The sequence below is a fragment of the Somniosus microcephalus genome, chromosome 1 (genome assembly GCF_052327205.1).
Source record: "Somniosus microcephalus isolate GS21.2 chromosome 1, FLI_Smic_1.0, whole genome shotgun sequence".
Lineage (NCBI taxonomy): Eukaryota > Metazoa > Chordata > Chondrichthyes > Squaliformes > Somniosidae > Somniosus > Somniosus microcephalus.
In genome coordinates, this window is record NC_140987.1 from 435,012,273 (window position 1) to 435,084,361 (window position 72,089).

The 72,089-nt window shown below is 49.1% G+C and overlaps 1 protein-coding gene across 1 annotated transcript; it reads left to right on the forward strand.

Annotated features, from left to right (window-relative positions):
- The first annotated feature begins 19,411 nt into the window (after positions 1-19,411).
- Positions 19,412-45,104, forward strand: LOC147125300 (uncharacterized). The gene is made up of 4 exons (XM_085994186.1): positions 19,412-19,525; positions 26,914-27,097; positions 27,257-27,950; positions 45,077-45,104. Exons 1-4 carry the CDS (start codon positions 19,412-19,414, stop codon positions 45,102-45,104), a joined length of 1,020 nt encoding a protein of 339 aa, XP_085850312.1.
- The last annotated feature ends 26,985 nt before the right edge of the window (positions 45,105-72,089 follow it).

Sequence of the window (72,089 nt, forward strand, 5' to 3'; positions counted from 1 at the left end):
CCTGGAGATGTGAAGGGCGCTAAATAAATGCACGTTCTTTCTTCTTTCTTGCTTCCTTACTAACAAGAGAGTAATTTCTAGGGTTCCAGTTTACTTGTCCATTCTGTTTACCTCATATAGTCTAAACAGCTAGAACACAGATGTAAGGAAGCAGGTAATTAGAAAAGGCACATCAACCCATCAAACCTACTTGTCTCACACACTATTTACAATCTGCATTATCATTTAATGCTACATCTATTTAATCTCCTCAAATAAAGTTCTGAATAAATAAGCCTTGATCCCTAAAGCAAAATACCAAATAATTTATCCATCCCTATCCACTATTTAATCATAGCTCACTGTTCTCTGCTAACAATAACTTCCCATAGTACAGGCCTTAAACACAGGAGCCATCAATAATGGAGTATTTAGTCATCTCAGTATATATCTAACCTTATCAACTCCAAACACATTTCCAACCACAGTTTTCTCTATTCCTTTTTCATAGATTCAAACTACACAGCATCAATTTTATGCTAGCAGTCTATTTTATAGGATACATTTTTGGAGATTTTACATGCTCTAAGGTACCTTGCACATCGGCAGTAGGCTTGCAATTTCCTGATAGCAAAATACTGCAGATGCTGGAAATCCGAAATAACAACAGAAAATGCTGGAAAAACTCAGCAGGCCAGGCAACATCCGTGGAGAGAAATTAGAGTCGACGTTTCGGGTCGAAACCCTTTTTCAAAACTGGAAAGGAAATGAAATAGATCGAAAGGAGGGCTGGGGAGGGAACAAAAGAAGTGAATAGACATTAAGAGGTATTCAAAACGAGACGAGATGGTGATAGGACTAGTAAAGAGACAAAAGACGGCTCAGATTAGGTGTGAAATGTACTGGCAGAATGAGAGACAGCCGCCATGTAAAAAGAAAGAGGAAGGGGGGGGGGGAAATAAGTAAAAATAACTTATCTCTTCCTATCTCGACACTATCTTTTCTCCCCTTGTCCAGTCTCTTTCCACCTACATCCGCGACTCTTCGGACGCCCTCCGCCACTTTAACAGTTTCCAGTTTCCTGGCCCCAACCGCTTCCTTTTCACCATGGACGTACAATCCCTCTACACCTCCATCCCCCACCAGGATGGCCCGAAGGCGCTCCGCTCCTTCCTTGAACAGAGACCCAACCAGTCCCCATGCACCACCACCCTCCTCCACCTGGCTGAACTTGTTCTTACATTGAACAACTTCTCCTTTAACTCCACTCATTTCCTCCAAATCAAAGGTGTTGCTATGGGTACCTGCATGGGTCCTAGTTATGTCTGCCTTTTCGTGGGATATGTGGAACACTCTTTGTTCCAGTCCTACTCAGGTCCCCTCCCTCACCTCTTTTTCCGATACATTGATGACTGTATCGGTGCCGTTTCCTGCTCTCACCCTGAACTAGAAAATTTCATTCACTTTGCCTCCAATTTCCACCCTTCCCTCACCTTCACATGGTCCATCTCTGACTCTTCCCTTCCCTTCCTCGACTTCTCCGTCTCCATCTCTGGGGATAGGTTATTGACCAATATTCACTACAAGCCCACTGACTCCCACAGCTACCTGGACTACACTTCCTCCCACCCCACCTCCTGTAAGGACTCTATTCCATTCTCCCAGTTTCTCCGTCTCTGCCGCATCTGCTCCGACGATGCCACCTTCCACACCAGTGCTTCCGACATGTCTTCCTTTTTCCTCAACCGAGGATTCCCCTCTACCGTGGTTGACACGGCCCTCGACCGTGTCCGTTCTATCTCCCGCACTTCTGCCTTCACCCCTACCCCTCCCTCCCGGAACCACGATAGGGTTCCCCGTGTCCTCACCTTTCACCCCACCAGCCTCCACATTCAACGGATCATCCTCCGCCATTTCCGCTACCTCCAAAGTGATCCCACCACCAAATGCATCTTCCCCTCCCCTCCCCTTTCAGCATTCCATAGGGACTGCTCCCTCCGAGACACCCTAGTCCACTCCTCTATCACCCCCAGCACCCCTTGTCCTTCGCCTGGCACCTTCCCGTGCACGCGCAGGAGATGTAACACCTACCCCTATACCTCCCCCCTTCCCACTGTCCAGGGCCCCAAACACCCCTTCCAGGTGAAACAGTGATTTACTTGTACTTCTTGCAATTTACTATACTGTATTCACTGCTCACGATGTGGTCTCCTCTACATTGGGGAAACCAAATGCAGATTGGGTGACCGCTTTGCGGAACACCTCTATTCAGTCCGTAAGGGTGACCCCGAGCTTCCGGTCGCCTGTCATTTTAATTCACCACTCCATTCCACTCGGACCTCACGGAAGCTCAACGTAAACTCGAGGAACAGCACCTCATCTTCCGATTAGGCACTTTGCAGCCTTCCGGACTCAATATCGAGTTCAACAATTTCAGATCATAACCTCGGCCCCTATTACATTTTTACATTTTTTTTTCCCCACCCCTTTGTTTTGGGTTTTCCCTCCCCCCTCCCTTTCCTCTTTTCTTTTACATGGCAGCTGTCTCTCATTCTGCCAGTACATTTCACACCTAACCTGAGCCGTCTTTTGTCTCTTTACTAGTCCTTTCACCATCTCGTCTCGTTTTGAATACCTTTTAATGTCTCTTCACTTCTTTTGTTCCCTCCCCAGCCCTGTCTTTCGATCTATTTCATTTCCTTTCCAGTTTTGAAAAAGGGTTTCGACCCGAAACGTCGACTCTAATTTCTCTCCACGGATGTTGCCTGGCCTGCTGAGTTTTCCAGCATTTTCTGTTGTTATTTTGCAATTTCCTGATGTGAGCTCGATACCTCCCCATGTGTGAGGACTTGGAAAATCTACCATATTATATCAACTTTACTGTTTTACAAACTGAAGTTTCTCTTGAAGCTCATTCATTTTAAATGCCCATCCTCTAGTTCTGCATTCACATTCTAAGCCATACTGCCTGTTGAAATCCTCATGGTCAATGCCTGACAGCATTTTAAAACCTAAATCATGCTTACCGTCGGTCTTTGTTTCTCCAAGGAATAGAAGTTCAGCTCTGCAAGTCTTTCATTATAAATACGGTCCTAAGTCTCGCTACACTGGCTCCCGCTCCAGCAATGCCTTGATTTTAAAATTCTCATCCTTGTTTTCAAGTCCCTCCATGGCCTTGTCCCTCCCTATCTCTGTAATCTCCTTCAGCCCTGCAACCCTCCGAGATCCCTGCGCTCCTCTAATTCTGCCCTCTTGCGCATCCCCAATTTTAATTGCTCTGCCATTGGTGGCCATGCCTTCTGTTGCCTAGGCCTTAAGCTCTGGAATTCCATTCCTAACCCTCTCCGCCTCTCTACCGCTCTCTCCTCCTTTAAGACGCTCCTTAAAACCTATTCTTTGATCAAGCTTTTGGTCATCTGCCCTAATAGCTCCTTAAGTGGCTTGTTGTCAAATTGTGGTTGATATTGCTCCTATGAAGCAGCTTGAGACGTTTTACTACTTTAAAAATGCTATATAAATGCAGGTTGTTGTTGTCTCGGTATTATCCTTATTGCTATTTTCTGAACCTTCTTCAACACATCAATGGCTTTTTGAAGGTAACCAAAACTGAACACAATAGGATTAATTCAGTGATCACGCACTCACAGCGGGAAGCCATGCTTGAAGAAAGAAGGATCAGAGAATCACCACTATAATATAGTAGTTTGCATCTCCGCTCCATGCTCCCTTCGTGCTCAGCTCACAGCTGGGACCTCTGGACAAGCAAATTTATACAAATATTGCAAATGATGGCACTATTCAAACTGTAACAGGCTTACAATACCAATGGTTGTAGTATATTTGGATTTTCAAAAGGCATTTGATAAGGTGCCACACAAAAGGTTGTTACACAAGATAAGGGCTTATGGGGTTGGGGGTAATATATTAGCATGGATAGAGCATTGGTTAATGGATAGAAAAAAGAGAGTAGGATTAAACGGGTCATTTTCAGGTTGGCAGGTTGTTACTAGTAGGGTGCTGCAAGGATCAGTGCTTGTGCCTCAGTTATTTACAATCTATGTTAATGACTTAAATGAAGGGATCGAGTGTAAAGTATCCAGGTTTATGGACGATACAAAGCTATGTGGGAAAATAAGCGGTGATGATGACACAAAGGGCTGGATTTTACCAGCCCTGAGGAGGGACTGCTGGGAAAGTCAAAAAGAATGGGAGCGGGTCCTGAACCCACTCCCAACCCGCCTCCAACCAATCTTCCCTGGGGGAGTCAGGTCCCCGACTTGTGCAGGGACCCGATTCCTAAAGGCGGAAGAGGAATATAGTCCCTTCACTGCCTGTTAGCCTAACATCAGTAATAGGGAAAATGCTAGAGTCTATTATAAAGGATGTGATAACAGGACACTTAGAAAATATCAACGGGATTAGACAAAGTCGACATGGATTTATGAAAGGGAAATCGTGTTTGACAAACCTACTGGAGATTTTTGAGGATGTAACTGGTAGAATAGATAAGGGAGAATCCGTGGATGTGGTGTATTTGGATTTTCAAAAGGCCTTTGATAAAGTCCCACATAAGAGGTTAGCGTGCAAAATTAAAGCACATGGGATTGGGGGTAATATACTGACATGGATTGAAAATTGGTTAACAGACAGGAAACAGAGAGTAGGAATAAATGGGTCTTTTTCGGGGTGGCAGGCAGTGACTAGTGGGGTACCACAGGGATTACTGCTTGGGCCCCGGCTATTCACAATCTATATCAATGATTTGGATGAGGGAACCAAATTTAATATTTCCAAGTTTGCTGATGACACGAAACTAGGTGGGATTGTGAGTTGTGAGGAGGATGCAAAGAGGCTTCAAGGCGATTTAGGCAAGTTGAGTGAGTGGGCAAATACATGGCAGATGCAGTATATGTGAATAAATGCGACATTATCCACTTCGGTAGGAAAAACAGAAAGGCAGAGTATTATTTAAATGGTGATAAATTGGGAAATGTTGATGTACAGAGGGACCTGGATGTCCTTGTACACCAGTCACTGAAAGCAAACATGCAGGTGCAGCAAGCAGTTAGGAAGGCAAATGGTATGATTTGAAGGATTTGAGTACAGGAGCAAAGATGTCTTACTCCAGTTATACAGGGCCTTGGTGAGACCATGCCTGGAGTACTGTGTGCAGTTTTGGTCTCCTTACCTAAGAAAGGATATACTTGCCATAGAGGGAGTGCAGCGAAGGTTTACCAGACTGATTCCTGGGATGGCAGGACTGTCGTATGAGGAGAGATTGGGTCGACTAGGCCTGTATTCACTAGAGTTTAGAAGAATGAGAGGGGACCTCATTGAAACAAATAAAATTCTGACAGGGCTAGACAGATTGGATGCAGGGAGGATGTTTCCCCTGGCTGGGGGAATCTAGAACAAGGGGTCACTAATGTATATACCTTTAAGGGGGAGAACTATGTTTTACAGCTCATGTATACTGCAGTACCGGCAGCGACCACACCTGTATATAGCCCTGAGTAGTAATCTGTACAGATCAGTTGCAGTGTGAGCCACTTTGAGTAAACACCTGTTGTACCATTCTCTGCAGTCTGTGTCTTATTATACACGGACGCAACAGTCACAGTCTCAGGATATGGGGTAGGACATTTAGGACTGAAATGAAGAGAAATTTCTTCACTCAGAGGGTGGTGAACCTGTGGAATTCTCTACCACAGAAGGCTGTGGAGGCCAAGTCACTGAATATATTTAAGAAGGAGATAGATAGATTTCTAGACACAAAAGGCATTAAGGGGTATGGGGAGAGAGCGGGAATATGGTATTGAGATAGAGGATCAGCCATGATAATATTGAATGACGGAGCAGGCTTGATGGGCCAAATGGACTACTCCTGCTCCTATTTTTCGATGCTTCTTTGTTTCTATGTTAACAGGCAGTTAAGAGGTTTTTTCCAATTTTTAGACTTCTGCTGTGGGCTTCCCGACGTTGGGGAACCCCGCCAGGGTAAGTGAGGTGTGCTGTGGGTCTGTTGTTATGTTGGTGTGTAGATGACAGCTGCAGAAGTGGTGTGAAGGATGCAATGGGACACTGGTGAGTATCAGAGGTAAGGACATATTGGGAAAGTCATTTTTAATGTGTTTAGATTTTTCTGTAGGTAACAAGCTTGGAAGTGTTTGTGTGGCCTCACCTCAATGGGAGAAGTGACAGATCGCTTCTGTACCCTCAACTGCAGCTGCCATCTGTTTCATCCTAAGGAGAGAGTCACTGGAGAGCCTGCGTGCAAGGGCTCACCTGTGTACAGTGATTGTCAGTGTTTGACAGCACCTCAATGCTGTCAAACACTGTCAAATCATCTGTCAAAAATGTATGGTTCATGTGTCTTTAAGAAAACCGGCAGATGAAGCGTCATCAACTGACGTCATCTGACACCGGCTTTCTCTTAATTGGCCAGCAAGCCCGCAGGGTGGACTTAACAAGGCCAATCAGGGGAAAATATCTTCTGTGCGTCGGACTTCGCTGGGGGCAGGACTAGAATCCGGAAGGCAGCAGTCCCACCCCCAACGCATCTCGGTGAGTAAAGTCCAGCCCAAAGAATCTGCAAAGCGATATAGACAGGTTAAGTGAGTGGGCAAGAAGGTGGCAGATGGCGTATAATGTGGGGAAATGTGATGTTATTCACTTTGGTAGGAAGAATAGGAAAACAGAATATTTTTTAAATGGTGAGAAACTATTTGGTGTTGATGTTCAGAGGGATTTGTGTGTCCTTGTACACGATTCACAGGAAGTTAACATGCAGGTCCAGCAAGCAATTAGGAAGGCAAATGGCATGTTGGCCTTGATTGCAAAGGGGTTGGAATACAAGTGTAATGAAGTCTTGCTGCAATTATACAGGACTTTAGTGAGACCACACCTGGAGTACTGTGCACAGTTTTGGTCTCCGTACTTAAGGAAGGATATACTTGCCTTAGAGGCGGTGCAACAAAGGTTCACTAGATTGATTCCTGGGATGAGAGTGTTGTCCTATGAGGAGAGATTGAGTAGATTGGGCCTATACTCTTTGGCGTTTAGAAAAATGAGAGGTGATCTCATTGAAACATGTAAAATTCTGAGAGGGCTTGACAGTGTAGAAGCTGAGAGGCTGTTTCCCCTGGCTGGAGAGTCTAGAACTGGGGGACATAATCTCAGGATAAGGGGTCGGCCATTTAGGACTGAGCTGAGGAGAAATTTCTTCACTCAGAGTGTTGTAAATCTTTGGAATTCTCTACCCCAGGGGGCTGTGGATGCTCAGTCATTGAGTATATTCAGGGATGAGATCGATAGATTTTTGGATTCTAAGGGAATCACGGGATATGGGGATCGGGCGGGAAAGTAGAGTTGAGATCGAGGATCATGATCTTATTGAATGGCGAAGCAGGCTCAAGGGGCCGTACAGCCTACTCCTGCTCCTATTTCTTAGGTTCTTATCTAGGCCATTGAAACAGATAGTATCAATAGAATCAAATGGCAATTAGATGTGTTTTGCAAATAAGAAGGAATTGAGAGATGTGGTTGAAAGTAGGTAGGTGAAATTTATGTTAAAATTGGACCACTGATTCCTGTCCTTGCCATGATCTACACAAGGTTAGAATTTTATAAAACGTTCCCATTGATGGAATGAGTATGACACTGTACTCAAGGAACTTGATACTGTCCCAACATTGCAATACAGAATATTTCTGAATCAGTGGCAGAGTTCTTGAAACCACCAATGTGTAATTATGTTTCCTCTCTACATGCTGTAGTTTCAGTTGTGGTAGAAAATATTTACTTTTGGTAATAAAGCACAGGTGTTGGATTTGACTTGCTGGATGAAAATGAAAAAGATGTTTTAATATTATGTCAATTGCAATTGGTGATAATATAAGAGGAAAGGTTCTGTAATTGTTAATGTTGCTTCTGCAGATAGCTGTCTGTTAGTGCTCTGGTACAATGAGAACATATTTTAACGTATTTATAACCATCCCTGGAACCTATACAGCCGGGAATTAGGCCCAAAGTGTTCAAGTTTGGATAGTGTGGTTAGTTGGCAGTCACATGTGTAGCCAAAGGAAACTACTGTTCTTATTCTTTGCATTGATGCATATTTAATACACAGAACAAGTGAAACCACAGACATTCGCAATTATGAACTACAGACTACCTTCAATGCACGAAGCCCCTTTTCACCTTAAAACACGGGACAGAGCCTGGTGTTGCACTTTAGAATGTTCAATGTACGTACTGTATGAGCCTGAAGATCGTGATGACTGATAGGTTATCACTGGATTCCTTTTAGTCACTGCCGGTATCTGGGGTTTCAATTCCCCATGGCCGCTGTCCCTGCTGGTATCCAGGGTTTGAACTCTCCCACAGCCACTGTCCCTGCTGGCATCCAGGGTTTGAACACCCCACAACCACTGTCCCTGCTGGTATCAGGGTTTGAACACCCCACAGCCACTGTCCCTGCTGGTATCAGGGTTTGAACACCCCACAGCCACTGTCCCTGCTGGTATCCAGGGTTTGGACCCTCCCACAGCCACTGTCCCTGCTGGTATCAGGGTTTGAACACCCCGCAGCCACTGTCCCTGCTGGTATCCAGGGTTTGAACACCCCACAGCCACTGTCCCTGCTGGTATCCAGGGTTTGAACCCTCCCACGGCCACTGTCCCTGCTGGTATCAGGGCTTGAACACACCACAGCCACTGTCCCTGCTGGTATCAGGGTTTGAACACCCCACAGCCACTGTCCCTGCTGGTATCCAGGGTTTGAACACCCCACAGCCACTGTCCATGCTGGTATCAGGGTTTGAACACCGCACAGCCACTGTCCCTGCTGGTATCCAGGGTTTGAACTCTCCCACAGCCACTGTCCCTGCTGGTGTCCAGGGTTTGAACACCACACAGCCACTGTCCCTGCTGGTATCAGGGCTTGCACCCTCCCACAGCCACTGTCCCTGCTGGTATCAGGGTTTGAACACCCCACAGCCACTGTCCCTGCTGGTATCAGGGTTTGAACCCTCCCACAGCCACTGTCCCTGCTGGTATCAGGGTTTGAACACCCCACAGCCACTGTCCCTGCTGGTATCAGGGTTTGAACACCCCACAGCCACTGTCCCTGTTGGTATCCAGGGTTTGAACCCCCCCACGGCCACTGTCCCTGCTGGTATCCAGGGTTTGGACCCTCCCACGGCCACTGTCCCTGCTGGTATCAGGGTTTCAATACCCCGCAGCCACTGTCCCTGCTGGTATCCAGGGTTTGAACACCCCACAGCCACTGTCCCTGCTGGTGTCCAGGGTTTGAACCCTCCCACGGCCACTGTCCCTGCTGGTATCAGGGCTTGAACACCCCACAGCCACTGTCCCTGCTGGTATCTGGGTTTGAACACCCCACAGCCACTGTCCCTGCTGGTATCCAGAGTTTGAACACCCTACAGCCACTGTCCCTGCTGGTATCTGGGTTTGAACACCCCACAGCCACTGTCCCTGCTGGTATCCAGGGTTTGAACACCCCACAGCCACTGTCCCTGCTGGTATCAGGGTTTGAACCCTCCCACAGCCGCTGTCCCTGCTGGTATCAGGGTTTGAACCCTCCCACAGCCGCTGTCCCTGCTGGTATCAGGGTTTGAACACCCCACAGCCACTGTCCCTGCTGGTATCAGGGTTTGAACCCTCCAACAGCCGCTGTCCCTGATGGTATCAGGGTTTGAACCCTCCCACAGCCGCTGCCCCTGCTGGTATCAGGGTTTGAACACCCCACAGCCGCTGTCCCTGCTAGTATCAGGGTTTGAACACCCCACAGCCGCTGTCCCTGCTGGTATCAGGGTTTGAACACCCCACAGCCACTGTCCCTGCTGGTATCAGGGTTTGAACCCTCCCACAGCCGCTGTCCCTGCTGGTATCAGGGTTTGAATCCTCCCACAGCCACTGTCAGTACATACAATTACCATTTTGAAAATAAGGACACATGCAAAGAAAGGACAGCTGATGCCAGGCCCTTAGAGGTCCATAGTTTACAGCTTTCACTTTATTCTACTTCCCTTCAATGGGTACATGTAGCATCAACACAGATGTGCATTTACCACAAAGGTAGTTTCCACTGGGAAAGCTGTGCAGTCTTATAATCAAAATGTAATTGTGTACAACACTCAGCTCACTGATGAAGTAGGAGGAAGACGGAGCTCCAATATTATCGTGCATTATTTTGTGGCACTGTAGCAATTTGAAAATGAATGGGAAATCCGAGATGGGTATGTTTGTGCTATAAAGTGAGACAACCATTATGGGATTAAAAATTAAAATAAATTTCTGCAGGTAAGATTAACTTTACTGACTCCAGGAAGTGCCAGATATCTTCCCGGGTGGACTAGTGAACAAAGGCTCTCCCTCCCCCTAGTCTAGTACATAAGAACATAAGAACATAAGAAATAGGAGCAGGAGTAGGTCAATCGGCCTCTCGAGCCTGCTCTGCCATTCAATAAGATCATGGCTGATCTGATCCTAACCGCCAATCCACTATCACAGAACCATCTCCTGAATCTAACAGAATTAGACACACGAAATAGGAGCAGGATCAGGCTACACGGCCCCTGGGCCCACTCCGCTACCCACAGGGCCATGACCGATCCAAACCTAGACTCATGTCCAAATTCCTGCCCGCTCCCCGTAACCCTTAATTCCCTTTACTTCTAGGAAACTGTCTATTTCTGTTTTAAATTTATGTAATGATGTAGCTTCTACAGCTTTTTGGGGCAGCATATTCCATGGACCTACCACCCTCTGAGTGAAGTAGTTCCTCCTCATCTCAGTTTTGAAAGAGCAGCCCCTTATTCTAAGACTATGCCCCCTAGTTCTAGTTTCACCCATCATCGGGAACATCCTCCCCACATCCACCCGATGCAACCCCTTCACAATCTTATATGTTTCAATACTAAACCATGCAAAATCTGCCAGGTTCTATTTTCCATCTGTGTGGTATTAACTGATCTCAGCTGAGGTATCAGTTGGGGAGGAGCAATGGGCCCTGCACTTAAGGTTGCCAACTCTGGACGTATTCCTGGAGATTTCACTACTTGACCTCTGACTCCAACTGCCCCGCCTCCACATTCCCACCATTGGTTGCCCGACACGACAATCCATTCCAGGCACCTCCTTCCCACACTAATTGGAAAGCAGACAGACTCTTTGGCCGGAATTATACCGGTGCTCAGAGTGCGGGTTTGGAGCTGGGACCGCGGTCAAAATCGTAAAGATTGACAGCGGATAGGAAACCAGCTGCCAACTCGCCTCCAATCAATCTTCCCACATGTCAGGCCCCCGATTTGCACATGGACCCGACACCTAGCAGTGGGAAGAGGATTAAAGCCACTTACCTGGCCGTTAACAGGTACTTGATAGTTGCTAACTGTTATATCCGTGTATCTTAATGTTGTGTCCTTCAATAATCAGACAACAGACTGCAGGGAACGATCAACAGGTGTTTACTGAATGAGGGTTCAAACTGCAACTGACTGTACAGATCACTACTCAGGGTTTATATACAGGTGTGGTCACTGCCGGTACTACAGGACACAGGAGCTGTAAAAAGTAGTTCTCCCCTTTAAAGGTCAAACATTACAATTCCTCCCCTTTTAGATTAACAGTACCATAACACTCATTTAACAATTAAATATCAAACTAATTACAATTAACACTTTTAACATGCAACATTAACTGAAAATAGTCTATTTATAAATTCAGTCTTTGGGGAGGCTTCCTGATTCTTTCTGGATAACGCCCTTCCCGAGTGTCTCGCTCTTGGTGCGGAGGCGATTCTAACACCCTGTCGTCAGTTCACAGAATCACAGAATCACAGAATCTACAGTGCAGATAGAGGCCATTTTGGCCCATCGAGCCTGCACCGACACATATCCCACCCTATCCCCGTAACCCCATGTATTTAATCCCCTAACACTAAGGGTCAATTTATCATAGCCAAATCAACCTAACCTGCACATCTTTGGACTGTGGGAGGAAACCGGAACACCCGGAGGAAACCCACGCAGACACAGGGAGAATGTGCAAACTCCACACAGACAGTTGCCCGAGGCCAGATTTTGAACCCGGGTCCCTGGCGCTGTGAGGCAACAGTGCTAACCACTATGCCACTTGATTCATCAGCTTCCAATGCTATTGTTTCTGAGGTAGATGCGACCTGTACGTCGGGTTCCTCACCAAGTACGTATGGCCGAGACATGGGGTTGACTCGTTCCTGTGACTCTAGGATCTGGTCAGCATGGCATCTCACAATGTTCTCCCCAAGATCCACTGTGTACATTAGTGGCCTCTGCCGTGTGCATATCGTTCCTGGTTGCCATTTCTCTGTTCGGTAGTCGCGGGCCAAGACTGGTTGCCCTACATTGAAGCTCCTTGTCGGCTTCTCATTGATGTGCTGGAATTGCTTACTCTCAACATCTCTTCGTACATTTGGTCTGAGCAAATCCAGACGAGATCTCAACCTTCGGTTAAAGAACATCATGGCCGGGGCCTGGTTGGTGACTGCATGTGTTGCATTTCTGTAGGCTAACAGGAAATTGTCCACCTTATGCTGCAGTGGAATGTCGTCATCGCACATGGCCTTTACTGCTTTTTTAAAGGTTTGTACGAACCTCTCAGCCAATCCATTTGTGGCTGGATGATATGGGGCGGATGTGTAATGCCTCACCCCATTCCTTTTCATAAATCTTCGAAACTCTTTGGTCACAAACTGTGGTCCGTTATCAGAGCAAATCTGCTCTGGCAAGCCGTTCCTGGCAAAAATGGTCCGTAGGACTGCAATAGTTTTCTCCGTGGTGGTGGAGGACATTTTGATCACCTCAGGCCATTTCGAGTGCGCATCCACGGCTATTAAAAACATTGAGTCCATGAATGGACCAGCAAAATCAATATGCACCCATTGTCATGGAGATGAGGGCCACTCTCATGGGTGTAGAGGGGCATGTGGTGGTGCATTTTGGACCTTCTGGCATCCTGAGCAGCTCTTTGTCAGGTCCTCGATTTGCTGATCGAACTCCGGCCACCACACATAAGCCCTAGCAAGGCTTTTCATTTTCACCCCTCCCAGATGACCTTCGTGAAGCTCATTGAGCACTCTCTCCCTTAACTTGGGTGGAATTACCACTTGGGATCCACACATCAAGGTCCCCTGGCATACTGACAGCTGTTCTCTTATGGATGAGAATGCTGGCAACAGTGAGTCGCCATGTGCTGGCCATCCCTTCACCGTCAAATCATATACCCGAGACAGTGTCGGGTCATTTCGGGTCTCCTTCTCTATACCAGCGTTAGTTACTGGCAAGCATTCAATTATAGTCGAATGAAATATTTCGACAGGAGCCACTGCTGGTGCTTCCTCCGCAGTAGGCAGTGGCAGGCGTGATAGCCCATCAGCGTTTCCATGCTGTTTCGTGCCCTTATACTCGATTTCATATTGGTGCGCCCCTAGAAAAAGGGACCATCTTTGTAGCCGTTGCGCAGTCATCACCGGAACGCCCTTCTTTGGATTAAAGATGGAGACAAGTGGTTGGTGGTCAGTCAGCAAGGTGAACTTCTGCGCGTGCAGATAGTGATTGAACTTTTTCACTCCCCACACTAGGCTGAGGGCCTCCCTGTCAATCTGGGCGTAGTTACGCTCGGCTGAGGTTAGTGACCGAGACGCAAAGGCTACTGGCCTCTCCGAGCCGTCCGGGAATTTGTGCGACAGCACCGCTCCAATGCCATAGGGTGATGCATCACACGCCAACCGAATTGGTAGTGCTGGGTTGAAATGAGCCAACACCTCTTTTGATGTAATCAATGCTTTGCTCTTCTGGAAAGCTCGTTTACATTCGTCACTCCACTTCCATGGTACCCCCGTTTGCAGTAGGGTGTTCAGTGGGTGTAGTATGGTAGACAAATTCGGCAAGAACTTCTGGTAGTAGTTCACCAGCCCGAGGAACGACCTCAGTTGTGACACATTTTCCGGTGCTGGAGCCTTGACTACTGCCTCAATCTTTTCAGGGGACTTATGTAACCCCTCTTTATCAATAACGTGGCCACAATACGAGATCTGCTTCTGGAAAAACTCGCATTTGTGGCGATTAGCTCGAAGCCCATATTCCTTCAATCTAGTGAGCACCTGCTCCAGGTTGGCGAGGTGATCACTGTCATTTTCGCCCGTGACCAGGATGTCATCCAAATAACACTGGGTCCCTGGAATCCCTTGCAGGACTTGTTCCATTGCCCTTTGCCAAATAGCCGGAGCTGATGCTACCCCGAACACCAGCCGGTTGTATTGGTAGAGACCTTTATGAGTGTTGATCGTGAGGTACTGTTTCGAGGCTTCTTCTACCTCCATTTGCAGGTACGCCTGGGCCAGATCAATCTTAGTGAAGCGTTTCCCTCCAGATAGCGAGGCGAAAATATCTTCAATCCACGGAAGCGGATATTGTACAGTGTGAAGGACTGGGTTCACTGTCACCTTAAAGTCCCCACAGATGCGAACCTTCTTTGGTTCCCCAGGCGTATTACTCAATGGCCTCTTCATTACAGGAATGATGGGTGTAGCCCACTCGCTCCAGTCCACTTTGGACAGTACTCCTGAACATTGCAAACCTTCCAGCTCTGCTTCGACGGCTGGGCGGATCGCATAAGGTACCGGTCTGGCCTTAAAAAACTTTGGGCTTGCATTTTCCTCGATTTTGATCGTCGCTGTTATGCCTTTTAGTGTTCCGAGTCCCTGCTGGAACACTTCTTGTGCATCAGTTAGCATTTTTGACAGTTGTCCAGGTGTGACGTCATCATCCTTTTTGGCACCTACTTGTATGTGCTTGTATGGAATGCCAATCTAGCTGTATCTTCCGGATTCATTCACGTCCTAGTAGTGGTGGTCCTCCATCTGGCAATACATATAGGTCCATTTTTGGTGTTTCCTTGCAGTTATATATAACGTTCACCCTTATTTTTCCTTTGGGGTAGACTTTTTGCCCTGTGTACGTCTTCAAGACAATCTTTCTATCTCTCAAGGGTATATGTGAGAATAGCCACTTGTAGTCCCTTCGGTTTATGACTGTTAGGGCTGATCCTGTGTCCAATTCCATTTTCACTTGGACTCCTGCTATCTTGAGTGTGACCCAGATAGTTTGGTGATCCTCCATTTTGATCACATTATGTAGTTTCAGACAACCCAGCTCCTTGCTTCCGGAGTCTGTATCACTCTTCTGTTCATCTGAACTACTCTCCGTCACCTTATGTACCTTCTTGTACTTCTCCTGTGGAGATTTCTTGCTGCTGGTTTTCTTTCCCGACCTGCAGACTCTTGCTATGTGTCCTACTTTTCCACACTGTCTGCACACTTTGTCCTTGAACCAGCAATCATTATGGTCGTGTGTTGTTCTGCCGCAGCGATAGCACTTCACTGTTCCGTATGACATTTCATTTGTGCCATATTCTTGCAGTCTCCGTTGTATCTCTGCAGCGCCCCATGCTGCTGCTTCGTGTGATCCTGCAATGCTGAAAGCCTTGTCCAGCGTAAGATCCTTTTCTGATAGAAGCCGTTTCTGGCTTCCTTCACTTTGAAGCCCACACACAAACTTGTCCCTTAAAGTATCTGCTAGTCCCGTTCCAAACTGGCAGTGTTTCGATAGCTTGCGCAGTTCCGTTAAATACTCAGCATTACTTTCATCTTTATGCTGGTTCCTTTTGTGAAACTTAAATCTTTCTGCTATCAGCAGTGGTGTGGGGTTTAAGTGGTCCTGTAGGATTGACACTATGTTTTCAAAATCCTTTTCTACTGGCTTCTCTGGGGTTACTAGGTTTCGTAGTAAGCCATACGTTTTTGTACCCATTTAATTAACAATACCAGCGCTTTCTTGTCATCTGGCACTTCATTCGCCTTGCAGTATACTTCTATGCGTTCGACATATGTCATCCAATCTTCGACTTCATTGTCGAATGCTGTGATACTGCCACTCTTCTGCATTTTTGGGTGTGGTTAGACTGGCTTAAAATGGCGTCTCCCGCGCTTTCCTTTCTTCCCCGGTGCGGCTTAAAATGGCGTCTTCCGCGCTTTCCTTTCTTCCCCGCTGCGGCTTAAAATGCCGTCTCCCGCGCTGCTGCCAACGCCGCTCTCGGCGGTCCTCGTGGCAAATGGCAACGCCCTGTGGGTTTCATGCGCTGCTCCTGCGCTGCTGCCAATGCCACTCTCTGCGGTCCTCGTGGCAATGGCAGCGCCTCGCGTTTTCCTGCGCGCCTCTCTCCCCCGTTGACGCTGCTCGGCCCTTGAACACCAGCTGCGCTCTGCTCTCTCTCGTCCCTCTCCCCGTTGACGCCGCTCGGTCCTGAACACCGGCTGCGCCCTGTGCGCTCTGCCCTCACTCTCCCCCATTGACGCTGCTCGGCCTTTTTCTGTGCCGCTCGGTCAGCTCTAGCCACCGCTGTCCGGGAAGGGTCTGCGCAGTACCTGTTGCCAGCCCGTTTCACACCGTGACTGGAAAGCCAAGTCTGGCTCTCGACAGCCTCCCCTGCGATGCTCAAATCTCCGCTGGATGACTGGGCGGTTGCCCGTGGTCAATGCCCGTGCTTCTGGACTCGACCTCCTTCCACTGTTCTCCAGGAGCGAATCCCAGGGAGGTGTTGCAGAGTTGCAGGTAGGTTCGAATCTGCGTCGCCGCTAATGTTATATCCGTGTATCTTAATGTTGTGTCCTTCAATAATCAGACAACAGACTGCAGGGAACAATCAACAAGAGTTTACTGAATGAGGGTTCAAACTGCAACTGACTGTACAGATCACTACTCAGGGTTTATATACAGGTGTGGTCACTGCCGGTACTACAGGATACAGGAGCTGTAAAAAGTAGTTCTCCCCCTTAAAGGTACATGCCTTACATTAACAGGCTCTTTTTCAATTTTGCCGCTTCTGCCTCGTGTTTCCTGATGTCCGGACACCATGCCAGGTAAGTGTGGCGTGTTGTGAGTTTGCTGTAATGTTTCTACATTGATGACAGCTGCAGAAGTGGTGTGAAGGATCCAATGGTTCACTGGTGAGTTTCAGGGGTAAGAAAATGTTGGGAAAATCATTTTTAATGCATTTACACTTTTCTGTAGGTAACAAGTTTTGAAGTCAATGTCTAGTCCCACCTCATTGGGAGAACCTCTCTCACCAGTGACAGATCGCTTCTGTAACCTCACCTGCAGCTGTCATCTGTTCTAGCCTGTGGAGGGAGTCACTGGCAAGAGCTCACCTTTGTACAGTGATTGTCAGTGTTTGCAGCATCTCAAGCTGTCAAACACTGAGAAATGAGCTGTCAAAATAATTGTGAGCGGTCCCTTTAAGAAAACCGGTAGATGACGCGTCATCAAATGACGTCATCGGACTAGCTTCCTCATAATTGGCCGGCAAGCCGGCAAGGCCAATCAGGGAAAATCATGTCCGTGGGCCGGATGCAGTTGGGGGCGGTTCTGGAACCCGGAAACCAGCTGACCCGCTCCCAACCCGCATCCAATGACAAATCACAACCTTTGTCACCCGATTGGATGATTCTTGACTCTCAGTCAAACGGCCTTTTTCCCCATCTTCAATATTTTTATAACTCATAAAGAAAAGTGTTCGAAGAAAATTTTAAAAAACAATTTTTTAAATGACGTTATGATTTTTTTTACAGTTTTGCTTGCAATAGTGTCCAGGAGATTAATCTTCAATTCTTGGAGACTCCAGGGCCATCCTGGTGGTTTGGTAACACTACCTGCACTAGGGAGAGGAAATCAGCCAGGGTTCCCCTTCATGATCTTTATCCAGAGACCACTTTCTGAAGGCAAGTATGCTTGGACTTTCAGAAAGAGTTCAGCGTTGGCTGAGATGCCTTCATGATAGAATTGTCTGCTAGCTCTCATTGGCTCTCAAGTGAAGGGGAAACATTGAGCAAGGTACCAGATAGTTGCTGGGACTTGTGGACCCTACTAAAATGCCACCTGGTATGAGTAAATAAAAATAGAAAGAAAGGATTAAAACATTGCGTCAATGCTGATTCCAGAATGAAACAACAAGAGGTTTTTAAAATTATGAAAGGATGGGACAGGGTAGACAGAAACAGATTGTTCCCAGTAGTTGGGGGGTCAAGAATGAGGGGCCATAGTTATGAGATTAAATGTAAGAGATTTATAACAGAGGGCAGGAAAGGCTTCTTCACACAGTGAGTTGTGGCTGTGGAATTCACTTGCAGGGTTACTGGTTGAAACAGAAACTAAAAGGCTCGATTTTAACTCAGAGCGGGAATGAGGGCAGCAGGAGCCAAAGCAAGCGGCAATTCCCCCTGTCCTCAGTAGCTTGAGGCCTGGTAATATTGGCCCAGATATTCCGACCGCAGGCCTCCCGCGGGCGGAGGACTGCAATCTGAAAAAATCTGCGCCCTTACCTGAGGGCTCCCGGGACGCACACAATTCCACTGCTGGGCCTCTCCAAACGCATGTAGTTCGCAGCGTCCCTGGGATCACGTGGGCCATGGGGAGCCAACCACAGAAGGGAATCTCCCTTCACACATTTCACAGGAAGACCTGTCAAATATATGAATGGAGGTCAATGAAAAAACATAGTAAAACTTTAAATAATTTTTTTTTAAATCACCTTTTTAAAATAACTTGAAAGTCCATTAAATTAACTATTTTAAACAAAAATTAAAATTTTTGAAAAAAATAATTAAAGTTTTTTACAGGGCTAAAAATAAACTTACTTTTTTAAAAGTATTTTTAAATGATAACTCAGTGAAATTTTTTTTTAAAAACTTTTTTTCAACTCTTATCCTGATAAAAGCAGGCCTTACGTCTGCTTTTACCAGGCGCAAGAATTGTAAGGGTTTTCTGCGGGCAGAGGGTCTCCAAAATGCGGAACTATCCGCCCGCAGAGGCCCTTCTCCAGGGCAGCCGGAGGATCTGTCAAGAACATTCTTGACAGATCGGAAATGCCGGTTTTCAGCGCATGTGCTGTGCAAGCTTGAAACCGGCATTTCCTGGAATATCCGGCCCATTAACTCCCGGGCCTCAGCCGCTCACCCTTGGTCGGTTACCCACCCAAGACGGGCGGGAAGCGGGAGCTGGCTGGTGGCCGGGAGTGTAATTTCGGGTGGCAGGAGGTTGTTGCCAGGACCAAAGGAATAGCCGCCAGTACTCAGGTATGTCACAGGGAAGGGTTGTCAGGAAGGTCGAGGAGAGCTCGGGACAGGGGAAGGGCACTTTTGCTGCTCCTGGCCCCACACAGAAAGGGGAAAAAATGTTTAACATCTTAACTGTTTGGGCCTCTTCTTGCCCCGTCTCCTCTTCCCAATATCTTCACCTGGTGGGAAAGCCACAACTACTTCCCCACTCAGACCATCAGTTAAAATTGCAGTCAGGGCCCGATAACATCATCAGACCATGATCGGCATATTTAAGGAAAGACCCCACCGGCTTCAGATGGGTGTCTTTGCCACCTGTTCAGAAGAGCAGGTTAAAATAGAGTACAGCGGGAATGGAGCAGGATGCAGGCGGGTAAGTCTCCCAGCCGATTTTAACCTTCCGCCCGGCCAGTTTCCTCCATATGTCAATATTCAAAATTCGATTGATAGGTGGTAAAGGAATGGAGATTGAAGGGATATGGCAATAGGAAGGGTAAATGTGATTGGAAGTATTTTCTCGCGTGGAAGGTAAACACTGACACAGACTGGTTGGGATGAATGGCCTGTAATGTCTATGTATTTCCCTGTGATGCCGTGATTTAAATAGCCACACCCTGAAGTCAATTAGAAGTTAAACTGATCTTGCTGTTGGAAGTTTCTCCAGAATGGTGGCTGCCTGGCTTCTCTCCTTGGTGAGGAGGAAAGCTTTCTCCAGATCGGACAAACCAGCTAGAAATGAATGGTTGTCCTCTTTTCAAATATTGTTGTTATTTGTTGGTGTTTTATACAAAGTGTGACTCTGAGGGTAGATTTTCCAATCAGTTACACCCGATCAACAGATGGAAAATGGGCAATCTAGAGAAAATGGACAAAGGTCCCTCATACCTACACAAAAGCAAAATACTGCTGATGCTGGAAATCTGAAATAAAAACAGAAAATGCTGGAAATACTCAGCAGGTCAGGCAGCATCTGTGAAGAGAGAAACAGAGTTAACGTTTCAGGTCGTTGACCCTTCATCAGAACTGGAAAAGGTTGGAGATGTAAAAGGCTTTTAAGCAAGTGTAGGGACAGAGAAAGGGGGGAGGAGAGGAAAGAACAAAAGATGAAGGTCTGTGATAGGATGGAAGGCAGGAGAGGTTAAGAGACAAAAGGGATGATGGTGCCTTCCAGTTCTGACGAAAGGTCATCGACCTGAAACGTTAACTCTGTTTCTCTCTCTACAGATGCTGCCTGACCTGCGGAGTATTTCCAGCATTTTCTGTTTTTATCCCTCATGCCTAATTGGACAATTTAAATTGAAGTGTGACATCTTAAATTCTAGATGGAACAATGTTATGTAAATATAGATTACAATTAGTTATATATAGATGTGCAGTACAACACATGCTGAGCTCCCAATCTCAGCTATGCCACTGTGGACAAGTGATATCAGGTCAAATTAGGGACAAATTTGTAATGTACGTCATGGTCGCAAGGAACTGGTTTGGGACTCATTTCACAATGGACCGATACACGATAGGCCGAATGGCCTCCTTCTGTGCAGTAAACTTCTATGATTCTATACAGCCAACATACATCCCATCAGTCTAGGCTGGTTTTAAACGCAATATGCAGAGGAGAAAGGCCACTGAATAGCCTACTGCACCACCCAGTTCCCCAGCGTGGCCCTTTCTAACCAATTCGCAAGGAGAAAAACACAGAGGATGAGATTGTGCTGCAATCAGCACGTTGATATATTGATATGAAATTTCTCTCTGCTAGTTTAATAAAGATATTAATGTTTTTAAAAATAAATCGATTTCTTACTGCCTCTATTAAAATAGTAGATAAAAGAATTTCACACAAATGCATAATCGTATTAATTAACAACATTTCAACCCTACAGATTCTTAGACAAAATGAGAAGAAAATTGATATTGACCAACCACCTGACAGTCATAACATAGAAGACAGATCCAGCAGACTCCAGCATACCATGGTTTACTGATTGCTGCAGTATAGCAAATGCACTGAAGCAATATATGACAACAGACACATCTTAATAATACTGAAAGATACAGATATTCACAATACTACGTACCAGCTACTTCATAAAACTCGATAAAGACTGCGCTTGTCTTTCCCATCCCCCAAATCTTAGTTATTTACACGGTAAAAAGAAAATGCTCTACCTCCCATGGCAGATTTGCAGTATGTCTTTAGGGTACAATGCCAGTAACATCCATAGGATTCTCCTGATCTCTCACCGTAACTTTGGCAGAAGACTGGCGGAAATCCCGGAGTAAAAACGGAGCATAGAGTGACGCAGAGAGGGTCGAGCCGGGGGCGGGTGGGTGGGGGGTCTCCTACTGCTGAAACCTCAGTGGAACTGGAGTATGGGTGGAGGCCAGCACACCAAATCAGATCAGGCACACTGTTCTCCAGAACGGTGCAAATGGAGTTCCACATGGTGAGGGGTGGTGGTGAGAGGTGGGGGTTGGGGCGTGGGGGCGAGTGTCTCAGGCCAGCGAAGTGGCCTGGACCCCTGAAGATGATGTTCACCTTTTTTGTAAGGATGCCAGATTTTCAGGCTGGGTGAATCTGCCAGTTACTGGAGTTGTGCCCCAAAGGTGTAGGTGGCCAATAACCCATGTAAACGAGGTGCCCTCCAATTGACCTCACAAACCCCTGGCCTAACTGAGAATTTTTTCACATCCAAAATGTTGTTGAAACTTGCAGAAGCATAATGGAACTACAAGGGGATGCACAGGCTAAACAGTAAAGTATTCTGTCAGATGGTACAGCTGAATTAGCCAAGGTCTGCGGGAACATTTTTGTTCTGTTTCCAAAAACCACAAGGTTAGAATTTTTCCTTTTCCTCAGTATTTGATATTTATAGGCCATCCAAGAAACATATCTAATTTCTGTAGCTAGAAATTATGATTGATGATTAGTACCTTACACATGAGAGCACAGGTGGTGTATGAAGATACCACTTCAAGGCCTCATAATGGATAGAATGAGACCCACCTTTTGAATATTAATTCTACGCTTGTTTCTTTCAGAAGTGATTAGTGAATCTATGTTTGTTATAAAATGTTCAATTGTTTGCACAATGTCATGTCACTAATTTACCGTTTTTTTGGCACACAAGAATGAAGAGGAGAAAAAAAAGCAAAACATTTTACTTCAAGTATCATATATTTACTTGTTACCATAGTTTACAACTGTCCTTACATAATTTCATGATAAATAGTTGCACTCCCCTTATCATGAAATTTATATTTTGCACAAAATGGTCTATATGGACTAACAACATACTGTGGCCTAGAAATTCAGTTTGCACAGTTTTGGGGCGCTAAAGTCGGGCGTTCGGTAAATTTAGCGCCCGCCGGAAACTGCAGGCAACCGCGCCGAAATTCAGTGGATTTGGCCAAGAGTTTTGGCGAGCGCTGAAACCGGCGTTGCAATGCTCGGTTCCGGCGCTAAACCGGCGCTGCGGCCTGATAACGCCGATGCCGGGCGCAGCGCAGGTGCGGTCATGTGTTGCTTGACAGCAGACACCCTGACGCCGGCCTGCTCTTAAAGGGGGAAGGGTCAACTTTGACTGCTGCCACGCCCTGCACACTGGAGCCCTGCTGCTAGGCCTCAACAGTGCTGGTGGGACAAAATAGCGCCAGGACAGATGGAGATGGCCCGTGAAAGAGCCCAGCGCTTCTCAGACCATGCACTGAGGGTGCTGATTGATGCTGTCCAGGAGAGAAGACCCATCTTGTGCCCGGACAATGGCAGAAAGGCTCCCAGGAGAGAGTTCAGGAAAGCCTGGAGGAGCATCGCACGCAGGGTCTCCTCAAACTCAGATGTGCCCAGGACTGCGGACTGTTGTGTATGTAACCTGTTCCACCTTAAGAGAGCTTAAGCCTGTTCCACCTTAAGAGATGTACTACTTTCTCAGGCTGCTGTAGACGTAATACCGGGGTGAACACACCGGTATATAAGCACTGTGCAGTAATCTTGTACTCAGAATAGTCCCTACCTCCAACCAGTAAAGACCTGTTTTTGATTGTTATTAATTAGTCTGTGTCTTAATTAACTAGATAACTCACAGATTTAACACTGGCGACGAGTCTGATTCGGACCCTGCGGCAGTCACTCCACGGCAGCTTCGTCCACAGCCAGGATGTTGCAGAGAGGTTTCCACCCTCTCCACCCCACTGGAAGACATCCTGACCTCGGAGCCTCCATCGGCGACCGTCAGCTTCTTCTCCAGCTTGGTGGTGGGTAAGCCGTTGTCTGAGCCGGGCAGCGACGCGACAGGCAGTCGACCGCGTTGGCCGCACGAACAGGGCTGGGGGAGCCGGAGGAATAGGGCGCGAGAGCCGCTTCGAGCGGGAGGCGTTTCAACAGAGCGATCGCATCTCCTGATAAGGGCCGAGAGCCGCGAGAGCGATCGCATCTCCAGATAAGGGCCGAGAGCCGCTTCGGTCGGGAGCCACTTCGCGATCCAGCGATCGCATCCGCTGATAAGGGCCGCACTCGGGCGATCGCGGCGAAGATAAGGGCCGCACTCGGGGGCTGAAGGGAGACGGCGTTGGGGGACGGGTGAAGACCGCCAAGCGCGGGAAAACCGCCATTTTGTGGGCAGAGGACGATGGCAAGAGCGGGAAGCCGCCATCTTGGATAGCAGTAAAAAAAAAAAATCTGAGAAATTGCAAATCTGATAAAGTACTACAATGCCTAAACACGGGAATATTAACAACTTTGATAGTGACATCGAAGATTGGGCCATATATGTTGAACGAGTTAAAAATTATTGTAAGGCCAATAAAATTCGTGAGGCTGATAAAGCACTAACATTATTAAATTTAATGGGTGCGAAGACATACGGGCAATTGAAACACCTGTTATCACCAGATGAACCGGCGGATAAGACGTTCGATGAGATTGTTACTGTCCTGAAAGATCATCTAAACCCCACGCCGCTGATGCTAGCGGAACGATTTAAATTTTATGACAGAAGGCAGCTACAGCATGAAAGCAATGCTGAATATTTGCTGGAATTGCGTAAATTAGCGAAATATTGCCAGTTTGGAATGGGACTGACAGATGCACTACGAGACAAATTTGTGTGTGGTTTATTTAAACAGGATACACAAAAGCGACTGCTCGAGGAGAATGAGCTGACGCTTGAGAAGGCGGTCACTATGGCAGCAGCACACGAAGCCGCAGCGAGAGGCACGGCAGTAATGCAGCTACGGTCACCGGAGCTCAGTGCACACAAATTGGGTGTGAGTTCTGGCAAATGTTATCGTTGTGGAAAGACAACGCATGATCAGAACCAGTGTTGGTTTAAAAACCAAGAATGTAGAACTTGTGGTAGGCTTGGACATATAGCTAGAGTATGCAGGTCAGGGAAGAAGACCAGCAACAAGAAGTCACCGCAAGGAAAATACGCAAAAGTACACAAGGTGACCGAACAGGAGTCCGATTCAGACGCTAGCAGTAATGAACTGGCTGGCTTAAGCAGTATTGAACTGGCTAGCTTAAGGGTACTCAACGTTGGTAAGGGTGCAGACCTCCAGACAATTTGGGTTACTCTTCAGATAGAAGGAGTCCAAGTAAAAATGGAATTGGACACTGGATCGGCATTGTCGGTCATGAATAAGAAAGATTACAGAAGGTTATTCCAACATATTCCCCTACAGGATACGGAGATTATATTGACAACCTACACGGGGCAGAGAGTGTACCCCATCGGGACAATAAAGGTTGCAGTGGCCAACAAGGGCGAAGGAAGTCAAATAATGGACTTATATGTGCTACCGGAGGGAGGTCCACCACTACTAGGCCGGGAGTGGTTTAGAAACATAAATATGGACTGGCATTCGCTAAAAGCCATAAAGAGTGAGAACTCGGTGCAGATAATCAGCCCAGACTCTAGAACTGATGATGGTAAGACCAACCCATGTGCAAAAGACAAAGTTTCAGCACAGAATTCCACTGAGCAACAACAACATAGTTTAACAGAGAATTCTGAGTCTGTCAAGTCTACTGATATGCACATTTTTGAGGGACACTGGGCTTGAACTCAACTCCATTTCAAACTACAACAGCAATTAGAACAAATGATTCGCCGTTTTGAGCAAGAGATGAATGAAATAAAAAAGTTCTTTGTTACAGAGTGGGAGAATCTGGAAAGGCAACAGAAGCAACTGATGGAGAAAATGGAGCAGGAGCACACCAAACATCTGCGCGAGGAGGCCGAACGAATCAAAGCTGATTCAGGTTCTGAAGGTGCGTGCCATAATCTGGTGTCAGAAGAGTTAACGGTCAGCCAACTCCTTCATATGCTGAGGGACAAGACTCTGAAATGGGAAAAACTTGAACACGAGCTGCGATCTTCAAAGGAAAAGGGTTCGGAGCTCTCAAAAGTCATTGAGATGGCTGATGTGACGACACAGACTGAAACGACTGCAACAGAGCAGCCATTGGATGCCAAAAGTACGCTGACTCACGTCAATGTAGAACAACAGACCGCTGAAACAGCTGCTCCGGTAGAGGGATTGCATAGTCCGATCAATCAATCTCCAAAGGAAGTTGAAGTATTAAAATCACAAATGAGGTCACTAGTAAACGACTTGCTGAAAGCCCAGAAAAAGCTGGAGGCAGAGGTACACATGAAGAAGTCTCTTCAGGAAAGATGTCTGGATTTGGAACAAGAGCTGGCTAACGTCCAGCTGGGTATGGAGGAAATAGACGACCCTCTCGCTGACCTGTCGGACGACTCTGAATATTACTATGTCCTGTCCTGCCCAACTTGTAACTTCGACTCCCACCATACAGAAATCATGGAGGAGCACCGAAAGTCTACGGAACATCGGGAGAAGGTGGCTCTACTACAAAAAAAGGAGGAAGAGAAGGAGGAACTGCGCATGCAGCTGGCAGCTGTGGCAGCTGACAATGGAGCCCAGAGAGTCTCCAAGAAGCAGAAAAGGAAAAGTAAAAACAGAAGATGGCCCACCTGAACCATTATCACCTCTACCAGATCACACACGTGGTCCCTCCGAACGGAGCCAAATCAGTTCGGAAGTTCAAGCTGTTAAATCCATGAAAGGACTATTGAATGAGTAACGTGAACCGACTACACCACAGAGATTGAATCTGTGAACTGTTTTCCGCAGAGACTGAATCTGTGATATGTTACGTTAAACATGAAGTTATATATGTATATATGTTATTACGTTATGTTAAATGGGGGGGATGACTATAAAGCTAAGAAGGGAGGAGTGTTGTGTATGTAACCTGTTCCACCTTAAGAGAGCTTAAGCCTGTTCCACCTTAAGAGATGTACTACTTTCTCAGGCTGCTGTAGACGTAATACCGGGGGTGAACACACCGGTATATAAGCACTGTGCAGTAATCTTGTATTCAGAATAGTCCCTACCTCCAACCAGTAAAGACCTGTTTTTGATTGTTATTAATTAGTCTGTGTCTTAATTAACTAGATAACTCACAGATTTAACACGGACCAGTGCCGCAAAAAGTTCAATGACCTCTGTCGGCTGGTGAAGGTGAGTACCCTTTCCACTGTCCTCCTCATCCTTGCATGTGAGCCTCACACTATGGGCAAAGGGACCTCAAAGGCATAATGGGCAGCCCTCCTCACGCAGCAATGCCACTGGCATGATCATCAACAGCACTTTCTGCACTGACCACACTGGCCAGGCTATTCCACCATGGGAGGCAGTACACACAGCAACAGGGCACCACACTGTACTTAGAGTCCATCCTTTCTCTTGCAGGCCAAGCTGGCAAGAAATGCGCGCAGCCGGGTGGAGACCGGTGGTGGACGGCCCCACTACCAGGCTCTAAGTGCTCTGGAGGAGAGCGTCGCTGGACTCCTGCGTCCCCGGGTGACTGGCCCTGTAGCCATCGGGGATGCGGACCCTGTGCTGGGAGCCACTGGTAAGGAGATGACCACTTGCAGCTCTCTCGTTGCCCTAGTGCTTCCGATCTAAATCCTTTCCCACTGACGGACAAATGCGCATAATGCCACCGCTCAGGCGTCCCTCGCTGACGCCCTGTCCTCACTTTAAAGCTACTCTTGTGCCTTCCTGCTTTCAGCTGCTGAGGAGGAGGTGGTCCCTGAGGCGCCGGGTGCCAGGCCCTTGGAGGAGGAGGACGTCCAGGACGAGGAGGAAGCCGGCCCATCGGGCGAGCCCTCAGCCGTGCCAGGGGATGGCAATGAAGGGGGGACGTCTGGCATGCAGGAGAGCCAGGGGGAGGTGTTGCAGGGGAGGGCAGATCCTGCTTGCAGTGGGGTCCAGGCAGGCGGCAGGGGTCGGCCAGCTCGGCCGGCTTCTCCCCAGCTGCAGAGTCCTCTCTCCAGTCCGGAGAGTGGCCTCGGCCAGGAGGTGCGCCTCCTGCAAGAGATCTCGGTGGCGTCTGACCGGCGCCACCATGAGTTCATGGGGGTTGTGCAGCAGATGCCGCACGCCATCGAGTCCCTGGCTCAGAGTGTGGCAGCATTCGGGCAATCACAGGCCAGGGGGGTGGAGCAACTGGCCGCAGCGCACGCCAGGGTGGTCGAACTACTCGCGGCACTGCAGGAGGAGAGTCGCCAGAGAGGTGCTTCCTTTGACACACTGTCACAGCAGCTGGAGGCACATACCCGGGCAGTGCGGTCACTGACTTCTGCCACACTCGCTTTGACGCAGAGGCGTCGCACCCGCACCCGCCGCCCTGCTGCAACACAGCGGGCTGGCCTCCAGCACATAGCTGCGCCAGCTGAACTGCCAGGCCGGACGACTGCCACTGTGTCTGCTGAGCCTCGCGCGCCTGGCAGCAGCCAGCTTGCCCCCCTTGGAGCATCCGACACTGCCACTCCCCCAGCCAGGGTGCGAGGAGCTGCTGCTGCCACTGATGCTGGCCAGCCACAGCCGAACCAGTCAGCAGCCGGCCCCTCCCGGGACGTGCGTCATGTTGGCCGTCCCCCAAGGGCATCTGTCGCGACGCATGGGGGCCCTCATGAGCCTTCCCCCAGCCTTGAGGCCGCCACAGGGCCCACGTTGAGGCGGAGCAGCAGGCCGGGCAGGGGCCGGGGAAGGCTCTCTAAGGACTCGCCCTCTCGGCACAGCCGCTAGCGTGTGGTCTCTGTGGCATTGTATATATGGGGGGGATTGTGTTTTGGGGGCTGATTTTTGTGGATGGCCGAAATTGAAGGCATTTTTTGTTTTTATGGGGGTCTTTCTGTTGGCGAGGGGGGCCCTTTTTTTGTTACGGCCAATGTTGAAGGCCATGTGGATGGCCAACTTTTGTTAGTCCTCCCCAGGTTGGGGGAGTGACATATGTTTGTGACTGTTTTTTGGGTGTGTTCTGTGTTTTTGAGTTTCATGTGGGAAGGGGCCTCAGTTTGTTAAATAAAGGTTTTTATTTATTCAGCTTGTCCAGGTGTCATGTTTCAAGTGTTTGCTGCGTTAACCGGCTGACGGCTTACGGAGCGGCTGCCTTCAGGTGCGCTCATTCCCACAGGCCATTCCCTCACAGCGGGCCTAGAAGTGTCGAGCAATAAGCCCCCGGCGTACGGCCCTTGGGCCTTCTGGCCCCCTCCTGGCCTGCTCCTCCTCCTCCTCCCCCTCCTCCTCCTGATGGTCCTCCTGCTCGTCCTCCTCAGGTGGTGGTGCAATGTCAGGTGGCAGTGCCTGCGTCCGGCGGATAGCCAGGTTGTGCAGCATGCAGCACACGACGACGAACTGGGACACTCTATCCGGCGAATACTGTAGAGAGCCGCCGGAGCGATCCAGGCAGCGGAAGCGTTGCTTGAGGACGCCTATGGTTTGCTCTATGACGTTCCTTGTTGCTTGATGGCTTTCATTGTATGAGTCCTCCGCTGGGGTCCTGGGCACGCGGAGCGGGGTCATGAGCCATGTGCACAAAGGGTAGCCCTTGTCCCCGATAAGCCATCCCCTTGGTGGAGGCTGTGCCTGGAACATGTCAGCCACAGTAGTCTGGCGCAGGATAAAAGCATCGTGGCTGCTTCCTGGGAAGCGGGCATTTACAGCTAGGATGCGCTGCCTGTGGTCACACACCAGCTGCACATTGAGGGAATGGTAGCCCTTGCGGTTGCGGTAAACCTCGGGATTGTCTATAGGTGCCCGCATAGCCACATGCGTGCAGTCAATGGCGCCCTGCACCATGGGGAAGCCCGCGATCCTGCCAAATCCCACTGCATGCTGCTGCTGCCTCTGTTGGGTCATGGGGAAGGAGATGAACTGGTGTCTCCTCGCGAACAGTGCATCGGTGACCTGCCGGATGCAGCGATGTGCGGCGAACTGGGAGATGTTCGCGATGTCCCCAGCAGCGGCTTGGAACGAGCCGCTTGCATAAAAGCTGAGAGCCACCGTGAGCTTCACTTCCACCGAGAGAGACGTCCTGGACATGAGCTGTGGCTGCAAATCTGCGTGAAGCAGCTGGCAGATCTCTCCAACCACCTCCCTTCTGAAGCGCAGCCTCTTTACACAAAGTGCCGCAGACATGGTGACATAGGACACCTGCTGCCGGTATTGCCCGGGTGCGTAAGGCCTACATTGGCGACGCCTGATGGCCCTTCTGTGTCTACGCATGGCTGCCCGTCTCTCACAGCGTCTGCGAGCCCTCCGCACATAATGCTGTAACTCAATGTTGGCCCCCCATGCAGCCCCCATAATCAAGGTCGCAACAGTGAAATCAGCAAGAGTCAAATGTCAAAGCACTGGCCAGAAGCCAAAAAGACCTCTCCTATCTTGTCCCAAATCTGGAATCTCTGTCCCTTGGTCTCTGTGTAGAAATCCAAAGCAGTGAAGTCATTGCAGCAAAATGGCTGGGCTTTATAGGTCAGTGGAGGTGCCCTTTAATTTGCGCTGCCCGAGGCCCACAGGGCCTCTGCAACGTTCCATTTTACAATTCCTAATAGCGCCACGCCCACATTGGGCGGGCGCCACTCAATTTCCGGTTTGGGGCGCTAAAACAGCGTTGCGCGAGGATATGATGTCATAAGCTGCGCGCGCACCCGAGCGGGCGCTAACACTTTGCGCCGGCGCTAAATCTCAAATGAATTTGGGCGTCAGCACAGATTGGTCTGCATTCCGGCGCTAAGGCTTTATCGACGGAAATATAGCCCTTTTTTGGCGTTAGCGCCTGGCGCAGCCAACTGAATTTCTAGGCTGAAGAAAGAAATTAAGGGGATAAGATTCAGTTGCTTTGCATCTCCCATTAGTGCCCTAAGATGGCGCTAATGGGGCGCAAAGCAACTAGTGCCCGGGCACGGCGATGTTTGCGCCGCTCGCAAAATTGACCAGACATTTTGCGGCGGCGCTAAACACTACCGCCACCAGCTCCTGTGCCCGCAGGTCGTGACGTCAGTCGAGCGTGCAACTCCCCGGTAGTGCCCCAGACTGGATATTGAGTGGCACCCCCTGTCTTACCACCTGCCACTAGCAATGACAGGTTGAGGGGAACTTTTGGCAGTCGGGAAGGGACTGGGGGAGTGCTATTTAAAGGCGACCGCTTCCTGTCTTTTTTTGTTGGTGACATTTTTGCACCGCGCATTCTGAGAGAGAGGCTTCTGGAGAGATTCAACGCTGTGTGAAGGAGTTTTGGGTACTGTGCAGCACTTTGCAGATTCATTTTGATTTGACCTTCCTTGCATCGATTTAGAAGAGACTGTGGGGGCTGCACTCTGAGCTCTTTCCCTGGGCCTCTCCTTTGTTCTTTCCAACAGATTTGATGTACAGGTCTCTCCAGGCTGAGATTCAAGGCTGCAATGAGCAGGGTGTGGATGGAGAGCAAGATCAACCATCCCCTTTAAGAACTGGCTGGCGCCAGTGTGTCAGTGTTCCATTGCTGACTGACATCACATGAGCTTCGCCAGCGCTCTGAGTTAACGCCTCGCTCCAAGGCATTAGCGCCTTAAGAGAGGTGTGAAGTGCTTGATTTAGCGCTCCAATCACCTCCATGGGGCAATAGAAGCCAAGTTTGCAGTCAGAGGTGATAATTAGCGCCAGGCGCTAAACTTTGCGCCCGGCCAATAATTGCGCCCCAAATGGGGCGATACTGAATTTCTCCCCCTAAGAATTTTCAGGTAAACAAATAGGTTATAAAAGCAATGAATCAATGCACTCCCTTCCGTCAATGTACCTTCACACCATGGCCTAGAAATTGGGTTGGTAGCGCCGGCGCTGAGCGCCTAAAGAGACCTAGAATTGGGGCGAAGCCCTATGTTGGGGCGAGCGCTATGAGGATAGCGCCGACTCAGAAATTGACTATACATTTACCACCTGCGCTAAGTGTTTGCGCGCGCCCACGAGCGCAAACGGCTCATGACGTCATTTCAGTGTGCAACGCCTTTTAGGAGCGCCTGAGCGCATATTGGGAGCCTTAGCGCCCAGCGCTATTAGTGACAGTTCGAAGGAGGTCTAACAGGCCCTTCTCGGAGTAGGGCGGCGCTATTTAAAGGGGACAGCTCTAGTGCAGAATCTTCTGCCACTTGGCCTGCTCATTGCGATCGCTGCTGGAGAGAGTTGGCGAGCTAATGTGGAGCGGAGTTCTGGGAATTTAGCTTTACAGTACTTGGGACCTTCAACCCTGTCCGAAGCACTTGCAGCACTACACCTAAAAGCTTTTTGACCAACTGGCATCGGAATGGGAGCTTGTTTGGAGGGCGACGGCCTCATCGCCCAACACTGTGAAGGGGCAGAGAGACGACAGGAGAGAGGGCCGGGATTGGCCAGAATGAGGAGGGGCAATGGAGGTCGCCCAATCCGACGGGAAGCTGCGAGGGTCTTTAGGCAGCAGGTGACAAGCCTTGACATGTCGGAGGAGCAGTGTTTGCGAAGGCTCCGAATCTGGAGGGACATTGTTACTGATCTGTGCCACCTGTTTGGTCAGGATCTGCAGCCGCGTGAACGCAGCAGAACCTCTCTGTCCGTGATGGCTAAACTGACCGATGGCCTCCATTTTTATGCCAACGGCTCCTTTCAGTCAGCCAGTGGGGACAATGCGACTGTCGCTCAGGCTGCAGTCCGCTGTTGCATCCGGCAAGTGACAGATGCCCTTTATAGGCGAACACGTCCATTCATTACCTTCCCTCGGACCCTGCACAAGCAGGCGGAGGAGGAGGAGTATGAGGAGGAGGAGGAGGAGGAGGAGGAAGAGCAGGCGGAGGAGGAGGAGGAGGAGAAGGAAGATGGAAGGGCTGCTGAAAGTGGAAGGTCCATTCGTCAGAGGCTCCTCTGGACTCGTCTCGACACCCCTGTGGCAGAATGATGAGAGTCTTACCTCATGGGCACTTTGGATGTTTGAGGGCCTCTCCATGCCAGCATCACTGAAAGTAGTCACATGCACCAAGCAACATTTAAACTTCTGTTTATTGACACAAAAGTCTTTCGTTACAGCTAAACATCGTAAAGTGAGCAGAAACCATCACTGCCAAAATAAAAGTGACCTGTTCAGCAAAGCAGCAAAACTCAACAAAAATCTGCACCTATAACAGCAGGTGAGGGTGTCCGTGAATTTGGACAAACAAACTTCTCAGCACCTCCCTCTACAACTGGCCCCTTGAGGGAGAACGACTTCTCGTTCGCGCCCGGCCCCTTCCCGCCCTGCTGCTCCTACGTAATTGCACCCCAGTGGCAGCCTCAAGGCTGGGGGACGCTTGCCGACTGTCTGGAAGCGCAGAAGCCCCTGAGGTACGGCCTGGCCGACCTCTGGGCTTGGAGGGTGCGGACGCGGGATGCTTGCTTTGAGCATGGCTGGGAGCAGTGTGGCCTGCATGCAGGCGTCCCAGCGCTGGCATGTGCAATGGTCTCCTGCCGAGAGAGGACACCTGCACCATGGTCGGACGACACACTGGCTATCTGAGGGGAGCGGCTCGGCTCATCCGCCACAATCGCATGCTCCACGGATTCCTGGCCTTGTACGGGAGTGGAAGGACCCGGGGTGATCCTATCAGATGCAGAGAGGGTGGCTGCAGTGAGACATCGCGTTGCGTCAATCTGGCTGTGGAGGAGCCCAGCAAGTGAATGCGTGGCAACAGTGAGGACCTGTGTGCCAGGTGCCAGTGCTTCGGAGAAGGCCTGGACAGTTCTTCCCATGGCTTCGGACAAGGCAGGAGCCGACCGCTCCACTGCCTCGGACAAGCCCTGCACAGACCTTTCCAGGGATTGTCCGAAGCCCTGAACAGTCCTTTCCATTGCCGACTCAAAGCCGTGGACAGTCCTCTCCATTGTTGGGCCGAAGCCCTGCATAGACCTGTCCATTGTTTCCCCGAACACCTGGAGAGACCTCTCCATTGTTGCGCCAAAGCCCTGCAGAGTCCTCTCCATTGTTGCCCCGAAGTCCAACATACTCCTAGCCAATGAATCTATTGACTTAGGCATCTTCTCCACTGCAGCCATCAGCTCCGTGTGTCTGACCCGGGCCTGTTTGCTCATCTCTGCCAGGCGCCGGACCTCATCTGCACTCTGTGCAGCAGTCATGACGACCTGCCTTGCCCTGCGAGGAGACGGTGGCCGAACTTGCCTATCCCCCCTGCGTTGCTCCATGCCGCTTGGTCCGGCAACTGGTTCATCATCAGAGCACCCCCCTCCCCTCCAGGGGACTACTATCCCCAGTCTGCAGATGTCTCAGCTCCCCGGATTCTGCAACGGCTGGTCCGGATTCCTCCTGGTCCTCGCCTCCGGTGGCACTGGCACTGGCAGCTTCAGCGCGTTGAGCCTGAGTTGGTGCTGCTTCATCTGAAAGTGGGAGGTGGAAGCGTGGCTTTAGCAAAAGGACAGGTTTGCTGAAAGGCATGCCAGATTGCGGCATGGCTCTGACATGGCTGCACACTGAGGATGCATGCTGGCGGGGGGACCAAGTGGAAGGCAACAGGTGGAAAAGGTGAAAGTCTTACCCTCGCTGTCAGTAATGGGGTCGGCAGATGCAGTGGTCACTGGACCAGACAGACGTCCTCCAAGTATCTGGTGCACTCTCTCCTCCAGATCCGTGAGAGTGACCACTTGTGCAGGTCCGCCACCGGTTCGACGCTGTTCTTTTCTAATCAGCGCCATCTTCGACTGCAGGGGAAAGAAGGGGAGGTTCTGTTACATGAGGCCTTGAGACATCATCACATGCCCCCCATTGTGCAAGAGCCCTTACATGAGGCCTTGAGACATCATCGCATGCCCCCCATTGTGCAAGAGCCCTTACATGAGGCCTTGAGACATCATCGCATGCCCCCCATGGTGCAAGAGCCCTTACATGAGGCCTTGAGACATCTGTCCATGTGTCTGCCCAGAAAGGGCCATGGGTGCATACTGACAGATGGCCAGTGGCGCATCATTGCAGCAGGGTGCCCGAAGTCAGCTGCAGATGGAGGGAAGCACAAGTTTGGTAAACCATCACTCACCCTAACGATCCGTGTCAGGTCGCTGAATTTCTTCCTGCACTGAATAGGGGTCCTGGTCGCCATGTTGCTGGAGTTGACCCTTACAGCAACCTCCCTCCAAGATCGTCGGTAAGCCTTCTGATTTGGCCTCTTGCCATTATCCGGGTACAGCACCTGTCGACGGTGTTCAACTGCAGCCACCAATTGGTCCAGAGCCTCAGTGCTGAAGCGCTCTGCTCTCTGCCTAACCTTCTCCATAATGATGAACTTTGTACTGCCAGACAAGGGCGAGTGCCGAATCTGAGGCCTACAGGGCGTTGGGTGTTGAAGCTCAGTCTGACTGACCCACCCCTTTAAGAGCCGGCCGGCGCCTGCAGGTCTCGTGCTTTGCCGTAATTGAGTTCACCTGCGCTGCGCCCGTCCGTGTCGAAATTGAGTAGCGCCTGACCTTTTGCGCCTTAAGAGCACCATGCAACGGCTGATTTAGCGCCTGAATCGCCTTTGGGGGCAATGCAACCCAATATCGCCCCAGGCGCGGATAGCTCTCGTCTGGCTATAAACTTAGCGCATCGCCAGTTCTAAGGCCTCAAGCGGGGCTATACCCAATTTCTAGGCCCATATCCCTAAATACATTCCTTCTCCAAGGATTGATCCAATTGCCTCTCAAACATTAAGCTGTTCACTTCAATGGCCTTTGCTAGTAATTTATTCCATGTGTCTACCTTCAGTAGACCAAGTGCTGCCTAACTTCCCTTCTTACACCTAACTTTTAGTTTGTGACCTACATCCCCTGGTACTTGAAATCTTGGTCATAGTAAACAATTTGCCAGGATCAATTTTGTTAATTCCCTTCTTAGCCTTGAAAACTTCAGTTAAGTCACCTTGATGTTTCCTCTGATCAGCTGGAGGACAAGACGGGTTGGAGTTTACTAGCAATAAAAACGACTGCATGTTCTACAAAAGGGAGATACAATTGAAATACAAATCGGGAGGGATGCAAACTGGGCTGCCGATTCCCTATGACACGTTTTACACTATTTCACAAAGTCAAAATTAACCCATGGCGTTAGGATTATCATTAGAAGTTGTAAGAAAGTTTTCACATGGAGGATTATTAAAACATGGAATACATTACTACAAAGCGGCTTCTGAGGCAGGGATGATCTCGCCATTTAGAAGGAAATTAGGTAAGAATTGGAAAAAGAAAAAAATGTAAACTGACACAGCGAAAGGGTAAACGAATGCTGACAGCCTCAGTAAGCTCCCCACTGGAGTGGAGCTAATTTACAGAACAAACGGGAAACTGTTCAACCTCCGTTGCCTCCAGTCCAGATCCAAGGTCGTCCCATCCTCTGTCATCGAATTACAGTATGCGGACGACGCTTGCGTCTGTGCTCACTCGGAGGTCGAACTCCAAACCATCGTCAACACCTTCAACGAAACATACGAGAGCATGGGCCTTACACTAAACGTCCGTAAAACAAAGGTCCTCTACCAACCTGCCCCCGCCACACAGTACTGCCCCCCGATTATCAAAATTCACAACAAGGCCTTGGACAATGTGGACCACTTTCCATACCTTGGGAGCCTACTGTCAACAAGGGCAGACATCGTCGACAAAGTCCAACACCGCCTTCAGTGTGCCAGTGCAGCCTTCGGTCACCTGAGGAAGAGAATGTTTGAAGACCAGGACCTCAAACCCGGCATTAAGCTCGTGGTCTACAGAGCAGCAGTGATACCCGCCCTGCTGTATGCCTCAGAGACATGGACCATGCACAGCAGGCACCTCAAAGCACTGGAGAGGTACCACCAATGCTGCCTCTGCAAGATCCTGCAAATCCATTGGCAGGATAGGTGCACCAACGTCGCTGTTCTTGCTCAGGCCAACATCCCCAGCATCGAAGCTTTGACCACGCTCGATCAGCTCCGATGGGCGGGTCGCATTGTCCGCATGCCCGATACGAGACTCCCAAAACAAGCGCTCTACTCGGAACTCCGGCACGGCAAGAGAGCCCCAGGTGGGCAGGGGAAATGCTTCAAGGGCACCCTCAAAGCCTCCTTGAAAAAGTATAACATCCCCACCGACACCTGGGAATCCCTGGCCCAAGACCGCACAAAGTGAAGGAGAAGAATCCAGGAAGGCGCCGAACACCTCGAGCGCATGTCAACCCAAGCACCCCACTCACCCGCCCCTTCAACCACCGTCTGCCCCACCTGTGACAGAGACTGTAGGTCCCGCATTGGACTCATCAGTCAGCTGAGAACTCATTTTTAATGTGGAAGCAAGTCATCCTCGGTTCCGAGGGACTGCCTAAGAAGAGGGAAATAGGATTGGAGTGGTTGGTTGGAATTTTCTACAGCTACACTCTACGCCCGCAATTTTCCACCATTCACTTCAGTGATACCTCCAGCTGAACAGTTAGCACTAGCACTATTACAACGAGCCTCATTCTACACTTCAATTTCTGTGCTGCTTTGCAATACAAGTTATATAATTTTTTCTAATAAAAACAGAAAATGCTGGAAATACACAGCCGGGTAAATCAGCATCTGTAATAGATAGATTAATGCTCTGGCTATAAGACCCTTCTACAGAACTGAAAATTGGAGAATAATCAAGGCCCCTTTGTAGGTGGAAGAGAGAAAGAGAAAAGAGAGAAAGAGAAAAGAGAGAAAGAGAAAGGAGGTGAAGATAACAGACATTCCAATCATCGAGAGGGAATGAATGGGCTGGGTAACCTGCAAACTGCTCAGTAGAAAAGTAGGCACCTGGTAGATGGTATTCAAGATCATCTAGTGAGGCAATGAAGAGAGGTAGGGAGAAGAAAAGAATGTGTAAATAGCTAAGATGGCGAAAAGGTTGGGGAAAGGCCAAACAAGAAAAAAGGCAGCAAATGGGAAAAAAGAGAAAAGATCAGGATGTCCAAAATGAAAACAGGAACTGCTGGAAACACACAGTAGACCAACAAGCCAGGCACAAAACTCTCCACCAGGGCTGTGTTCTGAGGAAGCGTTTGGGATGATGGAAGAATGAACATTGGAAGGAACAGTCCTTCCGGAAAATGGAGAAGGGAGAGACTCTCCTCCATTTTCTTTTTGTTGTGGAGTGATCAAAACTGAACATGATTTTCTAAGTGTTGCCTGATTAGTGTATTGTAAAGCATTAGTATAATTCCTGTCAATTCATATTCTAGTCCTTTGGAAATATATCCTAACACTCTGTCACTTTGCCTGTTTCTCATATTGACGTTAAGTGTAAGCAGACCTGTTTCACACATGTGCACAATGTGTTTTTTTTAATGCAGCTAATTTGCATTCACATGTGTAAGCAGACCTGCTGAATGTTCTTTTTAGTATACTTATATTTATCTTCTCCAGCACAGAAATGCACTGCCAATATTAAATTCCAGTTGCATTCAGAATAATGAGACAGTGGTCAATCTGTGGATAAATTACAAAATATTATGAAGTATTTACAGCTCAGAAACAGGCCATTTAGCCCAACAAGGCCATGCCGGTGTCTATACTCCTCCCATCCTAACTCCATCAACATAACCCTCTATTCCTTACTCCCTCATGTGCTTGTCTAGCTTTCCCTTAAATGCATCAATGCTATTTGCCTCAACCACTCCCTGTGGTAGCGAGTTCCACATTCTCACCGCTCTCTGGGTAAAGAGGCTTCTCCTGAATTCCTGTTTGGATTTATTAGTGACTATCTTATATTGATGGCCCCTAGTTCTGGTCTCGCCCACAAGTGTAAACATCTTCTCTACATTGACCCTATAAACCCTTTCATAATCTTGAAGACCTCTATCAGGTCACCCCTCAGTCTTCACTTTTCCAGAGAAAAGAGCTCCTGTTCAATCTTTCCGGTAAATCTTAAGCTAAATTGTTCAAGCAAGATTTTGTATGGTGGCTATTTTATATAACAAGGATTGTTCAATTTGGATCTTTAAATGAATAATGCTTCAGCAAGGAAATTTTCCCTTTATTTCTGAGCTTTATTGTTGCAAATGAATGGAGCCCCTTTCTTCTTAATTGGCCTTCTGCAGTATATGACAGGACAAAGTTGCAAATTAGAATTATTATTATGGGATATAAACCGAATGCCTGAGGCAAACTGGGCTGATAAACCTTCGGAGCTAATGAATCTTAGCTGCCGATGACCCCGGACCGATGATCTGTAGCTGTCTGCTTGGCGGACATAGATTGATTGTTGGTGAGCTGATATGTTTGTGGCTGTATTGCTGTTGTGTGTAAACTGTTCTTTTATGTGCCTATCTTTGCTGAACTAAGTCACCAAAAGTGAGATTTATGTATATAGAGAAACTTGATGCTAAATAAACAATTAATCCTTTAGATAAATCTATTTATTGGCGTGGTTAACCCTATTTGAGACTCCCCTCCAATGTTCCCTCTAACTTTTTTGTGGTGCACGGTCCTTTTAACTGGCTGCGCGCCCATTCAAATTTTCACGCACGCGTGGTTTCTTCCATTACAAGGCCGGTGAGCGGCCTGCGCGGGACCTCCAGACCGCTTAGCAGGAACGTTGCGCTCCCTGGCTAGTGAAGTACCGTCTGGTCCGCAGAGACAGTGGTCAGTAGGGAGGTACTTGAGGTAGAGGTTCTCAGATCCCCACCCTATCTGTCAGGACAATGTAAGGGACCTCTTGTCAAGACTCCTCTAAAATTAGATTTGAGTCAAGATGCATAATATCAACCAGAGTGCCTTAATCCACCAGTCCAGTTATATCCTAAAGAATGCAGAGAAATTTGTTGGGCATGATCTCTCTTTTATAATGCAGCACTGCTTTTGATTTATTACATTTTAACTTTCTAGATTCTTCTGAGCTGCTTTTTTTTATAATAAACTCCGATATTTGCCACAATCTAGAGGTCAAGGTCAAGGCTTATGTTTGCAAGAGTATTGCTTCTCACCAGTGTCCAAATAGTTCAACCAGATTCCCACCACATTCCCTTATACCGTCCAGCCTAAAAAACTTGGCAGAGGCTGAAAAAAAAAGCTGCTGCACCATCAGTCACTTGATAGACCAAACTCACTGCCTCGGGTATGTCAAACAGACAATGCTTCCAGGGGACTCCTTCAGCTGTTGTGATCCCCAATATGTGTTCACAAAATCAGTAAATACAGGATCCACATAGCAGCCAGAAGGACCCAAAGTGCATAATTATACTGGGTAAGTGCATTAAAATTATAAACCTTGCCTCGGGGTCCTCCTCAGCTTGCTCTGATCAGTGAAGGCATAATTATAATCCTATCACTGAAAAATAATTATAATTCAACACTCTGCACATTCACAAATTTTGTACTTGTATGGATTTAATTGAACCTTAATTGGAGCCAAAAGAAAACTGAATTGCACCAACTTTTAGTGTAGCACAGTGCTTCAGTGCTTACGATATCTGGAGCCCCCATTCAGCCAGTGCCCTCAATGTTTCCTTCATTCTTAAACTCTTTTCCAAAGGGATACACAAGCCTTTCCCACACTAAAGAATCAAGGCCTAGAAATTCAGTTGCGTTCGCCAGCCGTTAGCGCCATAAGAGGAGTAGATTTCGAGCGCTAGGCACTTAGCGCCCGGGCGCAGGCCGATCTGCGCCTACGCCCAACTTCAGTTGACATTTAGCGCTGGCGCAAAGTGTTTGCGCCCGCTCAGCTGCGCGCGCAGCTTATGACGTCATTTCTGTAAAGTCTGTGGGTTGTGCAGTTAATTACGACACAGACTTCAGGAGTAACATACAACAGGACTTTACTATTCGAAGGTCAGGGCGAATCTGCCCTATAAATCATGCCACAGCACTTATATACCGGTGTGGTCACCGTCGGTATTACCGTATACAGAAGCCAAACAAGTAGTGCCACACCTAAAATAGTTCTCTTAAAGGTGAACGGTTACATACAATAGTCTCTTAAAGGTAGACGGTTACATACACTACAATTTCGTCGTGCAACGCTGTTTGTGCGCCCCAAACCGGAACTTCAGTGGCGCCCGCCCAATGTGGGCGTGGCGCTGTTAAGAACTGTGAAGTGGAATGCAGCAGAGGCCCTGCGGGCCTCGGGGAGCGCTAATTAAAGGGCACTCAGACTGGACTATAAAGGCCAGCCATTTTGCTGCAATGACTTTAGTGCTTTGGATTTCTGGACAGAGACCAAGGAACAGACCATACTGATTTGGGACAACATAGGAGAGGTATTTTTGGCTTCTGGCCAGAGCTTGGAAATTTGACTCATTGTGATTTCACTGTTTGCAAGTATATTATGGGGGCTGCATGGGGTTCCAACCCTCAGTTCCAGCATTATGTGCGAAGGGCTCGCAAACGCTGTGTGAGAGGGGCAGCCATGCCTAGACGCAGAGGGGCCATCAGGCGTCGGCAACGTAGGCCTTACCCACTCAGGGAATACCGGCAGCAGGTGTCCTATCTCACCATGACTGCTGCGCATTGTGTGAAGAGGCTGCGCTTCAGAAGGGAGGTGGTTGCAGAGATCTGCCAGCTGCTTCACAGAGATCTGCTGATGTGCAGGACGTCTCTGTCGGTGGAAGTGAAGGTCACGGTGGCTCTGAACTTTTATGCAAGCGGCTCCTTCCAAGCCGCTGCTGGGGACATAGCGAACATCTCCCAGTTCGCCGTGCATCGCTGCATCCGGCAGGTCACCGATGCCCTTTTCGCAAGGAGACACCAATTCATCTCCTTCCCCATGACCCTAGAGAGGCAGGAGCAGCGTGCAGTCGGATTTGCCAGGATCGCCGACTTCCCCATGGTGCAGGGCGCCATTGACTGCACGCATGTGGCTATGCGGGCACCTATCGACAATGCCGAGGATTACCGCAACCGGAAGGGCTACCATTCCCTCAATGTACTGCTGGTGTGTGACCACAGGCAGCGCATCCTAGCTGTCAATGCCCGCTTTCCAGGAAGCAGCCACGATGCATTTATCCTGCGCCAGACTACTGTGGCTGACATGTTCCAGGCACAGCCTCCCCCAAGGGGATGGCTTATCGGGGACAAGGGCTACCCTTTGTGTACATGGCTCATGACCCCGCTCCGCGCGCCCAGGACCCCTGCTGAGGAGGCATACAACGAAAGCCATCAAGCCACAAGGAACATCATAGAGCAAACGATTGGCGTCCTCAAGCAACGGTTCCGCTGCCTGGATCGTTCCGGCGGATCTCTACAGTATTCGCCGGATAGAGTCTCCCAGTTCATCGTCGTTTGCTGCATGCTGCACAACCTGGCTATCCGCAGGACTCAGGCACTGCCACCTCACGTTGGACCACCACCTCAGGAGGACGAGCAGGAGGACCATGAGGAGGAGGAGGAGGAGGAGGAGGAGGAGTACCAGCCCAGGAGGGAGCCACAAGGTCCAAGGGCCGTCCGCCGGCGGCTTATTGAACGACACTTCTAGGCCCCCTCTCAGGGAATGGCTTGTGGCAATGAATGCACCTGAATGCAGCCGCTCCGCAAGCCCTCAGCCGGTTAACGCAACAACCACTTGAAACATGACACATGGACAAGCTGAATAAATAAAAAGCTTTATGTAACAAACGCAGGGCCCTTCCCACATGAAACAGAAAAACAGACAAGACCCCCAAAAAACAGTCAAAAACATATCTCACTCCCACAACCTGGGGAGGAATAACAAAACTTGTCCATCCAATTGGCCTTCATCCTCGGCCTTACCAAGACAAACCCCCCATACAGAACACAAACACCCCCATCTAAAAAAACATTTGCCATCATCTTCGGCCTTACCAAAATAAACCCCCCCCATACAGAACACAAACACCCCCATATAAAAAAACATTTGGCAACACACTCTACTTGGTGTGCCGAGAGGGCGAGTCCTTGTGCAGGCTTCTCCGGCCCCTGCCCGACCTGCTGCTCCGCCTCAACCTGGGCCCTGTGGGTGTTGCAAGGCTGGGGGAAGGCTCCTGAGGGGCACAAAGCGTGACAGCAGATGCCCTTGGGGGTCGGCCTAGACGAGGTCCGGCCCTGGAGGGGCCGGCTGCTGACTGCTGCAGCTGTGGCTGGGCAGCATCAGTCTCTCCAGCAGCTCGTCGCAGCTTTGCTGGAGGAGTGGCAGTGGCGGCTGCAGCAATGGGGGCAAGCTGGCTGATGCCAGGCGCTCGCTGGTCGCCAGAGACACTGGCACTCGGCCGGGCTGGCACTGCAGCAAGCGCAGCAATCTGGTGAAGGCCAGACCGCTGTGCTGCAGCAGCGCGGCGGGTGCCCTGGCGATGCGTCCGTGACACAGCGAGTGTGGCAGAAGTGAGTGCCCGTACTGCCCTGGTGTGTGCCCGCATCAGACCAGCCAGTGTCTGCACGGCACCACTCATGAACTCTCGACTCGCGTCCTGTGCTGCCGCGAGTTGTTTGACACCCCTGGCCTGTGAGTCCCCGAAATTGGCCACACTATGAGCCAGGGACTCAATGGCCTGAGGCAACTGTCCCACAACCCCCATGAACTTGGTGTGGCGCTGCTCCGAATCCGCGGACATTTGATCAAGGAGGCGCACCTCCTGGGTGAGGACCGTCTCCGGACTGGAGGCCGGACTCTCCCTCTGGAGAGAAGGCCGCCGAGCTGGCCGACCCTTCCCGCGTGGCTGGACGCCACTGGGCCCAGCAACTGCCCTCCCCTGCAACACTTCCCCCCTCCGGGGAGAAGGCAGCCGTGCTGCCCGACCCTTCCCGCGTGGCTGCACGCCACTGGGCCCAGCAACTGCCCGCCCCTGCAACACTTCCCCCCTCTGGGGAGAAGGCAGCCGTGCTGCCCGACCCTTCCCACGTGGCTGCACGCCACTGGGCACAGGAGCTACGCCCCCCTGCAACACTTCCCCCTGGCTCTCCTCCAGGCAAGACGTGTCCCCTCCATTGCCATCCCCTGGCGCGGATGAGGGTTCCCCCGATGTGCCGCCTTCCTCTTGGTCCTCGTCGTCCTCCTCTTCCGAGGGACTGACACTCGCGGCTTCAGGGACCTCCTCCTCACCAGCTGAAAGCAGGAAGGCGCAAGAGTAGCTTTAGAGTGGGGACAGGGCGTCAGCGAGGGAGGCATGAGTGGTGGCATTATGCGCATTGGTGGGACAGTGGCAAAGGATGTAGATCTGAAGCGCAAGGGGAACGAGAGAGGTCCAAACGGTCATGTCCTTACCATTGGGGCCCAGCACAGGGTCGGCATCTCCAATAGCAACGGGGCCAATCACCCGGGCACGCATGAGTCGAGCCACGCGCTCCTCCAGGTCACTGAGCTCCTGGAACTGGACACGGCCTCCCCCGGTGACAGTCCGGCTCTTCAGATTCTGCGCCAGCTTGGCCTGCAAGAGAAAGGACGGCCTCTAAGTACAGTGTGGTGCCCTGTTGTTGTGTGCACTGCCTCCCATGGTCGAATAGCTTGGCCAGTGTGTCAAGTGCAGAAAGTGCTACTGATGATCATGCCAGTGCCATAGCTGCTGGAGGAGGGCTGGCCATTAGGCCTTTGAGGTCCCTTTGCCCATAATGTGAGGTGCACATGCAAGGATGAGGAGGACACTGGAAAGGGTACTCACCCTGACCAACCGAGTGAGGTCGTTGAACTTCTTGCGGCATTGGTCACCAGTCCTGGGGACATCGCTGTTGGCTGTGACCCTCTGGGCGATTTCTCTCCAGGCTCTCCTGTACAGCCTCTTGGGAGCCTTCTTGCCACTGTCCGGGCACAAGATATCTCTTCTCTTCTCCAAACCCCTAAGCAGCACCCTCAAAGCATGCTCTGAGAAGCGCTGCGCTCGTTCACGGGCCTTCTGCATGGCTTCAGGCGCTATTTGGGTCCAGCAGCAGTGTTCAGGCCTAGCTGGAGGGCTGCAGTATCCAGGGCGTGGCAGCAGACCAAGTCGACCCTTCCCCCTTTAAGAGCTGGCCGGCGTCAGGGTGCCTGCTGTCAATCAAAACATGACCGCACCTGCGCTGTGCCCGGCCTCGGCGTTATCACTCTGCACCGCCGGCTTAGCACCTAAAGATAGGGGTGCAACGCCAGTTTCAGCGCTCGCCCAAACTCCTTGGCCAAAGCTACTGAATATCGGCGAAGTGGCCTCCACTTTCCGGCGGGCGCTAACTTTAGCGCCCGCCCGAATTTACCGCCCCAAAAGTGGCTATACTGAATTTCTAGGCCCAATTATCCACTTAGGATGCTTTATTAATCCCAGAAGACGTAAACACAGTTGTGATACCTTCTAAAAGTGCTCAGGAGATGCAATGAAGGTCAGCATTTGTTACCTTTCTATAGGTATCCTTTCTATGATCTTCGAGGTCTGAGAGATAGCCTCAGCTGAACAGTTGGCTAATTATTTGGAGAATGATGGATCATTTCCATTGTTTCACTCTGGCTTTTCGCACAGGTGAAATGAGTTCATCCAATCCAAAGTATTTCTCACTTGGGTTTTTTTTGTTTTTCTTGGACTTTCCAAATCCTTTAAATTGCTGAACTATGAATACTTAACAATAAATTATTTAACTGCAATCTTTAACTGAGTGTCTTTAACTGCTTTGTTCAGATTTAATGTTATGGTGTTCGACAGCTGAAACTGATAGTGTTCGGTTGGAACTACTTCTTATGAAGGCAGGATTGCCTCAGAGAGGTATACATGACAGCTGTACATCAATGACCTGCCACAGTTGTCACTCACCATCTCGAACTGAGGCGGAATCCGACAACACTCGGGCTCAGTGCATCTCCGGGACACCAGAAGAAGTTGACATGTCACATATTGGCTGTTGCCCCGAATTATTTTTCTTAGTTTTATGACAGGGGTAAATATATTCAAACACATTTGGGGTGAAGATTTTCAGTGTGCCGTGGAGTCAGGATTGGAGGCGTGCGGGGGGTTAAATTCCCGAAATCGGGGGTCCCAACACCAGCCCGCCCCCAACCCGCCTCCATGCCAGTTTCAAAGGAGGCGGGTCCCTCCCCGCACTAGGACCCGCCTCCCCAAGGCGGAAAGGGATTAGTGCCAGTTAACTGCCTGTTAACTACCTGTTAACAGGCAGTTTTTAGCCTAATCCCTATTTTTAAGCTTGAACTGTGGGATTCCCGACGGCTCCAAATCACGCCAAGTTGGAAGAGTCGGGCCGTCGGGTTGAAGGGCTTGGAGGGTTCGAGATGTCGGTGTTCAGGTGAGTGATGTGTGCATGAGTGCAAAGGCAAGTGTGTTTGGTGTGTCTAAAGTGATTAAAGAAGTGTAAATTACCTTTTCTTACCTTTTCAGCCTTCCTTCCTTTAGGTTTGGGGAGTCCATCACCTCACCGGCACAGAAAGCAGAATGGCTGCGAACTGTCAAAAGTGACAGCCTGCAGCTTTCTGTGCAGGAGAGATTTCTAACTGAGTCTGTGGAGAAGGACTCATGTTAGAAGTAAGACTGTCAGTGTTTGACAGCTTCAAACAGCTGTGAAACGCTGATATTTCATCTGTCAAAACGTCTTGACAGATGAAATTTCAGTTTGTGACGTCACCTGTTGCCGGGTGGCCCTTAATTGGCCTGCTGAGCCCGCTGGGTGGGCTCAACAAGGCCAATCAAGTTAAAATCACGTGGATGGGCCGTATCTCGATGGAGGCGGGACGACAATCCCGAAAGTTGTAGTCCCGCCTCCAACCCGACTCCTGAATGAAAATCCAGCCCGAAGTATCTTGTACGCATCACAAATATTAAATATCCAGGCGATGGTATTAAGTCTCATCAGTCAAATCATATTTTGAATGATAAGCAACTAACATTAAAAAAAAACCATGAACACTGGAAATCAGAAACCGAAAATGCTGCAAGTGCACAGCAAGGCAGTCAGTACCTACAAGATAAAGAGGAGTTACCACTTCAGGTAAGACCTCAGTCCTGATGAAGGGACCCATCCAAAGCTCTTTCAGATGCTGACTGACTTGCTGTGCGTTTTCAGCTATTTATGTTTTTACCTTCCAAATGGATTCCTTTTTTAAAACCCCGATGGATGAATTCAATTGATGCAACATCATTCGGTTCGCTGTTTCCTTTCTCCTTGTGTTAGCTGTGGCTCAGTGGGCAGCACCACCCCCTCTGGGTCAGAAGGTTGTGGGTTCAAGTCCCACTGCAAGGAACTTGGGCACAAAAACCCAGGCTGACACTCCCAGTGGAGTGCTGCACTGTCGGAGGTGCCATCTTTCGGATGAGACGTTAAACCAATGGCCCCATCTGCTCTCTCAGGTGGACGTAAAAGATCCCACGGCACTGATTCGAAGAAGAGCAGGGGGAGTTATCCCCGGTGTCCTGGCCAATTCTTATCCCTCAATCTACATCACTAAAAAACAGATTATCAGGTCATTATAACATTGCTGTTTGTGGGAGCTTGCTGTGCGCAAATTGGCTGCTGCGTTTCCTATATTACAACAGAGACTACACTTCAAAAGTACTTCATTGGCTGCAAAGCGCTTTGGGACGTCCAGTGGTCATGAAAGGCGCTATAGAAATGCAAGTCTGTCTTTCTTCCTTCATTTCACAGATTCTGTTTAGTTTTGGCTCATGGCTTAAACGTGGAACAGGGGCATTTTTTTAATAAAAGGAGGCAGCTTCATCATCATAACATAATAATTACAGTAGAAAACATCATCACTAAGGGATAGGACTCTTAAAATTTTTTATGGGTTTAGCCCTGAAATATTTCCATGTGAAAATGCTGAAAGCATCTATTATTGGCAGACGAGGCAGATTACAGCTGTCTCTGGACGGGTCCTTCTGCCTTTATTAAAAACTGGATAGAGTCACTGTACTTTCATTTTGATACATTAATAGAGGGTATACTAATGAAATGATTGTTACTGGCCTCATAATCCAGAGACCTGGGGCTAGATTTTCAGTATAGACAGCTTTGGGGCGCTAAGCTTAGCGCCCGCCCGAAGTTATCGCCCGCCCCAAAGTAGCGCCCCGTTGCCGGAAATTCAGTGGCTTCGCCCTAAGAGGTTGGTGGAGCGCTAAAAGAGGCGTTCCACTAGTATCTTTAGGCTCGGGCGCAGCGCACGGCAGACACTCTGGTGCCAGTGAGCTCTTAAAGGGGAAGGGTGCATGTATTTTTTTCAAATGCAAAGTCTGGGGAGAAACGAGGAGGAGGAGGAGGAGGAGGAGGAGGAGGAGGAGGAGGAGGAGGAGGAGGAGGAGGAGGAGGAATGATTGGTGCCCGGAAACATAAATAGACCGTTCACAACAACACACTGCTTACTTCCACACAACACATGCAGAGTGCCTTTTGTACGAGTGCCCTTTAATTTGCGCTCCCCAGGGTGTGTTGCGTTCCATTTTACAAACGCTCTGGACGCCAGCCGCACAATGGGGCGGTCCGACTGAAGTTTGGATTCGGGGCGGCCAAAGGGCGTTGCACGAGGATGTGACGTCATTTTCTGCACGCGCATCCGGGCGGCCGCTAAACTTTGCGCCGGCGCTAACGGGCAACTTAATTTGGGGCGGGGCGCAAACTGCGCTGCGCCCAGGCGCTACACGCATAGCGCCCGAAAATCACTTCTCTTAAGGCGCTAACTGCTGGCGCAAGCAACTGAAAATCTAGCCCCTGGACTAATAATCCAGAGACCTGGACTAATAATCCAGAGACCTAGACTAATAATCCAGAGACCGTGAGTTCAAATCACGCTGTGGCAGTTTAAGAAGTTGAGTTCCGTCTTTTCTGTAATCTGGAAATTTAAAAATAAAAGCTGGCATCAATAAAAGTGTTGTATCCGTGTGTTAATAGAAACACCGAAGGCAGGAGTTAGTTTCACAGGTGTTTACTGAACAAAGTCTGGAGGTGAACTAACTGATACAACACAATATACAGGCTTATATAGTCCGAGGCCATATGGGTAGAACTTAAAAACAAAAAGGGGGCAAGCACTTTGCTGGGAGTGTACTATAGGCCCCCAAACAGTCAGGGGGAGATAGAGGAACAGATATGTAGGCAAATCTCAGAAAAGTGCGAAAATAATAGGGTAATAATAGTGGGGGATTTCAACTTCCCCAATATAAATTGGGACAGTCAGAGTGTGAAAGGCTTAGAGGGTGCAGAATTCTTAAAGTGCATCCAGGAGAGCTTTTTGAGCCAACATGTAGAAAGTCCTACAAGAGAGGGGACGGTACTGGACCTAATTCTGGGGAATGTAGCCGGGCAAGTGGTGGAAGTGTCAGTAGGAGAGCATTTTGGCGACAGTGACCATAATTCGGTGAGATTTAAGGTGGTCATGGAAAAAGACAAAGACGGCCCGGAAATAAGGGTTCTAAATTGGGGGAAGGCCGATTTTAATATGATAAGGCAGGATCTGGCCAAAGTGGACTGGGAGCAGCTGCTTATAGGAAAATCCACATCAAAACAGTGGGAGACTTTCAGAAGGGAAATAGAGAGAGTACAACGCCAACATGTTCCTGTAAAGGTCAAGGGTGGGACCAACAAGCAAAGGGAACCTTGGATGACAAGGGATATACAAAAATGCATTAGAAATAAAAGGAGGGCTTTTGGCAGTTACAAAAGACTAAAGACGGAAGAAGCCCTAGAGGAGTATAAAAAGTGCAGGGGCATACTTAAAAAAGAAATTAGGAGGGCGAGGAGGGGACATGAAATAACACTGGCGAGCAAAATAAAGGAAAATCCTAAGATGTTTTATAAGTATATTAAGGGCAAGAGGATAACCAGGGAAAGGGTAGGGCCCATTAGGGACCAAAGTGGCAATCTGTGTGTAGAGCCAGAGGATGTAGGCGGGGTTTTAAATGAATTTTTTGCATCTGTGTTCACTATGGAGAAAGACGATGCAGACATAGAAATCGGGCAAGGGGACTGTGACATACTTGAACATATTAGCATCGAGAGGGAGGAGGTGCTAGCAGTTTTAGCAGGCCAAAAAGTGGATAAATCCCCAGGCCCGGACGAGATGTATCCCAGGCTGCTGTGGGAGGCAAAGGAGGAGATTGCAGGGGCTCTGACACAAATTTTCAGAACCTCTCTGGCCACAGGGGATGTGCCAGAGGACTGGGGAACAGCTAATGTAGTACCATTATTCAAGAAGAGTAGCAGGGATAAACCAGGGAATTACAGGCCAGTGAGTCTAACATCTGTGGTGGGGAAATTATTGGAAAAAATTCTGAGGGACAAAATTAATCTCCACTTGGAGAGGCAAGGATTAATCGGGGATAGTCAGCATGGCTTTGTCAAGGGTAAATCATGTCTGACAAATCTGATTGAATTTTTCGAGGGGGTGACTACGGGGGTGGATGAGGGAAATGCTGTGGATGTGGTTTACATGGACTTCAGTAAAGCTTTTGACAAAGTCCCGCATAGGAGACTGGTCAAGAAGGTAAGAGCCCATGGGATCCAGGGTGCCTTGGCGCGTTGGATCCTAAACTGGCTGAGTGGCAGGAGGCAGAGGGTGATGGTCGAAGGTTGCTTTTGTGACTGGAAGCCTGTGTCCAGTGGGGTACCTCAGGGATCGGTGCTGGGTCCCTTGTTGTTTGTGATCTACATAAATGATTTGGATGAGAATGTAAAAGGTATGATCAGTAAGTTCGCAGATGACACGAAAATTGGTGGGGTGGTAAATTGCGAGGAGGAAAACCTCAGGCTACAGGACAATATAAACGGGTTGGTCAGATGGGCGGAAAAGTGGCAAATGGAATTTAACCCTGAAAAGTGCGAGGTGATGCATTTTGGACGGACAAATAAGGCAAGGGAATACACAATGAGTGGTAGGACCCTAGGAAGTACAGAGGGTCAGAGGGACCTTGGTGTACATGTACATAGATCCCTGAAGGCAGCGGAGCAGGTAGATAAGGTGGTTAAAAAGGCATATGGGATACTTGCCTTCATTAGCCGAGGCATAGAATATAAGAGCAGGGAGGTTATGATGGAGCTGTACAAAACGCTGGTGAGGCCACAGCTGGAGTACTGTGTGCAGTTCTGGTCGCCTCACTATAGGAAGGATGTGATTGCTTTGGAGAGGGTGCAGAGAAGATTCACCAGGATGTTACCTGGGATGAAGCGCCTCAGCTATGAAGAGAGGCTGGACAGGCTGGGGTTGTTTTCCTTGGAGCAGAGAAGGCTGAGGGGGGACCTGATTGAGGTGTACAAAATGATGAGGGGCATAGATAGGGTAGATAAAGAGGAACTTTTCCCCTTAGTGGGGGGGCCAATAACAAGGGGGCATAGATTCAGGGTAAGGGGCAGGAGATTTAGAGGGGATTTGAGGAGGAACTTCTTCACCCAGAGGGTGGTTGGAATGTGGAATTCAATGCCTGAAAGGGTGGTAGAGGCAGGAACCCTCACAACATTCAAGAAGCATTTGGATGAGCACTTGAAATGCCATTGCATACAAGGCTATGGACCAAATGCTGGAAAATGGGATTAGACTGGACAGGGATGGATGGGCGGCGCAGACACGATGGGCCGAAGGGCCTCTTTCTGTGCTGTAAAACTCTATGACTCTATGACTCTCTATGGCTCTATGACTCTATAAGTGGCCATTACCGGCATTACAGTACACAGGGGGCTCTGAAAGGCACATACACTACAATTCCTCCCCTTTTAGCCAACCAGTACATAATATTTTAAGTAATCATTAATTACATGTTACAAGAACAATAATCTACACATTGCTGCAGTTAATCAATTATAAGTCAGTCTCTCTGGAGGCTTCCTGACTCGGTCCGGATAACGCCTCGGTGGTGTAGTAGTTTCTGGTGGTGTAGTAGGTTCTTTTGGCAAGGCTGATTCGGCTTGAATGCCAGTGTCGGGTTCATCTGGTTCCAGTATCACCGGATCGGAGGTAGATACTATGGGTATCTCTACTTCATCATTAGGCGTATAGAGTTGTGGTGTAGGTTGTCCCTTTTCGGATGACTCTATGATCTGGTCAGCATGGTGCCTTATTATGCTTTCTCCAATGTCCACGGTATACATCAGTGGTCCTAGTCGTGTGCAAATAGTTCCAGGCTGCCATTTCTCGGTACGGTAGTCCCGGGCCAAAACTTGTTGACCTATCTGGAAGGTTCTAGTTGGCCTTTCATTCATGCCTTGAAATTGCCGGTTCTCCACGTCCCTTCTGATGTTTGGCTTGATCAAATCCAGCCGGCATCTTAGGCTTCTATTGAAGAACATCATGGCGGGAGTTTGGTTTGTAACCATATGTGTTGCATTCCTGTATGCAAACAAGAAGTTATCTACCTTATGCTGAAGTTTTATGTCTTCATTACCCATGGCCTTTATGGCCTTCTTGAAGGTCTGGACAAACCTTTCAGCCAATCCATTAGTGGCGGGATGGTATGGGGCGGACGTGTAGTGCTTAACCCCATTGTTTTTTAAGAACTTCCTCAATTCTTCGGACACAAATTGCGGTCCATTATCAGAACAGATCTGTTCAGGCAGCCCATTCCTGGCAAATATGGTCCTTAATACTGTGATGGTTTTTTCCGTGGTGGTGGAGGACATCTTTATTACCCCCAGCCACTTGGAGTGTGCATCAACCGCGATTAAGAACATTGAGCCCATAAATGGACCAGCAAAGTCGATGTGTACCCTTTGCCATGGAGATGAGCGCCACTCCCATGGATGTAGAGGGGCTTGTGGTGGAGCGTTTTGGACCTTCTGGCATCCTAGGCAGCTCTTGGTCATTTCTTCGATGTCTCCATCGATACCTGGCCACCATACAAAGGCCCTGGCTAGGTTCTTCATTTTCACTCCACCCAGATGCCCCTCGTGAAGCTCCTTTAGCACTTTATCCTGGAGTTTGGGTGGAATCACCACTCTGGATCCACACATCAAGGTTCCTCGGCACACTGACAGCTGTTCTCTTCTTTGCGAGAATGCTGGCAACAGTGGTTCGCCATGTGCTGGCCATCCCTTCACTGTTAAATCGTAGACTCGTGAGAGAGTCGGGTCATTTCTCGTTTCCCTTTCAATGGCAGAATTTGTTACTGGTAGACATTCCACTATGGTAGAGTGGAACATCTCCACTGGGTCTACTGTAGGTGCCTCTTCTGCCGTTGGCAACGGTAGGCGCGATAAACCATCAGCATTCCCATGCTGTTTTGATCCTTTGTATTCTATGTCATATTGGTGTGCCCCTAGAAAAAGGGACCACCTCTGTAGCCTTTGCGCTGTCATAATGGGAACACCTTTTTTAGGGTTGAATATAATATGGAGATGAGGGGTTGATGGTCAGTCAACAAGGTAAATTTTTGTCCGTGTAGGTAATGGTTGAATTTCTTCACTCCCCATACCAGGCTGAGTGCTTCCCTGTCGATCTGGGCATAGTTACGCTCAGCTGAGTTCAATGAGCGTGACGCAAAAGCTATCGGCCGTTCCGAGCCATCAGGGAATCTATGCGATAATACCGCTCCTACGCCGTAAGGGGATGCATCGCACGCCAGTCTGATTGGCAGTGATGGGTTGTAATGAGCCAAAACTTCCTTGGACGTGATTGAGTCTTTGCATTTATGGAAGGCACGTTTACAGTCTTCGCTCCATTTCCAAATTACTCCTGTTTGTAGCAGTTCATTAAGAGGGTGCAGAAGAGTTGATAAGTTCGGTAAAAATTTATGATAGTAATTTATCAATCCCAGGAACGACCTTAATTGTGAAACATTTTCAGGTGCTGGGGCTTTTATGACCGCTTCAATTTTTTCAGGTGACTTATGCAACCCTTCCTTATTAATTATGTGGCCACAATATGATATTTGTTTCTGGAAAAATTCGCAGTTGGGGCGATTTGCTCGTAGGCCCCGTTCTCTCAGCCTAGTGAGCACCTGCTCCAAATTGGCAAGGTGCTTGTTGTCGTTTTCTCCTGTTACAAGGATGTCGCCTAGGTAGCATTGAGTCCCCGGAATCCCTTGGAGGACTTGCTCCATAGCTCTTTGCCAGAGAGCTGGAGCTGATGCTACTCCGAAAACCAGTCGATTGTACTGGTACAGGCCTTTGTGTGTATTTATCGTGAGATACTTTCTAGAGGCCTCTTCAACCTCCATCTGTAGATATGCCTATGCCAAGTCAATTTTGGTGAAACGTTTCCCTCCGGATAGTGAGGCGAAAATATCTTCTATCCTCGGAAGAGGATACTGTACCGTGTGAAGGACTAGGTTTACAGTCACCTTGAAGTCTCCAGAGATGCGAATTTTTCCCTGTTCTTCAGATTTATCATTATTCAACGTTTTCTTCATGACCGGGACGATGGGTGTTGCCCACTCGCTCCGATCTATCTTGGATAATATGCCTGCCTTTTCCAAATTCTCCAGCTCTGCCTCGACTGCTGGACGAATTGCGTATGGCACCGGCCTTGCCTTAAAAAACTTGGGAATTGCCGCATCTTCCACTTTTATTGAGGCGGTGATGCCTTTCTAGGTTCCTAGTTTCTCTTGAAACACTTCCTTGGCGTTGGCCAAGATGTCTTTTAATCGTTCAGGTATGACGTCATCATCATTTTTTTTCTTACTGGTCACCGTCAGTGCCTAAATGGAGTGCCAGTCTAAACGTATCTTCCTGATCCATTCACGTCCCAACAGTGGTGGGCCACCATCTTGTAGAACGTATAAATACAACTTCTGTATTTCCTTGCCGTTGTATACAACAGGCACCCTTATTTTTCCTTTGGGGTGTACTTTCTGCCCCGTATATGTTTTCAAGATAATGGATGTGTCTTTTAAAGGTATATGCGGAAATAGCCGCTCGTAATCCCGTCGATTTATGACGGTCAGAGCTGATCCTGTATCTAGCTCCATTTTAACTGGGGACCCTGCTATCGTGAGGGTAACCCAAATGGTTTGGTAATCTTCTTTGGCAATTACATTATGTAATTTGAGACAGCTTAGACTCTTGTTTCCGGAGTCGCTATCGCTCTTCTGGTCTTTGGAGCTACTGTCCGTCATCATTTGTACCTTTCTGTACTTTTCTTTATTGATTTTTTTTTCCTGTCCGTGGATTTTTTTTGTCCAGATCGGCATACCCGTGCAATGTGTCCAATCTTTCCGCATTGCCTGCATGCTTTGTCCTTGAACCAGCAGTCCCTCTGGTCATGGGTGGATCTGCCGCAGCGATAACATCTCTCGAAACCCTGTGTCATTTCATGGGTGCCGAAGTCCTGTGTCTTTTGCTGTATCTCTGCAGCTCCTCTTGTGGCTGCTTCGTATGATACAGTCATACTGAAAGCCTTGTCCAGTGTCAAGTCTTTCTCAGAAAGCAGCCTTTTCTGTGTTCCTTCACTTAGGAGACCGCAGGCGAATTTGTCTCGAAGAGAATCTGCCAGTCCTGCCCCGAATTGGCAGTGCTTTGATAGCTTTCTTAATTCGGTGAGGTAATCAGCATTACTTTCATTCTTGTGCTGATTCCTCTTGAAGAATTTGAATCATTCCGCTATCAGCAGCGGTGTTGGGTTTAAGTGCTCCTGTAGGGTATCAACAATTTCCTTAAAATTCTTGTCCTTTGGTTTGGCTGGAGTGATTAAGTTTCGTAACAGCCCGTATGTCTTTGCGCCCATTAGATTTAGAAGTACTGATGCCTTCTTATCATTTTCTATTCCATTTGCTGTGCAATATACCTCCACTCTTTCCACATATGTGGTCCAATCCTCTATATCGTTATCAAAAGCATCAATAATGCCAGCCTTCGGCATCCTGGAAAAAAAATGGCACTTCCCGCGCTTTTCTTTCTTTCCTGCAGAAAAGATATGGCGCTTCCCGCGCTTTCCCGCCGCTGCTGCAGCTGACAACGCTGTTTTCCGCGTTTAAAAAAAAAAAAAAATTATTTACAGGTGGAGACTCGTTCCTGCCGGACTCTCTGGGACTTTTCCCCCCTGCTGCTAGGTCTGAACGCCGACCTGCTTTGCAGCGCCGGCCGTCTCCCGAGTGCTCCCCCCCGTCTGTTTCTGCTTGCCTCCGCCTTCGCTGCTTGGCCTCGCTGCAGAGCCAGCCGATGGAGCCCCAGCCCGCCGCCCAGGAAGGATTATTGCAGTACCTGCCACCAGCTCGGCTAGCTGGTGAAACCACAGTTTTTTGTTTTTTCTTGCTTTTCTTCGACTTTGGATGTCTGAGGAATCGATGTCCTTGAGGTGCTGCCGAATTGCAGGTAAGTCCGTTTCCAATTCGTCGCCACTGTTGTGTCCGTGTGTTAATAGAGACACTGAAGGCAGGAGTTAGTTTCACAGGTATTTACTGAACAAAGTCTGGAGGTGAACTAACTGATACAACACAATATACAGGCTTATATAGCCCGAGTGGCCATTACCGGCATTACAGTACACAGGGGGCTCTTAAAGGCACATACACTACAAAAAGTGACCATGAAGCTGTCGGATTGATGTAAAAAAAAATGTAATTTATAGAGTCATAGGCCTAGAATTTGGGTATAGCCCCGCTTGGGGCGTTAGAATTGGCTCTGCGCAAATTTTATAGCCAGACGCAACTTATCGACACCTCGTGCGATATTGGGTTGCAGCGCCCCTAAAGGTGATTGAGGCGCAAAATCAGGCATTACACAGGACTCCTAAGGCGCTAACCTTGCGGCGCTACTCAATATCGGGGCGGGCGGGCGCAGCGCAGGTGCTGTCAATTACCGATGACCACGAGAATTTCAGGCGCCGGCCAGCTCTTAAAGGGGTGGGTCAGTAAGGATCAGCAGCCACACTCTGCGCCTTGTAGGCCTCAAAATCGGAGCTGGCCATTCTGTGGCATTACAAACTTTGAGAAGATGGAGAGGGTGAGGCAGAGAGCGGACGCTTTACTAATGGGGCATTGGATGAATTGGTAGGCACAGTGGAGCGCCGGCGAGATGTGCTGTACCCCGACAATGGAAGGAGGCCTAATCAGAAGGAATACCGAAGAGCTTGGAGGGAAGTTTCTCAAAAGGTCAACTCCAGCAGCATGGCGACCAGGAGCCCTGTGTAGTGCAGAAAGAAATTCAACGACCTCACTCGGGTCGTGCGGGTGAGTGGTGTTTCGGCAAACTTCTTCATCCCTCCATCTGCACCTGACTTTATGGCCAGAGGGTGCGCGATGCCCCATTGGCCATCTGTCAGCAAGCACCCATGGCCCTTTCTGGGAACACACATGCACATTAAACTCAGGGCATCATGTAAGGCCTACTTCCCGTCCTTTCTCCTGCAGGCCAAGCTGGCGAGGAACCGCAAGGAGCAGCTTCGCACCGGAGGAGGACGTCCTCAACTCCAGACTCTCACGGATCTCGAAGAGAGAGTCCACCAGATTGTTGGAGGCCGTATGATTGGTCCGGTCACCACTGGAGCTGCCGACCCCATTGTGCACAGCGATGGTAAGGTCCTCACCTTTTTGAGCTGTCTCCTTCCACTTGTTCCCCCCACCAGCATGCTTTTTCACTCTGGACCCATGTCATAGCATTGCAGCAATCTTGCATCCCTTGCTGCCACCCTGTCCTTTCACTAAAGCCACTCTTCAACCTCCCTGCTTTCAGATGCTGCATCACCAGCTCGGGAGCCGGGCCCTCAAGCTGCCAGTGCCACTGCCTCCAGAGGCGATGAGCAGGAGGAAGCCGGAACATCCGTGCCAGCCTCAGGGGAGCCAGCCCATCTGGAGACTGGGGATAGTAGTTCCCTGGAGGGGAGTGGGGTCTCTGATGAGGAACCAGTTGCAGGAACCAGCGGGCTGCAGCAACGCGAGAGGGGTAGGGAAGCTCGGGGACCGTCTCCCTGGAGGGCGAGGCAGGCCACGATGACTGCTGCACAGAGTGCAGAGGAGGTGTGTAGCCTTTCCGAAATGAGCGCCCAGGCTCGGCTCAGGCACATTGAGCTGATGGCTGCAGTGGGGAGGATGCCTGACTCCATCGGCACACTGGCAAAGAGTGTGCAGGACTTTGGGGCAGCAATGGAAAGGACTGTCCAGGGTTTCGGGGCAGCAATGGAAAGGACTGTCCAGGGCTTTGGGGCAGCAATGGAAAGGACTGTCCAGGGCTTCGGGCCAGCCCTGGAAAGGTCTGTCCAGGGCTTGACCAAAGCAGTGGAAAGGACTGTCCCGGCCTTGTCCGAAGCAGTGGAAAGGACTGTCCCGGCCTTGTCCGAAGCAGTGGAAAGGACTGTCCAGGGCTTCTCCGAAGCACTGGCACCTGCCACGCAAGTGCTCAGTGCTGCCACGCAGTCACTTGCTGGCCTCCTGCACACGCAGATTGAGGCCACGCGAACACTGACTGCTACCACCCTAGCTGGATCAGGCAGGATTACCCGGGGCCCTTGCAGCACCACAGCAGGCCATCAATCTGTGGACCAGCCGATTGTGGCGCATGCTGCGGTGCTGCCCCGTCAGAGTGCCAGTGTGTCGGCCGACCACGGAGCAGGTGTCCGCTCTCAGGATGTAAGCATTCCTGATGCCACTGCTGGCAAGTCTCCACTGCAGCTGCCATCACCTGCAGGACAGACTGCTTCCAACCATGCACAGTTGGAGCAGTCATCATCTGGGCCCTCCAAGCCCAGAGGTCGTCCAGGCCATCCCTCAGGGGCTTCTGCGCTTTCGGACACTCAGCAGGCATCCCCCAGCCTTGACGCAGCCACTGGGGTCCAATTACGGAGGAGCTGCAGGGAGGGAAGGGACCGATCTCGTAAGATAAGTAGATCTCCATCAAGGGGTAAAGAGTAGAGGGAGCTGTTGAGACGTCTCATTTGTAGAATTCAAGGCCGTCTACACCTGCTGTGAATGTTAGTCATGTTTTGGGTAGTGTCGTGGGTTTGCCAGACAGTTATGTGTTAGTTCATTAGTTATGCTTTCTGTTGCCATTGCTTTGTCATGCTGGAAGGAAGCACTTTTTGGAAAATAAAGAAAATGTTTTATTTACACTGGAACTCTAGACTATTTAAAAGCATGGTGGCCTTCATAGGCTTTGGGCGAACCGGAGGGCACTGTTCCAATTATACCCAGCATTCCATCAGAGGGGCCTAGAACCGAGTCCTTATGAGCCTCTGACGGACGGCCCTTCCAGTTTCTGGACCCCTCCCGTCTTCCTCCTTCTCCTCCTCCTCCTCCTCTTCCTCCTCCTCCTCCTCCTCCTCGTCCGCCTGCTCTGCTGGACCTTCAAGGTCGGCTGGCATTGGCTGGGTGCGTCGGATGGCCAGGTTGTGGAGCATGCAGCAGACCACGACGATGCGCGACACTTGCTCCGGCGAGTACTGCAGGGCGCCCCCCGAATAGTCGAGACAACGGAGCCGCTGCTTGAGCACACCGATTGTGTGCTCCACAATGTTCCTGGTCGCCTGATGGCTGGTGTTGTAATGCTCTTCTGCCGGGATGCTGGGCAAACGGAGCGGGGTCATGAGCCATGGGCAGAGAGGATAGCCCTTGTTGCCAAGAAGCCAGCCTCGTGGGTGAGCCGAGGCCTCGAAAAGGTCAGCCACTGAGGTCTGCCGCAGGATGAACGCATCGTGGCTGCTGCCAGGGAATTGGGCGTTGACCGCGATGATCATCTGTCGGTGGTCACAGACCAGCTGCACATTGAGGGAGTGGAACCCCTTGCGGTTGCGGAACTCTTCGGGATTCTGTAATGACGCCCGCAAAGCCACGTGTGTGCAATCAATGGCGCCCTGCACCATGGGGAAGTCTGCTATAGCCGCGAAGCCCTGTGCGCGCTCCCCCTGCTTCTCCAGGGTCAAAGGGAAGGTGATTAATTCCCGCCTCCTTCTATATAGGGCAGCTGTAACTTGCCGGATGCAGCAATGCACCGCAAATTGAGAAATATTTGCAATGCCCCCAGTTGCTGCCTGAAACGAGCCGCTGGCGAAAAAGTTTAGGGCAACAGTGACTTTGACGGCCACCGACAGAGAGGTCCTGCACCGTAACCGCGGCTGCAGATCTTCAGCAAGCAGGTGGCACAGCTCAGTCACCACACCCATTCCGAATCAGAGCCTTCGCATACACTGCTCCTCCGGCATGGCAATGTATGACACCTGCTGCCTGAAAACCCTGGCAGCGTACGGTTGCATTTGGTGATGTCCATTGCCCCTCCTCCTTCTGGCCATTCCCGGCCCTCTCTCCCTCCGCCTCTGTGCCCTTGCCATATGTTCAGCCAGCAGGACGTTCCCCTCCAAAGCAGCTCCCATTATAATGTGAGAGAAGTAAGACGCAGTAATATCTCACCAGCAAACTGTTGTGAACAGGGCTGAAGGTCCAAGGGAACCGCTGGCTCAATGAAAAGTACGCTCTCCCACTGAAGGTCAGCAACTCTCTCCAACAACCAGCAAGATGCCCACCCAAAATGGTTGCCGCTTTTATACTAGTGCAGTCCCCTTTAAATAGCACCCCCCTAGCCCGAGAAGGACTTGGGAACGTTCCAGCAAGCTGTCACTATTAGCGCCAGGCGGAATGGAGGCGGGCGCCACTCAATTTCCGGTCCGGGGCGCCAAAAAGGCATTGCACACTGAAATGATGTCATGATCTGCCTGCGCCCGCGAGCGGCTGCTAAGATTTAGCGCCGGCGCTAAAACCCACTCAATATAGCAAGAGGCGCTGGGTTCACGGCGCACGGGCGAAAATTGGCTAACGCCCCACTTCTCGGCCTCTTTAGGCGCTAATCGCTGCCACAACCAACCGAATTTCTAGGCCATAGAGTCATAGATTTATACAGCCCAGAAAGAGGCCCTTCGGCCCATCGCGTCCGCGCCGGCCATCAAGCCCTGTCTAATCTAATCCCATTTTCCAGCATTTGGTCCGTAGCCTTGTATGCTATGGCATTTCAAGTGCTCATCCAAATGCTTCTTGAATGTTGTGAGGGTTCCTGCCTCTACCACCCTTTCAGGCAGTGAGTTCCAGATTCCAACCACCCTCTGGGTGAAAAAGTTCTTCCTGAAATCCCCTCTAAACCTCCTGCCCCTTACCTTGAATCTATGCCCCCTTGTTATTGACCCCTCTACTAAGGGGAAAAGTTCTATCTACCCTATCTATGCCCCTCATAATTTTGTACACCTCAATCAGGTCCCCCCTCAGCCTTCTCTGCTCCAAGGAAAACAACCCCAGCCTGTCCAGTCTTTCTTCATAGCTGAAGCGCTCCAGCCCAGGTAACATCCTGGTAAATCTCCTCTGCACCCTCTCCAAAGCAATCACATCCTTCCTATAGTGTGGCGACCAGAACTGCACACAGTATTCCAGCTGTGGTCTAACCAGCATTTTGTACAGCTCCATCATAACCTCCCTGCTCTTATATTCTATGCCTCGGCTAATGAAGGCCAGTATCCCATATGCCTTTTTAACCACCTTATCCACCTGTTCTGCTGCTTTCAGGGATCTATATACATGCACACCAAGGTCCCTCTGATCCTCTGTCTCTCCTAGGGTCTTACCATTCATTGTGTATTCCCTTGCCTTGTTAGTCCCTCCAAAATGCATCACCTCACACTTTTCAGGGTTAAATTCCATTAGCCACTGTTCCGCCCATCTGACCAACCCATCTATATCGTCCTGCAGACTGAGGCTACCCTCCTCGCTATTTACCACCACACCAATTTTCGTGTCATCTGCGAACTTACTGATCATACCTTTTACATTCACATCCAAATCATTAATGTAGACCACAAACAGCAAGGGACCCAGCACTGATCCCTGCGGTACCCCACTGGACACAGGCTTCCAGTCACAAAAACAACCTTCGACCATCACCCTCTGCCTTCTGCCACTAAGCCAGTTTTGGATCCAATGTGCCAAGGCACCTTGGATCCCATGGGCTCTTACCTTCTTGACCAGTCTCCTGTGCGGGACTTTATCGAAAGCCTTACTGAAATCCATGTATACCACATCCACTGCACTACCCTCATCCACACACCTAGTCACCCCCTTGAAAAATTCAATCAAATTGGTCAGACATGATCTTCCCTTGACAATGTCATCCCGACTATCCCTGATTAATCCTTGCCTCTCCAAGTGGAGACTAATTCTGTCCCTCAGAATTTTTTCCAATAATTTCCCTACCACTGATGTTAGGCTCACTGGCCTGTAATTCCCTTGTTTATCCCTACTACCCTTCTTGAATAATGGTACAGGAAACTTTGTGCTATCCGGCACCCACGGGACCGAGCTGCTGCCGTTGCCTCAAAACTGCCGTACTCTCCAGAGTTAATGTTGAGAGATATGGAGATTCTTATCTCCGTATTTGACAACAAACACTGTTGCTTAGCAACAGCTTCTAAACACTCGGGTGTGGCCCTAAAGCTCTGTAGCTGAAGCTGTTGCTATAGCTACAGACCTTGCACAGCTTGACTGTTCAAACAAAGCAAAAAAAACAAACAAAAAGAATAAAAAACGGCTGCTGATTTTTGCCGGCGGCTCCAGATTGCCGGATAGCTCACCTCCGGATAGCACAAAGTTTCCTGTACTACGTTAGCTATTCTCCAGTCCTCTGGCACATCCCCTGTGGCCAGAGAGGTTTTGAAAATTTGAGTCAGAGCCCCTGCAATCTCCTCCTTTGCCTCACACAGCAGCCTGGGATACATCTCATCCGGGCCTGGGGATTTATCCACTTTTAAGCCTGCTAAAACCGCTAGTACCTCCTCCTTCTCGATGCTAATATGTTCAAGTACATCACAGTCCCCCTGCCCGATTTCTATGTCAACATCGTCCTTCTCCATAATGAACACAGATGCAAAAAATTCATTTAAAACCCCACCTACATCTTCTGGCTCCACACACAGATTGCCAATTTGGTCCCTAATGGGCCCTACTCTTTCCCTAGTTATCCTCTTGCCCTTAATATACTTATAAAACACCTTAGGATTTTCCTAATTTCTTTTTTAAGTATCCCCCTGCATTTTTTATACTCCTCTAGGGCTTCCTCTGTCTTTAGTCCTTTGTATCTGCCAAAAGCCCCCCTTTTTTTCCTAATCCATTCTTGTATATCCCTTGACATCCAAGGTTCCCTGGGCTTGTTGGTCCCACCCTTGACCTTTACGGGAACATGTTGTCATTGTACTCTCTCAATTTCCTTTCTGAAAGATTCCAATTGCTCCCAAGTGGATTTTCCTACAAGTAGCTGATCCCAGTCCACTTTGGCCAGACCCTGCCTTATCATATTAAAATTGGCCTTCCCCCAATTTAGAACCTTTATTTCCGGTCCATCTCTGTCCTTTTCCATGACTACCTTAAATCTCACCGAATTATGGTCACTGTCACCAAAGTGCTCACCTACTAACACTTCTACCACTTGCCCGGCCACATTCCCTAGAATTAGGTCCAGTACCGCCCCCTCTCTTGTAGGGCTTTCTACATGCTGGCTCAAAAAGCTCTCCTGGATGCACTTTAAGAATTCTGCACCCTCTAAGCCTTTCACACTCTGACTATCCCAGTTAATATTGGGGAAGTTGAAATCCCCCACTATTATTACCCTATTATTTGCACATTTCTCTGAGATTTGCCTACATATCTGTTCCTCTATCTCCCCCTGACTGTTTGGGGGCCTATAGTACACTCCCAGCAAAGTGCTTGCCCACTTTTTGTTTTTAAGTTCTACCCATATGGCCTCATTAGATGAACCTGTTAATATATCATCCCTCCTTACAGCAGTAATTGACTCCTTAATTAATATTGCGACACCCCCTCCTCTTTTACCACCCCCCCCCCCGTCTCGCCTGAAGATTCTATACCCCGGAATATTGAGCTGCCCGTCTTGCCCCTCTCTCAACCATGTCTCCGTAATAGCAACAATATCATACTCCCATGTGTTCATCAACACCTTCAGTTCATCCACCTTATTCGCAAGACTCCTTGCATTAAAATAAATGCCATCCAGCCTTGCCCTACTCCCTTGTGCCGTTACATATTTGCTCTGCCTTCCAAGCTGACTTGTTTTTTCCTCTATATTTGACTGTACATCACCCCCTATTATAGCTCCACTCTGTATCCCATCCCCCTGCCAAGTTAGTTTAACGCCCCCCCCCCCCCCACCAACAGTGCTAGCAAACCTCCCCGCAAGGATATTTGTCCCGTTCTGGTTCAGGTGCAACCCGTCCGACTTGTACAAGTCCCACCTTCCCCAGAAGTAGACCCAGTGATCCAGGAAACTAAAGCCCTCCCTCCTGCACCAACTCTTTAGCCACGCATTCATCTGCTCTATCCTCCTATTCCTATACTCACTAGCACGTGGCACCGGGAATAATCCAGAGATTACAACCTTTGAGGTCCTGCTCTTTAATCTGCTACCTAGCTCCCTAAATTCTTGCTGCAGGACCTCGTCCCTCTTCCTACCCATGTCGTTGGTCCCAATGTGAACCACGACCTCTGACTGTTCACCCTCCCTCTTCAGAATGCCCTGCAGCCGTTCAGTGACATCCTTGACCCTGGCACCAGGGAGGCAACAAACCATCCTGCAGTCATGTCTATGGCCACAGAAATGCCTATCTGTTCCCCTTACGATAGAATCCCCTACCACTATTGCTCTCCCACTCTTTTTCCTCCCTTCCTGAGCAGCAGAAGCACCCCTGGTGCCAGGAAGTTGGCTGCTGCTGCCTTCCCCTGGTAAGTCATCCCCCTCAACAGTATCCAAATCGGTATACCTGTTTGAGAGGGGGATGGCCACAGGGGTCCCCTGCACTACCTGCCTGCTTCTACTGCTCCACCTGATGGTCACCCATTTCCCTTCTGCATGTGCAGCCCTTACCTGTGGTGTGACAACTCACTAAACGTGTTATCCACGACCCTCTCAGCATCGTGAATGCTCCAAAACTTATCCATCCACAGCTCCAGCGCCTCAATGCGGTCTGCTAGTAGCTGCAGCTGGATACATTTCCGGCACACATGGTCGTCAGGGACACCGGCAGTGTCCCTGAATTCCCACATAGTGCAGGTGGAGCATAACACGGGGCTGGGCTGTCCTGACATGACTTACCCTTTAATTAATTTAAATTAATTCAATACCACCAATTAAAGATATACTCTAGGGCACTTGTATGGCAGAAGTCCCCGCTACACCAGAGAGACCCTAGAAAATATAAACCGCAGAATTGAAGTTACCTTACAGCTAAATTATATATTTAAGGGCTCTGGTTTACAAACAAACTAGATGATGAATATCACACCTTAGAAACTATAAACCACAGAGTTTAAGTTTAAAAAGAGAGAAATACTCACCATCCAATCAATTCCCGCCAACACTCTGAGGCCTTACCTGGTCTCTGGAGCCTTTTATAGCCCCGCTGCCGCTCGAGTTTCCCGCCAACGCTCTGAGGCCTTACCTGGTCTCTGGAACCTTTTATAGCCCCGCTGCCGCTCGAGTTTCCCGCCGACGCTCAAGGAAAGGAAACCTGCCATCCTTGCCCTATATGTACCCCATCTGGCCTATATGTGACTTCAGTCCCACAACAACGTGGCTGATACTGAACTGTCCTCTGAAGTGGTCTAGCAAGCCACTCCTGTCGTGTGAAGCTGCTACAAGCATTGTGGCAGCATCTTCACTACACGGACTGCAGCGGTTCAAGAAGGAGGCCCACCACCACCTTCTCAGGGCAACTAGGGATGGGCAGTAAATGCCGGCCTTGCGGGTGATGCCCGCATCCTGAGAGTAAATATTAAAGTAAATACATGCAAATATTATAATAACAGCTCTCATTATGTCAAACAGTGCCTGATAGAATAAGGTCCATGAGAATCAATGGCTATAACAATTGATGCCATTCAAAATTGGTATTTATTGTTATTTTTAATATTCCAAATGTTATCAAAAATTTCAACCATCTGAAAATTTATTGAATTACATAGATTACATAGAATTTATAGCATCGAAACAGGCCATTCGGCCCAACTGGTCTATGCCAGTGTTTATGCTCCACACAAGCTTCTTCCCACCTTACTCTTACTTCATCTAACCCTATCAACATACCCTTCTATTCCTTTCTCCCTCATGTACTTATCTAGCCTCCCCTCAAATGCATCTATGCTATTCGCCTCAGCTACTCCCTGTGGTAGCGAGTCCCACATTCTCGCCACTCTCTGGGTAAAGAAGTTTCTCCTGAATTACTTATTGGATTTATTAGTGACTATCTGATATTTGTGACCCCTGGTTTTAGACTCCCCCACAAGTGAAAACATCTTCTTTACATCTACCCTATCAAATCCCTTCATATTTTTAAAGACCTCTATTAGGTCACCCCTCAGCCTTCTTTTTTCTAGAGAAAAAAGCTCCAGCCTGTTCAGTTGATCCTGATAGGTATAACATCTCATTTCTGGTATCATTCTTGTAAATCTTTTTTTTTTGCACCTTCTCCAGTGCCTCTATATCCTTTTAGTAATATGGAGACCAGGACTGCACAGTACTCCAAGTGTAGTCAAACCAAGTTTCTATTCTTAACAAGAAAGGCAATAGCTCCGGTTACAGTGCAGATTCACTAGAATGCTTCCTGATATGAGGTAACACAATTGAAAGAAAGACTTGAAAAGTTTGAGTTATTTTTGTTAGAATAGAGGAGATTAAAGATGATTTTATAGAGGTGTTTAAAATTCTGAAGGGATTAAAACCATTCCCAGTGATTGAGGGATCTAGAATAAGGGGACATAGGTACAAGATTAAATGTAAGTGATATAGGACAGAGAACATGACAAACTTTTTCAGAGGTTTGTGAGGTTGTGGAATGCACTACTGGAGTTAGTGACTGAAGCAGAGACCGTGTCAACATTTAAGAATAGGTTGGAAAGAGGTTGAAGTAAAGAAGAATAAAAGGAAATAGGGACAGGGTGGACACGTGGGATTAGGACTACTGCTGGTGTGGAGGGCAAAGACTAACACGGGCGCGTTGGACCAAACGGCCGGTTTCCATATTGTAATTTCTACATAATCCTATGTCTGTGATTTCCATCTCTCTGAAATGAGCTGTGAGCGCATAGCGTGAGACTACACTTAATCCAATAGCAGGAGTTCAATTGGGATAACGGTTAATCCATAAATTTGCACACTTTGCAGGGATAGAAAATTAAAAGTCATAAGCATCAAAATTCCTGGTTGGGGAAGGGCTTAAGTGAGAATTTTCACCTTCTCAGGGCTAGGAATTTATGGTGGAGTCGATTTTACACTGGGGCAGCCCTGAAAAGTGCCCTGGCAGAAACTCCAGTCTCAGGGCAGGCTGAGGAACCTTACATTGTCAGCCACACACAAATGACAGAGTTAAAAGAGCATGTCATCGCCTGTCCTAAACTCTGCGACTTCTGCCTTCCTATCAGCCCTTGAGAATGTGGATCGCTGTTTAAAAGGCAAAGTTTGACAGGCTTCGTTCATCAAGGTGGAAATAATTCATCAAAATGACACTGCTCACAGGTCGCTTGTAGAGACTCGTGGTCATCTTGGGATTCTCTTCAGGCATTGCAAAACACGTTTTTAACTTGTATACTCAGGAAGCCTTCCCTTGCATCCTGCGTTACCAATGGAAATCATTCTATTTCAAAACAATTTCTGAGCTAGGATCTGAGGGCTACACAATGGGTTTCTGAATAGGATTCCCACTTTCACATGATCTATATGCTGGAGGAAGGGGAGCAGCAGGAGGCTGCAAATGAGGCCAGGTTAATCAGGCAGCACCAGAGGAGAGCCAGACCATCCCAGCACAGCATGGCCCATCCAGCAGGAGCTGTAAACCCAGCTGCACTTTCCAAGGCCTTTCCCAGAAACTCTGTCTCAAGAGGCTGTGCTTCAATCATGAAGCTTCGGAGGGACTCTGTTCATTGTTACAGCCAATGTCCACGGTATGGAGCGCCCTCACTATGGCACAGAACGTGATCACAACTCTCAACTTTTATACTTCAGGTTCATTGCACAGGGTCTTTTCTCAGCTCAGCCAATTAACTATGCACTCCTCTATAAAACAAGTCACCAATGCCACCTTTGCCAGGTCAGCAATACAATTTCACATGTTTCCATACAGATTACTGAGAGCACCATCAATGTTTTTACAATTGCTGGATTCCCTAGGATTGTGGGCTATTGATTATGCTCACGGTGCCATTGCATACCACAACTGTAAACCCCCATATTTATATAAACCATAAGGGGGAAAAACTGAGTCGCACCCCCTTTGGGGCGCTAACTTCGCTGGGGTGCTACTTTTAGCGGCCCGAAAAAATTAGCGCCCCCGTGGCCGAAATTCATCGGTAGCACCCCAAAAGGGAAGAGGGAACCCGGGTGCTACTGGTAGCGCCCCGCCTCCCTCTTGGGGGGGTGCGAGGGAATATCGTGGCGCTACATGCTGCGGTATTGCAGGCCTTCCTCCTCTTCTTAAAGAGGAGGGGCCTTGCGCAGCTGGGCCACCGGGGATCGGAGTGCTGACAAAAGAGCCCGGCACTCAAGAGAAGTGCCGGGCTCATGGAGCGCAACTGGCACTCCATGGGTGGGGGGGGGGGTGGCGGTGGGGGGGGGGTTGGGCGGGGGGGGATGCTCAGGAGGCCGGGGACGGCAACGGAGGCAGGTGTTAGCAGGCAGCCACCAACAAAAATGGCAACCTGGCACCTTGCCTTTAATAAGCACCGCCCCAGTAGTGTCCGGCAGTAAGTCAGGGGGCACTACCGAAGATCGCGGCCGGGGCGCTGCGCACGGCGATGACGTCATCGGCGGCGGCGCAGTGCCACGGGGCGCTAACGGTTACCGCTGCCGCTAACCTCCCACTGAATTTCGTGGGATGCTTAGCAGCGCCCCGCCCGGACACTAGTTGCTTTGCAAATGGGGGGCGCAAAGCAACTGAATTTCTCCCCCTAAATGTGTAGCTGATTTGTGATGACAAACGCAGTATCTTGCACCTGAATTCACAACATGTTGGAAGCTATCATTGTGCTTTTATACTTTGTCAGTCCAGTGTCTTAGCTCTATCTCAAGACCTAGAATTACTCTGCCATGGGTTCCTTGGCAACCTGGTCCTGCAGTGATGAAGGCTTCTGTGGAAAGCTGATGGGAGTGCTTCTCTATACTGCTTCTTTTAGGGGAAACAGCATCTGGAGCATGCACACCAGCTTCTCCACTGGTACTGGGAACAGGATTCTGGTTACCAGCAATCAGTGGGAGAATGGACCTCACCGAATCAGGTTAATCAATCCCTGGGAGAGAGTCAGCCAAACATCACTTAATCTCTTTGAGATGCTGCCCTGTATAAATTTGCAATCCAGTTGACAATGCTCCCTCCCAAGATCTACAGTCCTTGAATCGATGCTTCCATATTGAGTTGACTGACTTGTCTGGATGTCTCATGAAGCAAGGGGAAGGTTTGCTTTTGCAGCTGTCAGTTTTCTCCAGGCTGTCCTGCAATGATTTGACCCCCCTCTCGGATATTGGTGCACAGCAGGGCCATGAATTCCACTGCTATCTCAGTCATTTGCTGCACATCCTGGGAGAGTTCATGCAGAACCTCCATCTGCATCTGATGTTCTGCTATCGTTCTTCTTTACGCGGCAGGACAACTGACATCATCATCCATTTGGTCTGCAGCTGGGGTTTGATGTGTCTTGTGTCTCCGCTCAACCACATCAGGCTACATTCCACATCTGCGTGCTCTGGCTTCCTTGTGATTTGTCTCACCACTTGTAAGTTTGTCATCTATACTGTCTGTACCGCCTCCAGTAAGTGTTTCGAGGCTGCTGAGTGCAAGGGTAAATGAGGGGTTGGCTGAGTGGTTGCCAGTGTTGCCAGAGGTAGAGGGGACTGCAAGGTCTTTCCCTTCAGTAATCTTCTCCATTGTCTTCTAGCTTACAGCCTCTGGAGGAAAAAGCAGTATGGGTAGCTTTGGTATGATTGAGCAGCGTTCCATCTTAATCAGCTACTTCGTGGATTTCTCTTGAGGCAAGTGGTAGCTAGTCAAGAGATTGAAGAACACATAGAAGCATTAAAAAAGAAAAGGTGTATGTTGGAGTCTCAGCCGTGGCTCACTGGGCAGCACTCTCTCGCCTCTGAGTCAGAAGGTCAGGGGTTGAAGTCCCACTTCAGAGACTTGAGCACAGAAATCTAGGCTGACATTCCAGGGCAGTGCTGAGGGAGTGCTGCACTGTCAGAGGTGCCGTCTTTTGGATGAGATGTTAAACCGAGGCCCAGTCTGCTCTCTCAGGTGGATGTAAAAGATCCCATGGCACTATTTCAAAGAAGAGCAGGGGAGTTATCCCCGGTGTCCTGGCCAATATTTATCCCTCATTCAACATAACAGATTATCTGGTCATTATCACATTGCTGTTTGTGGGAGCTTGCTGTGCGCAAATTAGCCGCCGTGTTTCCTACATTACAACAGTGACTACACTTCAAAAGTACTTCATTGGCTGTAAAGTGCTTTGAGACGTCCGGTGGTCGTGAAAGGCGCTATATAAATCCAAGTCTTTCTTTTTTTTTCTCTCATTAAGCCACTGAAGGTGCAGAGACTCCTACATCTCCATCTCCAATTGACAGTCTACTATTGAAGCTAATTATAGCCTTGGCTTCCTCCTCATGTGGTGTCAAATGCTGGATGTTGACATGTCCTCCTCCAGTAGCTTGACATTCCCTGGTATCGTGTGATGTCTTCTGCAGAAGGAATGTGCAGTGTTAATTAATGGCTGCATTCTCCAGCTTCTACAGTCACAAGCAATCAGGTTATGTAGAATGGATGGTAGTTGTAGTTGCAAGGAATCAAGGATCTAAGTTATCAGACTTCAGTGTGCTAGCATGCCACACAGGATATGAGGCACATAACATGACTACTGCCAAGTAATTTGGCTTCTGGGACAAGGGTCATGGTGCCATGTGATATCCTAAGTGGCAGTGCTTGATTACTGTGTTTAGGGAATCTCCCCTGTGCTTCTGTGATTTCCTGTTATTCATCTGAAAACACTCTTACCTTTGCTAGCCTAATGAATCATAGAATCGTAGATTAGTACAGCACAGGAGGAGGTCATTCGGCCCATCGAGTCTGCACCGGCTCTTTTGCAGAGCAATCCCGTTACTCCTACAATCCGGCTCTTTCCCTATGCCCCTGCAATTTTTTCTCCATCAAATATTTATCCAATTCCCTTTTGAAGGTGACTATTGAATCTGTTTCCACCACCCTATCAGGCAGTGCATTCCAAATCCTAACCAATCGTTGCGTAAAGAAGTTTTTCCTCATGTTGCCTCTGGTTCTTTTGCCAATCACCTTGAATTCTGTGCCCTTTGGTTATCGACCCTTCAGCCATTGGAAAATGCTTCTTTATTTACTCTATCTAAACCCTTCATGATTTTATGAGCGCAGTAAACTTTTTCAGACACTTAGGGGTCGATTTTCATTAAGCTGTCGGGAAGGAGGCGGGACTACAACTTGCGGGTTTTAGTCCCGCCTACATCGACGTCCGGCCAATCCACGCGAGTTTCCCTTGATTGACCTTGTTGAGCCCACCCAGCGGGCTCAGCAGGCCAATTAAGGGCCACCCGGCAACAGGTGACGTAACAGACTGAAATTTCATCTGTCAAGAGGTTTTGACAGATGAAATATCAGTGTTTCACAGTTGTTTAAAGCTGTCAAACACTGACAGTCTTACTTCTAATCTGAGTCCTTCTACACAGACTCAGAACTCTCACCGGCCCTAAAAGCTGAAGGCTGTCACTTTTGACAGATCGCAGCCATTCAGCTTTCAGTGCCGGCTGAGTGATCGACTCCCGATGCCTACAGGAAGAAAGGCTGTTAAGGTAAGTACAGGTAATTTAAACTTCTTTACACACTTTAGACACACCAAACACACTTACCTTTGCACTCATGCACCCATCACTCACCTGAACACCGACATCGCGACCCCTCCAAGTCCTTCAACCCGACGGCCCACCTGCTCTAACATGGCGTGGTTTGGAGCCGTCGGTAATCCCACACGACACCCCTCAAAATAGGGATTAGGCTAAAAACTGCCTGTTAACTACCTGTTAACAGGCAGTTAATTGGCACTAATCCCTTCCTGCCTCGGGTCGGCGGGTCCCAGTGCGGGGCGGGTACCCGCCTCCTCTGAAACTTACGTGGAGGCGGGTTTTGGGCGGGATGGTGTCGGGACCCCCGAATTCGGGATGTTTGCCCCCCGCCCGCCTAAAAGCCCGCCTCACGGCACACTGAAAATCTAGGCCTTAGGGTTATGGAGGTCCCACTCACAGCCACAGCCACCTCCTTGTATATGGCCCGTGCTGCTACACGTAATGGCCTCGTCCCTGGTTTTCCAACAATAGCATCCCTTCGTCCTCGAATTTGTGCCAATAACACTTTCACGTCAGCCTTTGAAAACTTAGAAGCTCGCCTTTTTTTTCCTTCTTTTGCCCCAACCATTTCACATGTTCTTCCAGGACTCTACTCAGTCCTTTATCAGTATGGGGCCCTTTAAACAGGGAAGTTACACCCTTGCTCCGCTCCCTTCCCAAATTTCCTGGGCTTCCCCCAATGTATCAGGTCCCCGTGCTGGCAGGACTTCCACTCTGGTCCTGCCAGCGTTATTTAAATGAGCTGACCCTGGACTTTCTGACTCGGCCTGCCTCCTCCGATTTCAGCTCTGCTACATTTACACCAGCGGAGCAAGGTTCCAGAATCTTCCAGGGCATAGATTTCTGATCTTAAGGGTCACGGTATGTTTATAGAAACTATTC

What these genes read in the sequence shown, in the direction of transcription:
- LOC147125300 (XM_085994186.1), top strand. Translation starts at nt 19,412, where the DNA reads ATGATCGGCATATTTAAGGAAAGACCCCACCGGCTTCAGATGGGTGTC. An exon ending in ATGGAGCAGGATGCAGGCGG is followed by an intron (nt 19,526 to 26,913) that starts GTAAGTCTCCCA and finishes CACTGTACTTAG; the next exon opens with AGTCCATCCTTTCTCTTGCA. An exon ending in CCCTGTGCTGGGAGCCACTG is followed by an intron (nt 27,098 to 27,256) that starts GTAAGGAGATGA and finishes TCCTGCTTTCAG; the next exon opens with CTGCTGAGGAGGAGGTGGTC.